The following is a 71,002-nucleotide window of genomic DNA, read 5'->3' as shown; positions in this document are numbered from 1 at the left end:
CTCCCTGAGGTTAAACCACAATTAACTCCAAATCATAGTTATTCGAGATTTTGAAAGAAGAATTTCTGAAAAATTATTTCATAGAAATCCCAATTTTTCATTTCAAATCCCAAACATAAATTTAAGGACTCAAAATTAGAGTTTTAAAGATAAAGCAGAAGTTTGGAAACTAATTGGGACCCAAATAATGAGTTTTAGAACTCAAAAACCATTTCTGTGCAAAAAATGACATGTGCGCTATGGCGTGTCTCCCCTATGTCATGCATCGCGGCGTGAGGCGCCATGCGCAGCGACATATTGCACGAAATTTGACAAATCAGTGCTGTCATTTGACAGCACAGGGAGCGAACTTTTGTTGCGTTCTAAATCTCTGTCCGATGTTCGATTGAGGTAGTTTTGGTGTCTATACGGAGCTTTCTCCTAGCTCTAGCTAATGGTATTAGTTTCACACTTAAATTCATTTTCTATCAACAGTTGGACATCAAAACTCATTTTGACATATTTTCACAAAATTTCTCAAATGAGGTATCCCAACTCAACCACACATGCTAATAGCGTACACCAACCCTCCGACCATACTTGATAGACTCTTGTGGACTCATGCAACACACCACACGCAATCAAATATACTTACTTCACAAAATCTTCACTCAACTTCAATTTTCACAAAACATAGAGGGGGAGAAAAAGTTGCATAGATTTAACCATTTCATTCATATTTCTCAAAAATACATATGTTTCTACTTGCACAAGTATTTTGGACCTATCCACGGGTTCACAACAAAAACTTACTAACTTAAGGTATAAAATACACTAGTTAAATACAAAAATCATGCAAGTAGTGCACCAATCATGACAATTAATCCTAATTAGCAAAGGCATTAACAAATACACATGTAAAGAGCAAAAGAAAGGCTTATAGAGGATTTACTCCACCAATCCTAAGCCTCAGTATGTTTTTCCCGACTCAGATCCGATGAGCTAGGTCCTGAAAATATTGAGAATTGAGGGGTGAGTACAATCAATTAGTAACGAAGTTTCATTTAACCCTTACAGTTATATATTAATTATAAATAGATACAATTAGGCACATAAACACATATATCACATAGTATTAGCCCATGGTTCACAAAACTAACAACCATGTGACCGGGCTTGCTACAAAATACTGTATCATGTTATTTTTAAAAACATAACTCGAGGTCACAAAAATAACAATGATGTGCCTTTAACACGCATCGGACCACAAAACTAACAACTATGTGGCCAGACTTATATGCATGATCATATGCCAACTTTATATCTTCCTATTACCTCTAACACGAAACTGGTGGCTATCATGTGGTTTTGTCTTTTACGAACTAACCCAGCCTTCCACTTGTGAGAAACTATCGGGTCAGAGTTAACTCACTTATTTAATTCGGTTTCCCCCAATACTAACAACCATGGAGTCTCATACCCCTAATCTAGTCTCCTCATGAACCGATAGAGACTAGTTAGGTTTAAGTCTCTCGCAAAACAAGTGAGATAGTCTCGAATCAACCATAAGATAAGGGCTACCTCCCGATTCCAACGGTCGATGCCAAGGCTAGTTCCTCATTCCCACAGTCACTTTCAATACCATGTGAATTTCAACCAATCTACTCCTCTCCCCTAGCTAACTCTCGCCAATGATCATACTATACATATTTCACACATAATATGCATTTTAACAATCATTTCTTAACACAATGAACTCACATAACACATATGCTCATAATTAACTCATATTTCATCATAATTCTCCACCCATAATAATAAATCATAAGTAATTTCATAAAACATTAAAGGTGGTAGAATTAAGGTTTTACAAATAAGTATTTGCCAATATGTATCATCAATTTAACTCACAAATCACATTTTACAATACAATTAACATTCAACTAGAAAAATTAAGTTTTTCCTGGTTACCTCAAACCTTTAAGAGGTTAAAGGTTTGCCCCTCACTATATCAACTTTCCCAAGCTTCAACGAGCTTGAATGTTGCCAAAACAAACCTCTCTACAACCATATTATAAGGATATCATCATTTTCTAACTCTTGAACATAAAACTCCACAAACACTATTTTAACCGACTCATATCACTATTCATTCATACCTAATGGGCGCATCTATTAATGCACGTTATTATTAATAACACCTTAAACCATCATTAATACACACTTACCTCTCTCAACTATCTCATAAATGCCAATTTTTGGACATTCAATGCTCCCATAGACCAACCACTTGCAAAATCATCAATGTGGTGTTCTAATACATTAAATCACTCCCATTAATCTCATTTTAACTAATGAAATTGGAACCATACTCTTATGGATCAAAAATCCATCTCCCAACTTAAACCCTATCATAAACAATCATAAATGAGGGAGAGAAAGGAAGAAGAAAGTATCACAACCTTACTTTGAGTGTTTGGGAGCTTCAATCTATCAATAATAAGACCAAAAGTTGTATCCTAACAGAGCCAAAACTGAGCTATTCATTTTCTTCCTCTTTCTCTCTTCTGTTTTCATGTAAAAACAAATCAGATATATCTGATTTTTGGTCATGCATTGCAGCGTACGCTGCCCTCCGCTGCGGTGCATGGCACAGAGGAGCCTATTACATTTTAATTGTCTTTGTGCACCACGGCGTGTGGCACAAAACACAACTCTTTACTTAATTATCATACTAACCATGGTTAATTAAGGACTAACCCAAATGGATTATATAATACGAGATTAACCTAAATGAATTCTTAATATGTATTTATTTTTCACAAACTATTTAATATAAAGGAATTCCAAGTCTTTAAAATATTTTAAGAACTCATATCATTCAATTAAATATATGCGGAAGCATGATAATAACTATTTTTACTTGCACAAATATTTTGACCCATTAATATAATACAAGCATCAAAACACAATCTCAAGAGCCCAAAATACCTTTCCATCCTACATAAAACCTATAGTGCAAATGGATAAAGAATATATTATCCTAATTGGCAATATCATAAACTAAATACACATATCAACATAAAAGGAGAGAGGCCTACAGAAGTGATTATTATCACTTGGCCTAATGCTCTTTTTCTCTGTTCTTCTCAGATGAGCTAGCTCCTATAATATGTTAAAAGAGAGGGATGAGTATAACCACTCAGTAACCAAGGTATATCTAAGTTATATAAATGCATAATAATTAATCATGAATGCAAGTGACCAATAAATTTATTAAGGTGACCATTCAAACAATCACATTAATAACATGTTAATCACATTAACATTTAACTCATGTGAATACTTTCAAGAATAAAGTTAAGTATAAAATTTGCACAAATAGCCACATATACATTATTCGCATAATTACTACATGTTCTCATTTCTACAATTATAATCATATTCTCAACATAGCCATCAATCACTTAAATGGCATGATAATAATAATATGCATGATCAATCTCTTCCTTATATCCCCCCTTATTTCCTCTGACATGAAATCCGTGGGCCAACAACCGAAAGGGATCATCCATGTGATGAGACTACCCAAAGCCTTAATCATATCATGAGGGGCTATCGGGCCAAGGTTACCTTACTCACTTATGAACATGGTTTCTCCCAAATCACACACTATGGGGTGTCATACCTAAAACTAGCTCTACCCAAAACTCCAAGTAGGTCAGTAGGGTCAAGTCCTTTAATAGGAACAATGTTACAGTACCTTACAAGGTAAGTAGCGGCTATAACCCCTAGAATTATTGGTTAATAGCCAAATACCATATGGATTTTGTGTAATCGCTAACTCCTTCACTAAGGCGAACTCCCACCATATGATCATACTAATAAAAAAATGCATTTTAAAAACTCATATATATAATTCATAATTTATAGTCAAGATTGTGCACATCATCATCAATATCAATCTTATTACTTATATCAAGTCACAATTAACTTGGTCACAAATCATAAGGTCTCAATTAAGCCACATGCATTACAAACAACAATTTCAAATTTAGATATATATATATATATATATATATTCTTTTGTTTCACCAACATAATTAATTAATTAATATACAAATGCATAAAATAGATTTTCCTCGATTATCTCAACCTTTGAGAGGTCAAAGGTTACCCCTCAAGTTACAACACTTTCAAAGCTTGAATGGTGTCAAAAGAAAATTAATCTACAATTGATCATATCCCAATGTGTCAATAATATTATTAACACAATTTTCACTCATACTCTAACACCTAAGTATTTATTTTATTTTATATTTATTTATTTATTTATTTATTTTTTTAAGAAATTAGTCTTAGTCTCTTGAATTCTAAAATTTAATTTCATGTATTTGAACCTATCTACTTGGTTTAATAGTCTCCTTCACAATAATTTCATTCAAATATTTTTCTAATATCAAAATTTCTCTTTTTATTCCAAAAATTTGCACATAAAAATACCCAAAAATTGCAAACTTGATTTCAAGCCTAGAATCATTATTCTATAGCCATAATAATTTATTTCTCATCTCAAATAATCATCTAAATATCAACAAATTAATTTATATTTTCAGATTTAACCAAAAATCTACCTATAAAAATTTAGGGATAAACTCAAATGCCTCAAATTCTAATTCTATCAACAAAATAATACTCTAGAATATTTATTACACTACTAACAACCTCAAAATCATATTTATTCAATATAAATTCATCCCACTTTCAAATCTTAAATTTTCTACCACCACAAAATTAGAAACTAAAGAGAAAATATGACTAAGAAAAATGTTCAGAATACTTACCTAGTTTTAGAATAATTAAAATCTCATATGAAGTATCCTATTATCGAGCTTCACCTTCTAAATCAGTCAGTCTCTCCATCAATGTCGCTCGCTCTCTCGCTCGCTCTCTGCCTCAGCTTGCGTATAGGGATGAAATGAAGAAACGAAAGAAGGAGGGTGGTTTTATAAAAAAATACTGTTGGTCCCACATGTTTTTTTTTGTTTCCTCTTTCTTCTCTCTTTTTTTTATTATTATATATATGTGTGTCATGATTACCGTGGGAGAGCACCGAAAGCACGATTTCTTTTTCTCCTTCTTCTTCTTTCTTTCTTTATACATTTTCTTTTTTTAATAATAATAATAATAATAATTTAATATTTTTTTAATTAATTAATTAATTATTATTTTTTTAAATTTTAATTTAGAATTATATCCTGATTAGATTTAACAATCATCTCCTTTTAATTTGCTTACCTTTAAATATTTTTTTTTAAATTTCTATTAACCCAAATTATTATTAAAATTTAAATTTGGATGTTACAGATCTGTCCCCACTTATAGGGCTAAAATCATAATAATTTATACCAAGTTAAGCTCCTCTAGCCACACACCTCATTAACTCACTAACTACCCTAATTGGGTTAATAAATCAGGGTTAAAATTTTTCGAATGTTACATTAGGGGGTCCCATTCAACTTAAAATCTTTCACTTCCTTTACTTAAGAGGTTAGTTGTAGGCTAGAGTTTGAGGTCATTTAGGATTTATTGGGTAGAGCAGAAAGCAATATCAATTTCTTTATGATCTTTTTTTGAGAATATTAAACTGCATTTACTTTTTCATATGTTCCAAGAGACTTGAGCGAAGAGTTTTTGCTAAGTTGTTTTTCTTTTTTTTTGATTTTCGAACATCATTTTTTGCATTTTAAATTATCCAATCATGTACAGATAGAGAGAGGAAGTGTTAATCTTAAAAGGATTAATTATTTTCAACCACATTTCGCTAGCTTTTTTGCAATTATGCAGGATGTGATCGAAAAGTCAACAACATTACAACCAAAAGGACAAATACATTGATAAGGTTCGCTCCTATTGTCGTTAATGAATTTGGATCAAAGTCTGTCCCAAGCAACTTTCCATAGAAAGTATTTAATTTTCTCGTAGGTAGGCCATTTCCAAATCCTCGACTAGATATTAGAGTTTATGTAATGGTCTTAATTTTTAATTGCTTCATATGTAGATTTTTATAGAGAAGTTGTAACATTTGAGTTTTAATTCATTGATTAATTTAACTTAATTCGGGTAATTAAGCAAGTCAAAGTGGTGTGTGGCTAGAGAGGTCTAATAATCATGTTTAATTCTATTTTAGCCCTAGTTGTGGGTCCAATATCAAGGCAGGCCACCCGGGCATTGAAAGGAGAAGAAAAAGGAAGAGTTGAAGTTGCTGTGCCACACACCGCAATGTGTAGATCGTTCGCTATGGCGCACAGCCATTTTTGAGCAAGAGAGGACCTCTATGTGCCATGCACTACAGCGCATGGCTATTTTTTGCAATTTATCATATGCAAAATAAGACAGAAATAGAGAGAAGAGAAAAAAGAGAAAGAAGAGGTACGTCAATGCTCTGCTAGGGTTTACTTGGGGATTATTTTAAGAGTATTTTGAAGGCTACAAACACCCAAGGTAAGTATTATACTCATTAATCTTTTCATTTCTTTCACATTTATGAGTTTATGGCTAGGGTTTGATAGTGGAAGTAAGATTTCGATCTATATAGGTTATAGGTCTGAATTTATTGACTCAAATGGAGTTAATGGGGTACATTAGAGTATTTAAACCTAGGTATAATGAGTTTTGCTATCTTGAGTTGTTGGGTACCATAAATATTTAAAAATCTCATTTATTATGGGTGGTTGGAAGTTTGTGATGCCATTAATGGGGATTTAATTGCTCATTAATGCTATTGGAGGCTATTAAAAATAATTATTAAACCCAATGGTTAGGCTCCACCTCTTGTAAAGTGAAAGTTGGGCAATTTAAAAGTAGAGATTAAGAGTTCAAATGTTTAAGTTTGTTATGTTAATGGAATTCAATTTGGTTGATTATAGTTTTGGCTCTTAGTCACTTATTAGAGTGGAAATTCAAACTTGGAAGCTAATTGATTGAGGGGTAAACCTTTGATCTCTCAAAGGTTTGAGATAATCGAGGAAAAACTTTACTTTTGGTAGTTGTATGTTAATTGATTGTTAAATGCAAATGGTAAATGTTATATATGTGAGATTAATTTTTATATAAAACTACATATTAGTTTTCAATGAGTGTATGAAAATTTGATTAAGCACAATGCTATTTTGGCTTGAAATGCAAAATGCAAAGTCAAGAGGATTTTACTGTGAAAATGCTATGTTTTGAAAAATAAATGTAATAATGAGTAGAGATATTTGTGTGTTAGTAATGAAATAAATTTGACAAGAAGATGAGAATACATACTTGGGTAGCACAAAGTCGTGAACCCAACGTGGTTATTGTAATAGTGAGTAAAGGAAAGCGAGAAAGTAAACTCAAGTGAGTAATGGTTTTGCCATGATCAGGGGCGGGAGTTCACCTAAGGATTTGGGAGTAGAGAAAATTTATATGGTATTTAAGCTGTCCTCCAGTACACAGGAGCTATAGCCTTATCCCATTGTTTATTGAGAGACTATCATATAGTTTGTCGAGAGACTAGAACTTAGCTATCTCTATCGATTTAATGAGGAGAATAGCCTAGGGTATGAGACACTCCAGGGATTCGAGAATGGGGAAAGCTGTGGTCTAAGAGTGAGTTTTATGATCTTCGGCCAGGTCATACCTCATAATTGGTGAGCTTGGGTAGTTCAGTCACACGGACGGAGCCTTAATTAGTATTATAGCCCACAGTTTTAATTTGAGAAAATAAGGAGGATATAAGATTGGTTAATCATTGCCTGAGTAAATATATAACGTGTCGCACATGCTAAGTGGTGGCAGGTCACAAGAGTATGGGTCATGTCACATATCTAAGAATATGGTAACAATGCACCTAGTTACGTGAGTTAAAGAAGCTGTATAGTGATAAATGATAAATTATGATACATGTGAGTTTGATTTGCATATTTGATCTCCTTATGCATGAATTTGTTTTATAATTGATATATAACTGTATAGGGTAGAGTTAACCTTGGTTACTGAGTGGCTAGACTCACCCATCTTATTTAATACTTTTCAAGCTCTAGCTTTGGTGTTAAGAGGGAGAAGACTTCAGAGGCAGGGAATTAGCATATTTCTACTGTATGCCTCTAGTTTAGCTTTAATTATGTAATAGTATATGACTTCTCAATTTTAGAATACACATTACCTCACTTGCACTATTTTGATTGTTGGAAATGTTAAAATTATATTTTAGACCCTTAGCCTTTGTGTATGTTGATATATATATATATATATATATATGTTTATAAGGCCAAAATACTAGTACAAGTATAGAAATAAAGATTTGAGTATGTTTTGAATGAATTGAGCGAAATGCAATGCTAAATTATCTCCCCTTTTGTTTTTGGTAAAATGGGGTTGAGGAGTGAATTTTAGTTATAATGATGTTTTGATACTTGTAACATATTGTACTGGTAGTTCTAGTTTTATCGAATATAGTCCAGGTATTAGGAAAAACTTTTGGCATTTATTGAGGGTTTTGGGCACCCATTTTGCATAAAAGTGTTGAAAAGTGGTCAAATTGTGTTGGGTGTCCAACTTTCTAGTATGAATTGTTTTGGAAGTGAAACCCATACCATTAGCTAGTTCATGTAAAGAGATTTTTGTAGACACCTAAATCAAGTTATTTGGACGTCGGATGGAGAATCGGGGCGAGTCAAAAGTTCCCCTGATATGCTGTCAAATGACAATAGAACCGGTGAAATTTTGTGCAACACGCCGCTGCGTGTGGTGCCTAAGCTGCGGTGCATGGCTCTAAATCACAACATATGTTTTGTTTTTCAATCTTTTTTGATTTCTTTCACTCCTTTGAGGTATCCCATGCTTCTGAAACTTATTTTTACTCTAATATGAAAGATTTTGATCAATTTTAACTTGTTTCTATTTAGAAAACTTGGGATCTCTTACTTTTGAATTAAACCTTGGTAATCACTTTTTTAGCTAATCCTTTGATTACCATGAGTTTCATTTATTAATTATGTTTAGTGGAGTGAGAATGTTATAGAAGTTACTATCATTAGATGACCTCTAGTAAATAACATCTTCTTCACTAAGAGGATTAGGAGGCTAAACAACAAATATGATATTGCTCATATCATAGTGCGAGTATTATTTTAATTGTTTGAAGTTTTACCCTCTTATGCTCATGAAAATATCAGAAACTCTTGCATGGAGAATAGAATCAGCTTTAGGATAAGCATAATTTATAAGGGGTTTGGGGAGAAGGGACCATTTGTCATACAAAAAAAAAATTGGTTGCCTTTATCGACTTTTCATCCCATGTGAGTCATGAAATTATCCTAAATTTTGCAAATACTATGCCAAGTGTAGGATGAAGTAGTGGGGTTTTGAACCATAAGAATTAGGTTTAGTACACTTATATTTATCCTATAGGATATGAACCCAAAGATAGTATGATTTAGTGATGAGACCTTGGCAGAGCTTCATAATGAAAGCTAGATTTTGACTTTTAATCTTCTTGAAACTAAGGCTCCTAGCTTTTTTTATCCACAATGATGTTGTCCCAAGATAAAATATGAGATTTTTTTAGTCCCATTAGGTGCGTCCTAAAGAAAGTTTTTAGAACATTTCTCTAAATCATCTAAGACATTGATGGGCAAGAGCATAATCTGCATGATGTAACTAGGGAGACTTGAAAGGACTAATTTTATAAAAATGAATTTCCCTACTGTGTTAGGATATTGACCCTTCTAGAAAGACAAACTGGAATTAAGCTTATCCAAAAGTGGAGCAAAGGTAAGCCTGAAAGCTCTTTCATTTGATTGGAATTTCTAGTTATTTTTCAAGGTTTCTCGTAAGAGGGATTTCCAACTGTTCGCTAATATGAGAGGCTATGTGAAAATTAACATTCTTGGGGCATAAAATTTTTGATTTGGCTGCATTTATTTTCTAACTCTAGGCATTGCAAAAAGTAAAAAAGCATTGTTGAATGATTTTGGCTTGACTAAGGGATGTTTCTGCAAAAGGAAATAAATCATCAACAAAGAATAAGTGTAAAATAAGAGGTCCATTAGTTGTTAGACTAATAGGCTTCTAGTCCTTTTTGTCTATGCTACTATGAATATAATGACTTAAACATTCCATGTAAAGAACAAAAAGATGAGGAGAAAGAGGATCCCCCTGTCTACTGTTGCGAGAAGGAGTGAATTCATGTGTTAGTTCTCTACTCCAAAGAATTTTCATTCATGCAAAACAGATAGCAGAGATAATAAGCTTCCTGATATGAACATTAATCTCGATGGAGTGGAGGGTGTTATCTACAAAATCCCAAGAAAGCCTGTCAAAAGCTTTTTCAAGATGCACTTTTATTGCCATGAAACTTTTTTTCCCAATTTTGATTCTCATGGAGTGAATAATTTCTTGAGTAATGATAATATTGTCACTACTATGTCTTCCCTGAATGAACCTGCATTAGTTGTCACCTATAAGATTTGGCATACAGGCATGAATACGATTGGAGAGAATTTTTGTAATGATTTTGTAACTTATAAAATAAAAAAGGGTACACTAAACTTCAATAAAAGAGTGAGTATCAATTATAAAACAGTGAGCTGCCAAAAAAATCCAACCAAATTATAGAAATAGAATTTGAAAAAAAAATTACTTGGTAATAACTTTGTAACATACTTAAAGATTGGCTTTGTGTTAGTTGTAAACTCAACTACACAAAATAAAATTATATATATACTCTCTCTGGTTTAAAATATAAATATTTTTTTAAAAAAATTTGCATATGAATGAAGTTCTTATTTTTTAAAAAATATATATTATTTTTTTATCCTTAATTCTAATTATCTATGCACTTTATGATGAGTGAAAGATAATTTTATGTAAGAATCTAGATTAATAAATATAAGAAGCAAAATGATTTTTTTTTTACATGTATTAGATTGTTTATATTTTAAATTAAAATTAGTTAAAAAAGTTGTAGTTTATAATAGAGTTTTAAACTCTAAAGCATGATGCGCATAAAACAAAATGCTTCAAGCCTTCAGTAATCAGTGCTCAATCCTTGTCCCACAAATGGCACCTAATTATTTTTCCGCATTTACGGCTCCTTTTAGTCCCTATATAAATGAGACGATAAAAAACATGTGATGTGAAATCATTATTATTTAACTTGTGAAAATCAGGCATGGTTTGTCTTCTATAATTTTTGTGGTTTTAATGCATCACAATCGATTTAAATTATTATGTGATGGCTGTTATGAATGTGTTCAAGGTTCTGTTTTTGAACACTTCATGTGGTAAAAAGGTCTGGAGTCATATCAATTATAAATGTTTCATATCGATCTGAAATGAATTCAAATGTTATGCAATATAAATGTTTCATATCGATCTGAAATGAATTCAAATGTTATGCAATATAAATGTTTCATATCAATAGATATATTAACGTTAATCTCTTTTATCAACCAAATTAGTATCGTAGTATCATGTTAGTGTGCATGCATATTGGTAAGAACCATTGTATAACAATCACATTTGTGTGATTAATTTTTTTTTATTTAAATTTTATCCCTAATACAACCCTTCTATAACTTATGGACACATACAAACATGTCAATATTAGATTTGAATCTAGAACTTCTTCTAAAAGAGGGAAGTAATACTATCACTAGAATAACAAGTCATTGATATTTTTGTGTGATTAATAATTGACTCACTTATCTAATATTGCAACACTAATAACATATGCAAAATACATGAAAATAAAATCATAAAATTATTTTTTTTCTTATGGGCCATATATCACATAAATTATCTATGGGTTAAGGGTTGTTTTTGTTTTTAAACTATACACGAAATGTCACAAATGATTTTAAACTTAATTATGGGTCAATTTTATTTTTCAACTTTCAAAATTTTCTCTATTATTATCTTGCTATTTTCTCACTATTTGTTAACTATTAGTAGATCCTATATTATATTTTTTTAATAATTTTTTATTATAAAATATTTGAGTTAAGGGGTAACAATAATTTTTTGAATAAAAGTTAAGTGACAAAAATGACCTCTAACCTGATAAAAGTATTTAAAAAAAGTAGAATAACAAATGTCAAGTGGTTTTAGTGTCAGAATGATGATAGGGGAAATCTTTAAAGTTGAAGAACATAATTAATTCATAATTGAATTTATAAGTATTTATGATCTTTTGTGTACAGTTCAATGATAAAAATGACTCTTACATCATTATTTATTCAAATTATAAGAATGGTGAATTGTGAGGGGAGCCTAGCTTATTATAAAAGTTGGTATTCTATGAGTCATTTTTATCTGAATTTAATAATCCTCTAATTAATTGAACTTAATAATGCTGAACATTTTATTTCCAATATTTTCTAGGTTGAGAATAATAATCCCGTCCACGTGATCGGATAGCTTAAAAGATTATCGATGACAAGTAGAAAGAATTAATATTGTTCAGTATTATTAATATTTTAAATTTGATTATTTTTGTCCCATGTATTTGAACAACACCCCCCCCCCCCAAAAAAAAAAAAAAATCATTGTCTAAATGAATGTGAGAAAAAAAAAAGGCCAATGACACTGCTAAAAATGAGGAATCATTTGCCACAAAACTGAAGAATTTTGAGCTTCTGGACTTCGTTTTTGGCCATTCCAGCCCCAAACATTGTTTCTCGGTCAAACTCATCTTCCTCGTCGATCTTGTAAGTTTCTAAAGGGAACACTTCACTTGGATAGCAAGAGTCTTCCTCACACCAGGGCAAGCATCGCCATTCTTTAACAATACCTTGGGATCCATTGGAACCGAACAGCTCGTTTTCCCCAGGCATTGCTGCTCCACAATCTGCTTCGTTGCCCGCAGACTGCAATTACCCACAGTGTAGCCGCCGCAGAAACCCCTAGGGTTTCCAAAGCTCGCGAAATCTACACTTACAATCCTCTTCTGGTTCGGGCATTTCAGTGCAGCTCCCGGGATCGCCTTCTCCGCTATGGATGGGAATTGACTGTTCTTGTTCCCCCAGGATTTGACACTGGGAGGGTGATTATCTGTGATGTGACTGCAGATTGTGTCTCTGTCCACGGTCAGGACCTCGATCTCCTCTGGTGTTGCAGGCGCCTCCTCCAACACGACCACCAAATTGTCTTTGTCTTTCAGCCAAGCTCTTGGGTTGTGGTACCTGACAATGAAAGGTTAATAATGGACTTGAATATCGTTTTCTTTTCGATTTTGATCGATCAAATCTGGATACTTCCAAAACGAAGTCATGAAATTTTACCTATCAAGAAGAGGGATTAAATTTATGCTTGTTAAGTGTTTGGTATTTGGATTATACATATTTTATCGTCTGTTGTCCAATATCCGAATAATATACTTACTCTGATTGACTAGGCTGTCCTAGAGGAGAGAGGTAGCTCATCCAATAGCGACCAATGCTTTTACCGTTTATCCAAATCATGCCCTTCTCCATGCCATTCATTCGAATGGCAACAGGATCTCTTCCTTCTGGGGCATCAAAATGTCTCTGCAAAATGATTACAGAATGCATAGTTGGCTGATTCCAAAACATTCGTAGCTGATTGTTTGAATATTTTTGAAAACGAAACAAATCATTATATATATATATATATATGATTAGTGCAAAGATTAGAACTGGTAAGTCTAATGGCTTGACTTGATGATTCCGCATATTTTTCGAAGCTTATAGTACCTTGTACCAAGAGAGGGCTGGTTGACGTCCATTGACGGGTTTCCATTGTTCCTGTTTTGATCCGTCCTCGGTGAAGAGCCCAAGTTTCTCACCTGTGAGACCAACCTGCAATGTGACCCCGCGTAAGCTGTTACATGCGTTGAATACTTGAATGTGTTTGTGCGTGTGTTGTGGTACAGTTTTTACTTTGTCAACCTACTACGTTTCTCCATATTTCACCTGATGACCCCATCCGTTGATGGTCAGATCAACGGTTCCGGTGTTTAGACCAAGGATGGTTATAGACTTGGGTCCAGCATACCTGTGCTCCATGTATGCACCACTGTCCTGAATAAGGAAAAGGGATATAAAAGTTGTATAATGTCCTCATTAAAAAGTGTTTCTAATTGGGAGGAAAGATGAAGTCGTGCTTCTTACTGGGAGTCCAACAGTACTAGCCAAGATAGCTATGTGGTTGACCCCAACTTGAAATTTTGCACTTTGCTCAAATACGAAAGATTTTTCCTCATGGCTGCCATGAGCGGTTCCTTAAAACCATTAAAATGCCTTTATATTAAAATCCATTCTTTCACTTAAAACAGCAGTTGCCACTTTACCCTGTCATTTTTGTATGCTTACCTAGGTATTCTCCATTGACATATGCAACCAATGAATGGCCAAGACTAATGATACGAAGAACAGGGGATACTCCATTCTTCTTTGGGATGTCTGCTGGACTTAACACGATGCTACAATAATATTTTCACAAGTTTCAGGTACCACTTTCATATGCATGTACCCCAGATGATTGGAAATTTGTAAGGTGGGAGAAAGAAACTCACCTAGTGGTGTACCATGCATAGTCAGTGGCGTCCTTAAGTAAACTGTAGAGTTCTAGAGGAAAACTCTGATTGGCTGGTACGTCCTGGGTAGTTGGAATGGCTTCTGTAAACACCTCCCACTTATTGCTGTTTGGAATCTGTGATCTCTCGAAGTTCCTTGAATTATGTTGTGAGACAACCTGTTAAAGAGAATAAGTTAGAGCTTCAGCCTCAGCTCCAGAATGTGAATTTTTTCTCCAGCAAGTATATCTTGTTATGTGAGGGACATATACATTACCATTTGAGTGTTATAGACCACAGTCTTGCAATCAGGGAGGATGCTAATGGAGTGCGGCGGCAACAAGTAGCTCTGGCCTCTGAAGTTTACGGTTGCTCCTTTCTGCGTGTGGTTGTTAGTTAAGAAAGCAGCACAAAGGCCACTTTCTGGCTTCTCAAAGACCCTAGTCTGCAAAACATGGACAAACATTTCCTTTAAAATTTGCCAAATGTCAACAATTACAATAACAACCATCTGATATATGAGATGCTTAATTACCTCAATGGATTGGCTCAGCATGGTGACACTAGGCGTAGCCCCAAGCAGAGCCTTCTTGCAAAGGTTCAGGGCCCTGTGAAGGTCCCTGAGGTGACCCCATTTTGGTTCTCTTTGCAGACCGTATTCATCAAGCGGAGCTTCATCGTAATAGCGGGTTGTAGCGAAAGCAGAGCTGGTTCTACCGAAGTTTGTTCCACCATAGTACTACGAGAGTTTGCAATCAAGTTAGAAGCTATGGTTTTCCCGTTGGTTTAGATCTAAGGGAGGATTGCTTATTGTGGATAGGATCATTACCATATAGTAGTTGACCAATGATCCGTTCTTAGCGAAAAAGCGAGCAACTGAAAAGGCAAGATCTTCTGCATTTCTCTGTGATGGTGGGTCTCCGAAAACTCTATATCTGTAATAGCAATTTACCAACAAACACGTGCTTAGCGCTTAGTTTGAACTATCATTGCTAATTACTACTCTGGACCACAATATGTGTTATTGATAACTCATTTACATTTTATGAAAAATGTTACTCCTTCGTTAAAAAATATAAGATATTTTTTAAGAATTGGATGTTGAAAAATATAAGGCATTTTTAGTCTTTTGAGTTGTAATTATTATTTTTTAAAAAAATATCTCTATTGATAATGATTTTATATTTATTATAGAGTGTTTAATAGGGGTAAACATAAAAAAATAGGGTTAATTTAAAAGTAGGTAATTACTTTATTGTAGGGTGAGATTTGATTAAAAATGTTTTATATTTTTAAACGAAGGGAGTAGTTGAAATTTTATTTTTTTAAAAAATGTTTACATCTTTATATTTATGCCATGGAAATGTTTTAGTAACATTTGCATGGTATTTAAATATGGAGCATTTAAATTTTAAAGAGATGAAATATAAAAAAAGCAAGGATAGAAATAGGGGTGAAAATAGGATGAGTCAAGTTAGACTTTGACCAAATATGCTTAAGCCTGTATAATAAATTAGAGGCCTAAGTCTAACATGAAGTTTGTATAAGATTTTTTTTTTGACTCAAGTTTGAGTCTATTTAAAACTTGGTCTAACTTGCAAGTCTATTTAAAAGCCTATTTAAAAGTAAAGTATTTTAAATAGATTTACATTTTAGTTTTAAATGTCTTAAATATACTTTTGGGTTATTATAATATACCATATATAACTTAATTTATCAATTATAATATATAAAAATTGAAAGGATTTACTAACTATAATATAATATAACAATAAAGTGACAATATTAAAATTAATATATAAGTCAAATATGATTAAAATATAATTAGAAGTAGTAAAGAATAAATTGATTAAAAATCATATAGCAAAACTGATATATTTGTGATATAATACATAATATATACTCTCTTCATTTAAAAATGTAAGGCATTTTTAGAAGAGTTGGATATTAAAAAATATAAGGCATTTTTAGTCTTTTAAGGTGTAATTATTGCTTTTTTTTTTCAAAAAGTATCCCTATTAATGAATGATTTTATATTTATTGTAGAGTGTTTAATAGGGATAAATATGAAAAGATAGGGTTAGTTTGAAAGTAGATAACTACTTTATTAAGGTGAGATTTTGTTAAAAATGTCTTACATTTTTAAATAAAAGGAGTATATATATATATAAATAGGCTAGCCTGTTAGGCTCATAAGCTAAACATTGGAAAACATAAGTTTGACCTATTTAATTAAATAGGCTTAATTAAAGACATGAGTCTAGCTTAAATCTATTTAGTAAGTAGGTTAAGTTAGGTTAGAAGTAGGCTAGGTTGTAAGCCTTTATTAAGAGCCTGGCTTGTTCCCATCCTTAGATATAAATGATAAAAAAAATAATTTAAATAATGTTTTATATTTTGGATTAAGAGGTGCTTTTAGAAAGCTGGCTTGTATTGTGGTTTGGAAGAAGTAACAACGATTAAGCTGTGCAAGTATATACTCACTGGCCAGTCCAGTTTTCGGTCCATAGGGAGGGCTTGTATGGTTTGTTGGGGCCAGAAAAAGTATCCCCACATTGCCTTCCATTGCATGCATTGATCTGTAAAACAGAACATGCATGCAAAATCTCAGAAAGCAGGGGGAATATCTCATGGGAAGAAATATACATATACATATTGAAGGTGTCAAAAACTCACCACCGGATCAGGAGCATCGGTTTGCTTACACATGATCCATGGAACTCCGACATTCTTCGACACCGCCATATTTGCAGCCCACTGAACATAATTATCTCCCTGGGCTTTAAAAGTTGCTTGGACGTGATTGTATTCATTTTCAATCTGCGCAACGGCGTGAAACGTTTATAACTTCATAATTGTTTTTCATGAATTATAATCATATGGAAAACTAGTTTGGAGGAATAGGAACCTGTGCCAAGATGATGGGACCTCCTTGGGAGGCAAACATCTTCTCAGCATTCATTTTATCTATCACCGTTGACACGTATTTTTCCATGTGGAACTGCAAATATGACGCATTTTAGCCTCAACACACGCTGTAACATTATCTTCTCAATAAAAAAATATCATGGGCTTGAAAGTTGAGAGTCATGAAGAACGCGGAAGATGTTACCTTGAAGGGGTCATTTTCCGTGCGGAATATGATGTCCGGTACCTCTCTTAGCCAATATGGAAGTCCTCTGATATATTTTTGGACGTTACGTTGTAGAAATCAGTAGTGCATTATGGCGGAGAGGGAAAATAAATAGGACAGAGGATGTCTGTCAGTCTGTGCGTGCGTGTGTGTGAGGAATTAATCTGGTCAAGTCATACCCATGATTCCATTCTGCCTGGATGAACGGTCCGAGCCTAAGAGTTGCGTACATTCCTTTCTGTTGAACGAGCTTCAGAAACTTCACCAAATCATAGTTTCCTTCAAAGTTCCACTGCGTAATTAATGGAGGAATTCAATTCACAGAGCGAACATGGATCATCAACAATAACCGTGTAGGAGCCGGGTTTGCTGCGTCTGGTTACAGTTAAAAAAAAAAAATGCATAACATGGTTTTACCTTGCCTTTCTTTGGCTCATGAACGTTCCAAAACACGTAAGTCTGAATCACGTTTAAACCTCCGTGTCTTGCCTTATCAAGAATGTCTGGCCACATCTGAAACCCATTCATGAACAGCCATTACATCTCCATCCGTCGAGAAAAGTCTTTGATTCATAATATTGTTGCATCGTTAACGTATACCTACGTACCTCGGGAGGACTTCGAGTGTAATGGACAGAACCAGAGAAAAGAAGCTCGTGTCTTCCATTGATGATCAGAGACCTTCCATCATATATGACTTCCTTCTGCACTTGATCGTGAGCAACGGCGAATGAGACGACGATGGAAAGGAGTGCAGTTAAGAGCAGGCGATTTCTAGGAATCGCCATGCTTATCCTTTCCAAAGGAAGAAACCCAAGCTGGGTTTTTTTGAAAGGTTTTTGAGCCCCGAGAGTATCCTCCTACTGTAATGTTGAGAGGTGTCCGGAAGCTAATTTTCCAGACGCAAGGGAAGGCAGTTAAATAGAGATCTAGAGACAAAGAAGCAATCGAGAGTCTGGGAGCAAAACTCGGCTCTTCCATTTTGTTCGGTTTGGATAGTGGTCGTGGTTACTTTGACACGAGTGTCTCTCTATTCGTTCCTCTGTGTTCTCGGCCATTCATGGCTTGCCACGACGTGGAACAAGAACAAGAATGATGCAAACGGACGTGGGATTGTTGGAGCCTGATGACCTTCCTATTTCAGTCTCTATTTCACAGTCAAATCCATATCCCTTAATGGAAATCAACGATGATTCCTTCATATTATCTGCTATCCTCATTTATAAATTTATAAATATCTTCTGAGTCAAACTCTTGGGTATCTTGATCCAATCATATGTTAACACAATTTTTAAAAAATATAGAGAGCTGTCAAAATGAATGTAAAAGAAATGTTAAATAATTGTCAGCTGATTACTATAATATGCATCTATATGGTATGGGAGAGCTCACTGACCTCAAGGAACAAAGCCCGAGGTCTAATGCGATAATATGCAGTGTGTTTCGAGGAGAAGAAAAGCGATAGATTCAATTAGTTCTATTTGGCCATCAAAATATGAGTTTAATTAAATTAGTGTCGTCGTCCTTTTTCTCAAAGAGGCTAAGGCCAATGTCAATCCTTTCTCCTGAAGTAGCCAAAATTTTTTTCTCTCCCTGCTCTGTTTTGAGTCATTTGAAATATTTACACGTTGCTGTTGTTTATAAAACAGTGATCAGCTGGTGTGAGCACAAGTGCTTTTGGGTTCATAAAAATAAGCTGGGATCCATATATGCGAGTTTGTGATACTTATGGATGTGCGTGTACACGCATACAACATTTTCGTGCGTGTGTGTGTGTGAGTACCTTATCTTATATACACGCGTAATTCTGAATTCTCTATGAATAGTGTTGCCACCTTGAATTTCAAGCATGCATTTCCTTGGCATAAGAAATGGGTGAAACAACCACCTCAAGGTAATTAAACATAGGCATTAAGAAGAGGGGGTTGTGCAAGGTTTCAGTGCTGCAGAGTGCAATAACATTCTCTGTGGTTCATTCAATGACCTGGATGACTGTCCTTGTCATGCTTACTTGGATTTCTTTGAACTGCTTTTCTTTATACATTACCCTGTAGATAAGAGAGAAATCACCCCCATAATATATTTAATGTAAAAGAGTATTTTAATCAAGGAATTATATTTAGCTCAAATACTCTTACATATAGAAGAAGCAGACAACAGCCCAATACAGAACTTTACGCCCAAAGGAAATGAAATAATGTGCAAAGCATTGGCGAGCGTTGGCACTAAGTTTGAAAGAGAAAACTTTTGATTAATGAAAAGTTATATCATATATTAAAGAATTTGTAAGTCTACGCCACTTTCGAAGTTTTCACAATAAAAACTTTTTTAAGTCATGATTGTAATTTTTTTTTTCTTATTTTGTCATTACAATCCTTGGTTGTTGTTGTTAGGTGAAGGCAGGGGTGGAAAAAATTTGATAAATATCAGCCTGACCCTATAAAGATGAGTTTAGAGACTTCTGTTATGTTGGTATACTGAATCATGTCGAATCGGATCACATCTCCATATAATTAATGTAGAGATTTGTTTGTTTTGGTTTGGAGTTTTCCAAAGACATTGAAGGAGAAGGTAATAAAGAAAGTTTCAGTAGGTGGAATCTAGAGACTAGAGGGTTAAAAACCTTGTGCAGGCTCATGCTTGCACATGGATTGGTCTTCTGCTATATTAAATTTTCTGTGTTGGGCTGTTGTGGCTGATATGTTTATTAAGCTGTTAAATTTGTCCTATTAGCCCTAACCTAGGACTTTTAGATGCCGCGAGATCAAATATTTTATTAAAAATTTTTATTGGTTTAATGTAATAATCTATGGTTTTGAAATATTTTAGTGTGATTCTTCTTTTCAATGCCAGTGACTTCAATTTCTGTAATATATATGATACAGCTTGCGTCTGCAACTTCCACTCATTTCGAGCCGCGATGATACATACTTCCTTTGCCAATAATAATCAAAATCAGACAGATAGTTCCACCACCCAAAAAAAGTCATAAAATTAACCAATAGATTGAAAAATTTGTGGATGTAAATGTAAAATGTTTGAGCAGGTGAACATGTCAACAACAGTTTGAGGTATCATGAATATACTGCATGAGTGTACTAATTCAAGATGTTAGTTGGGAGATATGTACTATATTTGTGTCCAAAATGTAAAGAAAAATTAATTTTTATTGTTGATAAATGGTACTTCTAGCTCTACTATCCTAAGATATATATTAACATGATGAAGCTTTCGAAAAATGTTGCAATCAATGAGTAGAGTTTAAGTTTGAGTTGTGCTAAGTATATTGTCCTTAAAAGTTATTTCGTCACACTATATCAATTACATGGTAGCTGTCCAATATTAAATAGACTTGTCCTATAAAAATTAATAGGAGCACAAAACAATAGAGACTGGTAGCATAATACACTCAAGCAACCACAATAACATAGAGAAGGAGTAAAGAAGTGACTCGAAAGCTCAGAGCTGAGCACTGGGAAAACTTCACACTCCGATGTAAATAGGCACAGACCCAAATGAATACTAGGCAGCCATTTACTCTTGTTAATTCACCAATTTTAGAAAATCAAAGCCCACAAAACCTCGGTTACTAAACGTTGGCAAAACAAAAACTGTTTAATGGATAAAAAGCAATTAAACCCATTTAAGGACAATTAAATTAATCACCATTTCTAAAACTCTTCAAATTTGAAATTTAAACAATCATTTCAGATAAGCAATATTAAAACAAAATTAATAATTATTTTTGAAAAATAATTTCGGTGCATCTCTAACTTACCAGGGGAGGGCAAATTAGTTGTTTTCAACAATGATTGCCTTGTGTAGACCTGTCTCGTGTGCGGGCCTACTTTTCCTCCAAGCTCATTTACTAACCCACTTTCATTTATTAACATATATACACTAGGAGCTCTTCTTATGTAGGTAATGTGAAACTGTAACATCCTGATTTTTATATAATAAAGAAATTGTGGAATTTAGGTTTTGAGAAAAAAAATGATAACAATAGGAATTTATATTATTTGAGGTTATTTAGAAATAATATTATGGTTAGGTATTTAATTATAAATTTAAAAATTTAAATTTAAAATCACATAAGCAATATTTAGTTAAGATATAATACATAAATAATTTTTTATTGTGTGTTAAAAAAAAGAGAAGGTAGAAGGAAAAAAAAAAAGAGGGGGTAGAAGGTTGTTGTTTCTAAGTCCCACATTGGTTAGATGAGGGAAGAGAAGAGGTGCCTTCATGTATAAAAAGGAGGGGGTGTGTGCATTAGGAAGCATGAGAGGCTAAGATGCAATTTAGAGGAAATTGCAACTTTTAGCCCAAAGATTTGAATAATTAAATTCGAACCTATAGTTTTTTTTAATATAATTTTGGGACCACAATCCCATTTTTATATTATTTTTCTCTCTTCCTCTCACGTTGCTCGGCGTTTTTCTCGCAAGGGGGGATTATTTTCTTTTTCTTCAGGTATGTTCTAACTTTCCTGTTTAGATTAGCATTTAAAAATTTATTTAATTACAAAATTAATTTTATAGTTATTTTCTAAATAACATTAGCTTTCTAGTGATATGATTATTTTATAGGATAGAGTAAATATTCTGATTAGGATTTTTTTTCTATAGGATAGTTAATCTGATGATATGATGGATTAAAAATATAGGTTAAAACTCTTAGGGATATAATAAATATTATAGAATATTTTCTTGAGGTTGAAACTCATATTTAAGAATTTTTAAGTTAAAATCTAGATCTATATGGTTGAATTTATGTGGAATCTGAGATGTAGGGATAAACCTATGATTATTAAATATTTATTTAAGTATGAATAGGTATTTTTGAGGTTATAGAAAGGTGATTTGAGGCTTCAGAATAATTTTAAAATTTTTTAATTTATTTTTGGACGAATTTTTAGAATATAGAAGGATGAAATTGTGATACTAGAAGTGATTTGAGGATAAAAAAAAATAGTTTATTAGGGTACGAGAATTTTAGAAAAAGAATTTGGGAAGTTAAATGAGGCATAAATCTTAAATTAGTATTAATATGGATTATAGATCTAAGACTTTCTAATTCTTTAAATTAGAGTTATTTATTTTAATGTAAAATTAATATATAGTATTGTGAAATAATTATGTAGATTATATTGACAAAGATAGTGGTGAAAAAGGAGTTGTGAAGGGGAACTTGTTATTCAAGACACAAGGTAACCATTATTAATGTATTGTGATGAGTGTGTTTGTGAATGGTTATGTGTTGTTTTGTTGTTTGGAAAAATTATGAATTATTAAAAATAAATACTGTATATACTTGTTTGAAATTATTGTCAAGTGGGTTAAAAATTTATCTTTGTTTATCACGATGAGATATTATTGTTCGGATATATTCCTGTTTGGATATTTGAATGATGTATGACTTGTCAGGGTATTTTAATGTATGGTGTTAATGGGAATTTCTGTTCGGTTAATTATTATCACGTGGTAAGCCCTCATTGGACCCAATGAGTGGCGTGTCGCTTGGTCCAACTCACCTTTGGCCGGGTGATTTGGCGTCCGAGCATGGTGAAAGGAGGATATAAGGTGCAGTCATGCAATTAAATACTTGTTCGGTTTGTTTGAAAATATTGTTCGGTTAAATGTTTTGTGTGCCCACTTAGCAATCGCATAATTAGTTACATCCGCATGCATCATTACATATTAATTTTTGGTTACTGGGACTTTTAAGTCTCATTCCCCGTGGTTAATATTTTTACAGGAGCGAATCCGGCCGAGAAAGCACTAGAGGTGTAATTATGGTGTATGAGACACCATCTTTTACGTTGCCTCTTATTTTGGATTATACAATGTATCTTGTGCCAACTTAGGACATATCTTGTCCATGGAGCATGTAAACTCTAATCCTTTTTATTAAATGCATTTATATGTCCAAGAGGATTATGTCTGTCCCTTTTGATTCATGACCTAATTTGAATAACATGCTATGAGGATCATGTCTGTCCCTCATGGTTCTAATTGCTTTTTGAGATATTTTAAGACCTGTGGTATATTGTCTTGGATGTATCATGGTAGAAATTTTTTTACCATGATAAGGGTATGATAAGGGTTCAATGAAAAAAAAATGATTTGTTGAATTAATAATTTGCGAAAAATCGATTTGTAAATTTGAGGGTGTTACAGAAACTTCTCCTTTTGACACACTCATACAATAACTACAACAATCCTCTACATGCGTTAAAAGGAACATTATCATCTGAGTTATTCATATAGAATATAACCATTTTGAATATGGTAAAACTATGTTTCTATGAACCAGTCCTAAATTAATAAAACTTAGTACATATAAATGTCAATGAAACCATGTTTCTATGAACCAACAAATTTTTGGCATATACTATGGGCCTTATTAGTTGGGTTATACCCCTGTAATTTGCACTGTTAAAGACGATTTTGCACGTTATCGACCTTGTGCATGCTTGGTCTTAACAAATGCTTTAGATATTTTGCCATGATTTCATAGAAGTGACCTTAATCCACATTCGCATTGGTATTTTCATCGAGTATATCTATAACAAATACACCATTCATAAGGATTATGAAAGACATTAAGAACTTTCGCACAATCTCCAATCAATGCATTTTAGCACTTTCTAAAGTCATAAGAAGTGATAAAAAATCTAGTGCTAAAAAAACTAACAAGTGACTTGTTTTTACCCATTAAGCCTTCTTTATAGAATCTTCAATCAGAAAGGTTGGGTTGTCATTACCATTAATTTCAAATAGGTTTAAGTCTCAATCCTTTTGACGTTTCTATAATCAATTTCTTCCCCAGGAGTTAAGTTAATGAATGCACTAGATTTAACTTTGATATCACATAATCGATTGAGATAATTCTATTTTTGAATAGTTGCCTTATTACATTATGTTTCAATCGAATATGTTTGCTCTCGCCATTAAAGGTCTTATTTTTAATCATTGCGATCATAAACTAGTTGTCATAATGTAAATACACTGATGGTGTGGGCTTTTCATCTATAGGGATATTCATTAAGAAAATTTTCAACTATTTAGCCTTAGTTCCAACCAACTCCATGGCAATAAATTTAAAATCCCTCAAGGATTTTATAATAATTGTCTATTTTGTAGACTTTTAGGTTATTGTATCACCATTAAAAGTGAATATATAACCACTAATGAATTTTGTCTCTTTTAAATCCAAGATTTAGTTAGCATTACTATATCCTTCTAACATTGTAGGTAATTCACTATAGAATATACCATAATTTATAGTACCTCTTAAATATTTCAAAACTCTTACCAAAGTCTTTCAATATGTATCGCTTGGACAATAGGTATATTTGATCAATTTGCCTATACTATAAGCTTTATTAGGTTTGATAAAATTTATCAAATGCAACAGACTCCCGATAATTTGTGCATACTTAGATTGAGCAATTAGATCACCTTTGTACTTTTTTAATTGCACACTCGAATCATTATAAGTATTCATAGGAGCATCTTCAAAATGTCTAAAGTTTTTCAAAAAAATTTCAACATAGTATTCTTGTGATAATAAAATCCCACCAGCGTTCCTTATGATCTTTACACCCATAATCACTTTGGCTTCACCCATATCTCTCATATCAAAATTTGATAGAAAAAAAAATTTAGTCTCATTTACAATAGTCATACTAGAGTCAAAAATCAGCATGTCATCCACATATAAACAAATAATCACACAATGATTATTTATAAGTTTTGTATAAACACATCTTTCTATTTCAATAGTAGAAAAACTACCACTTGTCAAAACTTGATCAAGTTTTTCATCCATTATTTAGGCGCTGGTTTTAATCTATACAAAGATTTGACAAGTTTATAAATTTTATTTTCTTACTCAAGAACCACACATCTCTTAAGCTATACCATATAAATTTTTTTTTCTAAATCACCTTTAAAAAATGTTGTTTTAACATTCATTTAGTGAACAAAGAGCTTGTAAATCAAAGACAAAGCAATAAATATTCTTATGAAAGAAATTTTTATCACAAGAGAAAATGTATCAAAATAATTAATATTTTTCTTTTGTGTAAAACTTTTGGCCACAAGCCTTGCTTTGTATTTATTAATCAAACCATCTAGAATTTTTTTTCTTAAAAATTCATTTACATCCAATAGCTTTTGCTTCTTAAGGCGAATATGCCAAAACTTAAGTTTACTTTTTCCTTAAGGAATCAATTTAATATCAATTGCTTCTTTCTAAACATGAATATTGAGAGAACAAATAGTTTCATAAAAGTTCAATGGTTCATTGTGCACCAAATAAGTATAACAATCATCCCCACATTTGTTTCTTCTCTTTTTTTTTACTTGTCCTTAAAACCAAATGTGAATTTTGTTCAAAAGAAGAACTTCCAATTACTTTAGGGACACATTCAATTTGCAATAGAAAAATATACTCAAAACATTGAACATCTTTTGTCTCAACAATCATGTTTTAATCTAAAACATCACTTTTTAAAACTAAAAAAATGATAAACTGACACTTTATTTAGCATAACCAATAAACATGTAAGTAGAAGTTTTAGAACTAAACTTCCTTTTTTTTTTAGAATCAAGCAATAAAATCTTTCTATAATTCACAAGGTGTCTTCCTTATTTTCCTATAAGGCATCCTAATTTGTAAAAAACAAGCAGATAAAATTGCTTCACCTTACAAATTATCAAGTATAGAAGAACTCATAAGCAAAGCATTTATCATTTCTTTTAAAGTTCTATTTGTCCTTTTTACAACACCATTGGATTTTGGTGAATATGGAGGAGTCACCTCATGAATAATTCCTTCTTTTTCACAAAAAATATTTAATAAAATAAATTCTCCTCCTCTATCTGACTTAACTCTCTTAATCTTTTTATTTAACTGATTTTCAACTTTTGCCTTATGCCCAAAAAAAATTCAAAAGCCTTGTCTTTATTTCTTAATGCTTACATTTTAGTATATCTTGAAAAATTATCAATAAAAGTAATGTAATATCTTTTACTCTCTCTGGCCATGGTTTGTTTCAAATCACCCAAATTAATGTGTACTAAGGAGAACACCTTCGTTTCTCTTTGAACAGAAAAATTGAGGTTTTCTTTTTAACTTTGTTTAGTTTCTACACACACTTTACATTTGCTAAAAACATCATTTCTAATTTTAGAAATTAGGCCAAGTCTTCACATTCTTTTTATATAAACTTTATTAACATGACCTAATCTAGCATGTCACAAGAAAAAAAGAATCAATCATAAAGACATGCATATACTTATAAGATGCATTATTATTCATTTTATCAATATTTAAGATAAATAGTCCTTGATTACAATACTCTTTTCCCATAAACACGTTATTCTTTATCATTATAATCTTATCATATTCAAATGAGACTTTAACCCTAACCTTTTCCAATAGAGCCACTGAAATCAAGTTTGCTCTAACTTCATGTATATGCAAAACATCGTTCAAAGCCAAAGTCTTTCTAGATGTGAGCTTTTGGACCACTTTTCCTTTCCCTTAAACTTTGATAGTTCAGGAATTAACAAGGTAAACAAAGTCTTCTCCTTCCTTTACAAGATCATAGGAGGTAAACATCTCCTGATTAGCATATATATGCTTGGTGGCCTAAAAGTCGACCACCCATTTCTTTAGAAATTAAGAAAGCTTGAGACACTACTATAACAATGATGTCATTATTAATGTTATCATCTCATAGAACCAAATTCGCATTAAGCGTAAGAGGATTATCATGATTCCCTTTCTTTTTGTATTGGGTTGCACAATGACTTGTCTTTCAACAAACAAAACAATCTCCTTTTTTTCTTGCAAGAGGGGTTAGAAGAATTAGATTTTTTATTCCTTTTCTTATCTTTATTTTTAGAGCCACACCTCTTGTTGATAGGCTTTATCTTTACTAGATTAACTTTGGATGTCATCTGTTTGCTTCTAATTGAATGAATAGCCTTTCGATTGGTGTCTTCAATAATCATATGAGTATCAGGTCAGTTAAAGACAACTACTCTTACTTGTAGTTGTTCCATGATTCTAGTATTTTTTTAATAAGGATCCCAGCAACAAACTCATCTAGTGAATTGATGTTCTCAACATGAAGCTCCTATAATAGGTTGTGATATTTGTTTTTCTACTCCTTCACATCTTTGTCCTCGGTCATCTCCCATATATAAAAATTTCCAATCATAAATTTTTGCTTGCTAGCATCCTTAATAGTATACTTTGTCACTAGCAACTCCCATATTTTACTAGCTTTCTTATAGACACAGTAGATATCAAACTAATCATTAAATAAATTGCTAATGATAGTGTAGTGGCATGCCTTGTTTGCATGTGTCCAATCATTTCAATGAGCTTGGTTAGCATCAACAGAGGGTTTGGCTTAAGTAAGAACAGTAGTTATATCATGCAAATCAAGCTTGTGAAAATTCATTCTTGCTAATGTTTGAAATTTTTAACATCGACCATCTCTAACTTAGAGATGTCTAGGAATGATTTTGAAAAAGGAACAAAGCAACGATAAATGCATCTCCTCCACTAGAACCATTAGCATCGCCTTGGGGAACGACATTGTCAATGTTCGATGCCATAATAGCTCTTAAGATTGTTGCTATTAGTGGGTAGATTTTAAATCTAAGTCATGCTAAGGACACTGTCTTTAAGAGCTATTTTGTCATACTATATTGATCCTATAGCAGCTCCCTAATATTAAACAAACTCATCCTGCAAAAATTAACAGGGATATAAAACAATAGAAACTAGCATAATAATACACGTAGGCAATCATAACAGCATAGAGGAGGAGGAAAGAACTGACTCAAAAGCTCAAGAACTAGATACTGTGAATGCCATACACTTCGATATATAGAGGCATAGACCCAGATGAATGTTGGGCAGCCATTTGCTCATGCTAATTCACCTGTTTCAAAAAATCAAACCCTATAAAGCCTTGGCTATTGAATGTTGGCAAAATAAAAACCATTTAATGGTTAAAGAGAAATTAAACTCATTTAAAGACAATTGAGCTAACCATCGTTTCTAAAACTCTTCAAATTTAAAATTCAATTAGTCAAACACCAATATTTTAAGATAACCAATTTTGAAATAAATTAATACTTATTTTTGCAAAAATAATTGCAATAAAAAGAACTAAACCTCTCTAACTCTCACATGCATGCAGGGCACAAATCAACTATTTTTAACTACAATTGGCTTACATAGGCAAGTTTTATAGGTACAAACATATTTTTCTTTTAAGCCCATTTACTAACTTACTTTCATTTCTTTATATATATATATATATATATATATTAGGAGCTCTTCTCATATGAATAATGTAGGACTTATCCTTTTAATATACTTACACAATTGAAAAAGCCAATTCTGCAACCATAAAAATTAAATAGATTTTTGCGTAAGTTTGGCTTTGCCATTAAGGCAAATAGTGGTCCAGTGTTTTTGCAGTTGTCACATAACTGTAATGAGAAGCATTCATTTCTTTGTCACATATCACTTTCATACAAATTACATTATCACCATCCTCCATGCGCTGACTTTCTTCCATCAAGCATGCCTCTCTTCCCTTTTCATACACATTTCATTGGTTTCAGATTTTTTAAGTTGTAACCACAGCTTTTCCAAAATTGTATTTTAATCATCTCCATGATTTTAGCCATTTGTTAATGTAATCTCCACAATTTCAACAATTTTTAATGAGGAGGGTGATGAAGAAGTTAGGGTCGAGCAATTTATCATTGACAATATTGAGCCGTCAGGAGATTGGCACCACATTGGGTCCTACCTATGTTCATCAAAATTGACTAAGCAAATGTCTGCAAGACAACTTAACAAAACTTTTCCCTTAAAAAATTAAAAATATCTTAATTTCAATATGGAACTACTCTACCCCTCACCTTAATTTATCGCCACATGTCATGGAACGGTGGTTAATTTATTTCTAAATTTTGTTGAGTTAGTTTATTATATGACTAATTTTCTTTTTAAAAATATTATATGACTGATTGTAGTTATTCTCTTTGGTGTTGATTCTATAAAATATATTTGCAATGTTCTAACCAAAAGCTTAGGTTGAATTATCTAACATCAGAAATTCTCAGATGACAAAAAGCTGAGAAAACTTGAAGCTTGAAACAAGTTGTTTGACAAGTGCAACGCGGGTTGAATAAAACCTTAACTAGTATTTGAAATGAGAAATCTGAACTATCGAGAATGTATACTAGAGAGCTGTTAGCAGCTTTATATACATCGCCCTTGACATTTTTTGAAGGAATGGGGCATGATGTTTCTTCAACTTTACTAGATTCTCAACGTTACCTGTTTTGAGTTGGTGATATCTGAAAGATTCTTAAATAAACTTGACTTGCCAACAAAGAAAGATAAATTCATCCTTAATATCTGGTGTAAGATATTAAGGATTCCTTAATATCTCACATGAGATATTAAGGATGTTTTCCTCTACTTGTGATTTATTTATTTATTTTTCTAGTGAGCTCGAACTTCTAATATTGCAAAGATCTTTAAATCGCTATGTTCAAACTTATGTAACTTTAACTACTACTTTTATACATACATATAAAGATTTGATTGGACAAAGAGACTGGAAGGTGCGCCTCACAGGATCTTACTAGGATGCTCAAAAGCAGCTCTCGCCTTTACGGTTGTTTTTATGCCAACATGGTCCCATGCTGCAATTGGATTTTACTATTTTACATGAATCACTTCGGAGTGTTAAATCAATCCCGTTATAAATTTACTTTTCAACTTGATTATTTTAAAAAAGGATCTGAGTAGGATATGGTGTTTTCAGCATCAACGATGATTCCAGATTTTGTAACTACTTAATTATGTTAATTCAATCAAATGGTCAGTTGAGCAAATAAGTAAGGGGTGGTGACGGTGGTATTCGAGTGGTGTATAATGTCTAATGATTTGAATTAGAAGTGGGAACAAAAAAAGGCTTTGGGCTTTGGAAAACTTGAAAGCGGAGTGAAATGGGAAACAACTTTCAAATTCCCATCATTTGTGAAAGGCGATAGATTCTTGATATCTTATCTTCCTCCATTTGTTGAGGAATATATACTGTGCCCACTTTCATGAGTCAACAATGGACAAATGGAACTCTTGAGTCCGTTCAACATCTCCCTCGAAGCCACCCACCCATTTCCTCCATTAAATATGCAGAGTTGCCTCTTGTTTTCTAGCTTTCAACTATTTTTAACTGCAATTGCCTGCATAGGCAAGTCTTGTACGTACAAACATATTTTTCTTTTAAGAACATTTACTAACTTACTTTCATAAAAAGTGGGAAGAGTGAAACTTGAAAATGAGAGCGGTTGGTGGGTACAAGTGAAATGGTGGAATTAGGGCGCGAGATTGTGGTATCGAGGTAGCTTTGCATCGTAAACTATAGCTGGCAATAGCTGGCTCTCCAGGCCCAGCCCCCAATACCCAAAAGTTCAATTTTCCTCTCTTTTACTTCATCTTGATATTTCACGCCTTTCCGTTCTCTCCTTTCTTTGGCTTTCAGTCCTCTGCTTTGCCAACAAAGTTCTGAAAGTGATCAACACGACTGTCGTGTGAATTGGGATTTTCTGCTGGAGAAGCTAAAATTAGGCCAAAGAAGTTTTGGATGCAAACAAAGAAGTGAACGGCAATGAGTGCCTCGAGGTTTATAAAGTGTGTCACTGTAGGTGACAGAGCCGTTGGCAAGACTTGCATGCTTATTTCCTACACCAACAATACTTTCCCTACGGTGAGTGCATTGGTTTGTTCTCTAAGTAAACGTATTAAAAATAAAGAAAGATTGACATTCTTCACGTTTGAACTTGTTTCGTTGCTGGGTTTTGTGGAACTGGAGAAGTTGTGAGGATGAGGCTCGCTGTTTCCGAAGAAAAAGAAATGGGCTTGCTTATGGTTTTCTTTATTCCATTATTTTCTCGTGTTCGTAGTGTCTCCTCGGCTTGTTGTCTTGAACCTTCAACTTAGAGTTGTTAATGCAAATCTTTGTTCAAAGGAAGCAATTTCGGGTTGCTTTTAATCAAAAGATCTTCGTGAAGGCGATTGCTGAATTGGATCGGTAATTGATTTGTTGGGTGGAAAGAGGAAAGGGTAAAAATAATTGTTGAAATTTGATCCCTAACTTGACACGATTTTTCTTGCATTGAGTTTGGGCTTTGGGAAATGTGTCGCACTGCCATAAACTTTATATTTTACATTCATTGATATATTGACATAAATTCCATTCTTAGATGTCTCCTTTTTTTATATGCAATCATTGTTTGAGGTGTGATTCTTTCTTTCATTGTTGTCGTATGACCAGTTTTTTCACTCCATTGCACTCAATGTTTAGAACTGGAAGCCCTGTAACTCTGGCAACAAAATGAATTGGAATTTGATTTATGACATGAAAACTTTACTCCTTTATTTTCATTTATGCCATAATCTTAAAATCCATTCACTTTGTCCTCTTTGACTTGCCTTTGGTTAATGCATGAGGATAATTTGGAACACAAAACATCCTTTATATATTTGTAATCATTGGTGACAGGATTGTGTGCCAGTTGTCTTCGACAATTTCAGTGCGATTGTGGTTGTGGATGGAACCACTGTGAATCTGGGGTTGTGGGATACTGCTGGTAACTTTTTTTAGCGATTGTATCTCATTTTTCTTTTACTTTTGAAGAGTCCTATCAGCATTCTGATTTTTTTTAAGATATGAAACAGGCCAAGAAGATTACGATAAATTGAGACCTTTAAGCTATCCTGAAGCAGATGTAGTTCTGCTAGCATTCTCTCTTATGAGCAAAGCAAGCTATGAAAATGTTGCCAAGAAAGTAAGATCAGTTTTATTCATTCATATTTGTTTTGTCCCTTCCTTTTCAGTACTAATGGTTCTTCTCTCTTTCTCCAGTGGGTTCCGGAGTTGAGGCACTTTGCACCTGGTGTCCCAATTATTTTAGTTGGGACAAAACTTGGTTAGAATCTTCTTCCTTCATTACCTTTACTTGCATTGCGTATGTTATTAGAAGTATTAACTGGCCCAGGAAAAACCAGGGCGTACTCATAATTCATAAGCATCAAGTTATGACCTAGAGGAATCCTTTAATAGAATGTCATTATTTTTTAACTGCTAACTTTCCGTCTTAGCGTATTTTTCTAACCTACCAATATAGCATCTGAGTATTAGAATATAGCTGAGAGAACAATGAAGTCAGGACTACTGAACCAAAGTTCTCGGCTGTTTTCCCCAGCTAATTTAGTTCCTTGCTACGAACTTGTGTTTATCTTTTTGACCTTAAGCATTTTTATTTTATGCTGGTCTATATAGGTGCTTTTCTTTATTTTGCTTATTGGGGATAGGTATTCTCATTAACTGCATGATAATGAGAAAGTTTTTGATTTAGTAGAGATGGAAAGGGGAATGTTATCCAATCTTCCAAGGTTATCTTATGCCTAAAAGATAAATGGTTGATTTTTTTTTTTTTTAAACCAAAAATGGTTGATAGCTAGCAGCATAGTAATTGGCCTTGTCTTCAAATGTTTTTATTTGAGTCAAGAAAGTGTCTTGGTTCATCTTCAACTTAATTGCCTTTCTACTTTTCAGTAAACAGAATTTAAGTCTTCAGAAGTCTTGATGTTTGAAGTATCATAGATAATTAAGATGGAACAAATCGTAGCTGCCTATAACACAACTCAGCGCGTTGGTCTAGGATAGTGTTTGACAGAAGTTCTTGAATTCATGAATTATCTGAATTTCCATTTTGTTTACAGTGCGATTTTTTTGTCAATAATTTCAGATAGCTGCTTTAGGAATGAGTTGCCTCCTAGATATAGGGCTAAAATTATGTAGTTGATGGATTCATTGTTAGACAATTGTTAGTTAGTTTGCTTTGATGAATCATGGCAGCTAAATCTGTCTTTCAGATCTTCGGGATGATAAGCAGTTCCTTCTAAACCACCCAGGTGCAGTGCCCATAACCACGGCTCAGGTATTTGTTGCTGCTTTTATACATTCTGTTTTTCTATTGGCCTTTTTTTTTTTTCCTTTCTTCACAATCATCATATTAACTTACTGAAGTGAAAGGCCAAAACTGAAACTTACTGATAAATGGTCTGATTCTCTGTCTTTTTTTTTAAGGGGGAGGAACTAAGAAAACTTATTGGTGCTCCCGTTTACGTTGAGTGCAGTTCAAAAACTTAGATGGTAAATAAATGTTATTTGCATCTAGAAGAGTAAAAGCATATCATAAACTGATTGATGCCAATCAACCCTTGTGTGAATACAGAATGTGAAGGCAGTTTTCGATGCAGCCATCGAAGTTGTTCTCCAGCCCCCAAAGCAGAAGAAAAAGGAAAGAAAGGGGCAAAAGGCCTGTTCTATTTTGTGAGATCTTCTGTTTTTGATATGCTAGTTCTTGGAGGATGACATGACCCTAGCCATTTACCGGTAGTCTTCACTCTTCACTATACTATATATCTATATATCTATATACTATTTCCACCTATAGGAAGCAATTGCTCCGTGGCTCCAACACTGACTGTATTCATGACTCGAGAACATCAAGTTATTGTTTGTGTATCTGTATAGGCATGATTTCAAGACATTTGGGATGCACAACTTTTTACGTACAAGTATGTTGCTTCCCTAATGTATTGATTATTTTATGGCTATTTCTTTTGTGGGCATGACTCTAATGTTGTAATCTAATATACGATAGACGTGACTTTGGATTTGAACTATTATGTAATTATGGTCATGAGCTGTTTAGCAGACTGATTATAGTTATTCTCTTTGGTGTTGATTCTATAAAATATATTTGCAGTGTTCTAACCAAAAGCTTAGGTTGAATTATCTAAGGTCAGAAATTCTCAGATGACAAAAAGCTAAGAAAACTTGAAGCTTGAAAAAAGTTGTTTGACAACTGCAACGCAGGTTGAATAAAACCTTAATCAGTATTCGAAATGAAAAATTTGAACTATCACGAATGTATACTAGAGAGCTGTCAGCAGCTTTATATACATCGCCCTTGACATTTTTCGAAGGAGTGGGGCATGATGTTTCAACTTTACTAGATTCTCAACGTTGCCTGTTTTGAGTTGGTGATATCTGAAAGATTCTTAAATAAACTTGACTTGCCAACAAAGAAAGATAAATTCATCCTTAATATCTGGTGTAAGATATTAAGGATTCCTTAATATCTCACATGAGATATTGAGGATGTTTTCCTCTACTTGTGATTTATTTATTTATTTTTCTAGTGAGCTCGAACTTCTGATATTGCAAAGATCTTTAAATCGCTATGTTCAAACTTGCGTAACTTTAACTACTACTTTTATACATACATATAAAGATTTGATTGGACAAAGAGACTGGAAGGTGCGCCTCACAGGATCTTACTAGGATGCTCGAAAGCAGCTCTCGCCTTTACGGTTGTTTTTATGCCAACATGGTCCAATGCTGCAATTGGATTTTACTATTTTACATGAATCACTTCGGAGTGTTAAATCAATCCCGTTATAAATTTACTTTTCAACTTGATTATTTTAAAAAAGGATCTGAGTAGGATATGGTGTTTTCAGCATCAACGATGATTCCAGATTTTGTAACTACTTAATTATGTTAATTCAATCAAATGGTCAGTTGAGCAAATAAGTAAGGAGTGGTGATGGTGGTATTCTAGTGGTGTATAATGTCTAATGATTTGAATTAGAAGTGGGAACAAAAAAGGGCTTTGTGCTTTGGAAAACTTGAACGCCGAGTGAAATGGGAAACAACTTTCAAATTCCCATCATTTGTGAAAGGCGATAGATTCTTGATATCTTATCTTCCTCCATTTGTTGAGGAATATATACTGTGCCCACTTTCATGAGTCAACAATGGACAAATGGAATTCTTGAGTCCGTTCAACATCTCCCTCGAAACCACCCACCCATTTCCTCCATTAAATATACAGAGCTGCCTCTTGTTTTCTAGCTTACTATAATTCTCACTTGGTTTGCATTCCTCAACTACGTTAATGGCGTCCAAGAGAATTCTGAAGGAGCTCAAGGACTTACAAAGAGACCCCCCAACATCATGCAGTGCAGGTACGGTAGCTGAAACCAACTTTAACTGGTTTTTCTTGTTTTCTTTCATTGTCCCCTTAAGTCTGCATTCCGGACAATCTTGCACGGGTTCACTTTGACGTGTTGCGATATGGTTGTGCTGGTGCCAAACAGGTCCTGTGGGAGAAGATATGTTCCATTGGCAAGCAACCATCATTGGTCCTAATGACAGTCCCTATGCTGGCGGTGTTTTCCTTGTTACTATTCATTTTCCTCCTGATTATCCTTTCAAGCCTCCCAAGGTTTGCACTTGCTCTTTCAATTATTTGCTTTCTCTCAACTTATATTAATGACAGGTAAGGACTTCAAAAATCAAAATTCGTTTCAAAGATTATAAAAATGAGTTATCTTTCATACTTCCTGTAGTTGACTCTCATATTTCTTAAACTTTTTTTTTTTTTTATTTTACAATGATGTTTTATATTTGTTATTATCTCTGGAGGAAATACTATCGTAACGTTTGGCAGATCTGTCTATTACTCCTAGAAATGACTTAGTGACTTTGACAAATATCAAAGATATTCAAAAAATTATTTATCACTAGTATAAGTCCTCAATCATTTTTGCCTTTATTTTTACCTATATATTATCCTCTTGTTCATCGCTTTACAAACTCATGTTTGTCTTCTGAGAAGCACAATTTGAACGCATCTTGAAGTTGTGTGTAACATGATACAGTTTTTGGTTTTAAAATATTGATTCTTCATAATTTGCCTTCAATTTTTGAATTTCTTGCCAATGTTTTTAGCAAGGGCCAGAAAGCTGATCTTAAAAGAGCTGTTGACAGGTGGCATTCAGGACCAAGGTATTCCATCCCAATATAAACAGTAATGGAAATATTTGTCTGGACATTCTCAAAGAACAATGGAGCCCTGCCCTCACCATATCCAAGGTCAAGTTTTGGATCTCTCAGGGAGACATTATATTCCCTATGTCAGAATTCAGGAGTAACTTTACTATTTTTCACTTTAAAAATTGTGTCTAATATGTTTATATGTATATTTATGACAGGTTTTGCTGTCAATTTGTTCACTGCTAACGGATCCAAACCCTGATGACCCGCTTGTTCCAGAGATTGCTCATATGTGCAAGTCTGACAAACAGAAATATGAGTCCACTGCTAGAGGATGGACCCAGAAGTATGCCATGGGCTGATCAGACTCTAATAATTACTGCCTTGTGACCACCACTTTCCAAATCAATCCTCTTTATATAAAAATGGCCTTAATTTGAACCATTACTATACTAAGGCTTTACCTTTGACTATGAGAATTATTCTAAAGGCTTTACCTTTGTAATTGGATCGTGTTTTCTATCCATCAATAAATATATATGCTCAGACCTTTTGCATCTTTCCATCCCCAAATCTATGTGTTGACAATTCCACTGGTATTACCGTGGTGACTTATGAAAAAAAAAAAAAAAAAAAACAGCCTGCCTTATAACCTGATAACACCTACACTTATTTCTGTGGATCCACCAGTCTCTCATTTTCTGTGATGCCATACAGAAGTACATCTCCTTTAATCCATCCTTCGTTTTATTGATATCTTGCGTTGGACTGGACAAGAAGAAGACACTAATGTCTCCTGCCTTGAATTCCTGATCATGCTGTGATAAACATCTTCTTAACTCACTAAATTCCAGCATGCTTAATGGCTTCTTACTATGATACAATCCTCATGCCTCATGAACTCATTCCACAGTATCTAGTTCTGTATACACCACCATGAATCTTTGTCCTTTTTCTCGCTCCTTCCTTTAAATCCCAGACAATTTGCCACTTATAATTTCAAGAGTTGAAGGAACCATCGGTACTGATATCAGCTTCTGTTAAATACAGCATTTAAATATTCACTGCTTGCTAATAAACATCTCGACTGTATCCCAGATGGTTAAAAATGGCATGTCACTTTCTTGCTGTTCTTATTACTATCAGCAACAAGTCAAGAGCCATAGCAAGTCGTCATTCTGCTTTCCCAAAACCATTTTAGTTTGTTTAATTAGATACCTAACAGATCAAAGTGGTTAGATTTCTTTAGTATATAAAATTCCGAGAATAACTAAAAGCGGCAATAATTGAAGATATCAAACAGATACTTCTTGAATTCCCATTTTTTTAATAATTGCAGCGATGGCCAGACGCAAAAATTAAAAAAGTACTGAAATTGAAGTGATTCCACCTGAGGCAAACGAAGCCAAGCCTCAGAGTGTTGTAGTGAGTGCAAGTTGGAGAATTTTTTTCATGGTTGGCGTTATTGCAGGAAAAAAAGGGCATGCCCCACCAAATACTCTCTAAACAAAATAATTCTCGTACTCGATTCCAAAGATGCAGTTGAGCAGGCCATATCATATTTCTCAGTTCAAGTGCGTAAATTCACAGTTTACATCAACCTTGAGTATTGAGGAACCCTACGTATAAATGATAGAGATATGCAAAGTCAAAATGTTTCAATTACATATATAATAGAAGCATACACAGTCCAGCCCTAGAACATTTTATGAGAACTACATGCTGCTGAGAACAACCAGTAGTACATCACGTCATCTGCATGACTTTTACAGTGAACATTCATATAGATGTTTTTTCAAATAAAAATATGATCTTATATTTTTATTTTATTTTGGATTTTTTTTTTTGCTAAAATAAATGAGGGGCTGAGACAAATGAAAAGTGAAAAGAATCAAATTTGATTATTAGAAGACAAATGGGGAAATGAAAATTAAGAACCTCATGAGACTATTAATTATAATTAAGGATTCTGAATCATTAAAATCCTAATAATTGACTGTGGTCCTTGCTTGAAATTAAAAATATATATAAATTTACAAAATTACCCTCAAGTCTCACTTGAAAAATCAAAAAAAAAGATAATATTAAAATTATTATTATGAGATGGGACTATTGTTAATCATAGTTAGAAAAATCAGGATCCACACTTGAAAATAGATTGTTTTCTAATATGAAACTAAAATTCACTTGTGAAACTTTTAAAAAACACTTATGAATATGTGATAGTCACTTGGAAACTTACCAAAAGCACTTTTTAATATGAAACTAATCACTTGTAAATTTTTATACTTATTAATATATAGATAAACTACTTGAAAATCAAGAAAAGATACATTGGTAAAATTACCACCATGGGTTAAAACTATTGTCAATCTCAATTGAGAAAACCAAGATCCCAAGTATTACAGGTTGAAACTACTTAAATTACTATTATAGGTTGGGACTATTGTTAATTTCATTCACAAATATGAATTCTGATTTTCCTAATTAAAATTAACGATTATCTTAACTCAATCGAAGTATACACAGTCCAGTCCTAAAACATTTTATGAGAACTACATGCTGCTGAGAACAACCAGTAGTGCATCATGTCATCTACATGACTTTTACAGTGAACATTCATATAGATGTTTTTTCAAATAAAAATATGATCTTATATTTTTATTTTATTTTATATTTTTTTTGCTAAAATAAATGAGGGGCTGAGACAAATGAAAAGTGAAATCAGAGAATCAAATTTGATTATTAGAAGACAAATGGGGAGATGACAATTAAGAACCTCACAAGACTATCAATTATAATTAGAGACCCTAAATCATTAAAATCCTAATAATTGACTTTGGTCCTTACTTGAAATTAAAAATATATATGAGTTTACAAAATTGCCCTCAAGTCTCACTTGAAAAATCAAAAAAAGACAATACTAAAATTACTATTATAAGATGGGACTATTGTTAATCATAGTTAAAAAAATCAGGATCCACACTTGAAAATAGATTGTTTTCCAATATAAAACTAAAATTCACTTGTGAAACTTTTGAAAAACACTTGTGAATATGAGATAGTCACTTAAAAACTTACCAAAAGCACTTTTAAATATGAAACTAATCACTTGTAAATTTTTATACTTGTTAATATATAGATAAACTACTTGAAAATCAAGAAAAGATACATTGGTAAAATTACCACTATAGGTTAAGACTATTATCAATCCCAATTGAGAAAACCAGGATCACAAATATTACAGGTTGAAACTACTGAAATTACTATTATAAGTTGGGACTATTGTTAATTTCATTCCCAAGTATGGATTTTGATTTTCCTAACTAATATTAGCAATTGTCTTAATTCATAATAATACTTAATTTTCTAGATAAAAGTTGATTAGTCATTTTCTATGTTTACTTGAAGATAGTTTTGTAAACTCATATATATTTTTAATTTCATGTAGTTCATTATTAAAATTTTAATAATTCAAAATCCTTACTTATAATTTCAATAATTTTATGGGGTCCTAATTGTAATTTTTCCAAGACAAATTAAGAAGGACAGTTTGTTATGTATCGTTCCGCTAGGCATTCAAATGGTTGGTGCATCTTTTCAAGAATTTGGACCATTCATTTTCTATATTAAAATAGTAGCAGATTTTGCAACGGGTCTCCAAATTTTTGTCCAAAAAAGTCATCGGATGACTTGGGACAGGTTTTTCCAACAAGTTCCATTGTCAATGTCACATGCATACATAGTTGTTGGTTCTGACGCACCTCTCCTAACTAACATCCTTGTAAAACATTCGCTGCCACATTTGATCCATAATTAAAAGTTAAAACCCATTTTAATTTAATTCATCTTTCTTAGCCATCATCACTTATCACTCATAATAATAATTCGTGCTTTTCAGTTTTGTCACCCCATTTTATGTAATTATACATAATACTGAATCATTTTAATATATTTAATTAGTTTTTTAATTTATTAATTTTAATCGATTTGGGAAGGAAGTGCGATGTGACCCCCGAGGTCAGAAACATCAGTGGGGAATTACCTTTGTAAAAAGGAATGTGAAACTTCAATTACAACAAACAAAGGCTGTTTCATTCTGTTGGACCTAACAACAGATGAGGTAGAAAGAAAGTTGATCATTCTGAGTTGTGGGACAAGGTCGCATGAATTGAATGTGCCACTTTTGACTTTGAATTTGTAGGACCCACATGTGATTCAGATTTTTATCGTTTTTATCCAAAGCTTGAATGGATTTCCATTTCCTCAAGTAACGAATAAATAAATTGATGGGTTATACTATATCAGTGACACGTTCACAAATTCAAAAGGAAGGGTGGGTGGTGATCCGCTGCTGATCTCATCCTCAAACAAGCAAAGCAACCATTATCGCACATATCTTGTTGTACTCGCTCCAATCCTAAACATAAGATTTAAATAATTTGTTTTAGTTCTGAGCAGAAGACTTCAATTCTCCTTGTCTCCTTTATTTGCTACTGTACAAAATCAACTTAATCGCTGGTCAAAAAAAAAAATCAACTTAATCACTTTTTTATATTTTTGTAAATTAGTTAATTAAGTATCTTATGTGTAAAAGAGGAAGGAGCGAACTTTAGCGTATTTATATTCATTTTAGTATATCCCAAAAAAAAAAAAGGAGGAAGGAGCATGTGGTTTTGGGATTTGTGGCTGCTGAATATCTTGGTCTTATGGATTTTGGGTGGGCGCCTACAAGTCATCATCTTGAACTCTAACTACAATCAGCTTGGATGATAACTCCCAAACATTCGCATGTCATCATACTTTTTCTTCATAAGATAAGATCACATTGTTCTTTTATTTAAAGATGTTCTCTCAAATTATTATAGTTTTATATTTTCAAAAAAAAAAAAAGTTGATGGACAAAGTTTCCCCCGATTAAAATTAGACATATTGCATGAATCATCCATCGCGCGCGTCATCATGATTAGGGTTTTCACGAAGCATGGAACACGATGATTGAGCTTCTAGCCTGCTGTGTGTTTGTATGAGATTAGTGCTGATTTTTTTTTTTTTTTGCATTATTCTGATTTGTTATGAAATGTTTATTATTATGCATTTCACATATTTTCTTATTATGCTTATGGAAGGAAACTGCCAACTTAATTAACTTGAGTCGGTTAACTAGTCCTTATCTTTTCTGTCAAGCCAATCATATATACATAAAAGGATTCAAATGATTCTTTTATAAATTCAGAAGAAAAAGACTTCAAATCTGATTGTTTAAATTTATATTCATCTTATTACTTTTATTTCTTTTGAACACTATACGTTTTATGAATAATAAGAATATATACACACGCACGCACATATTATTATTTCATCAAACTAAAAACGTGTCGTGAAATTTTGTCATTGAACTGTATATGTATTATTGCTCGATGGATGTAGGCACAAACAAACCATTATATTGAGGTAGAGAATTTGGTCTGTGTCTCTGCCAAACGTGTTTTTAGTGTTTTGAAAAAATAAGAAATAAAATAAAACTCTGTTGTACGTAGCAGGGTGGAAGCAAGGTGGTGAGGCAGACCGTATGTCGACCCGCAATAGCCGGTAACATAATCGGCTCAGCCTTCATGGGCACACGTAATACGACCGGATGTCAGGGGTTTCGCGCGAAAACTTTCGGTTTTATTCGCGGACGAAAAATACCACGACAATCTCCCCTTTTCTCTGAGCGTCATAAAATTTTGCGTCACCGGTTTCCCCTGAGATTTCGCTCCCTTGCCGACACTTCCTTCTTCTTCATCACCATCTTCATCTCTTTTTTTTTTTTTAAATTTGGTTTTTTTTCTTTTTCCAGTTCTGAAAACAAAAAGGCTTTCCTTCTACTCAGTATCATCGTCACTTGGAACTCCATTATTCTCTAATTTCTAAAAGTATATTTGCTCTGAGAGTTTCCGAAATTTAGTTGCAGTAGGTAAGCTGATGCTATTCGGCGGTAATTTCGTTTCAAAATCATGTTTACCTCGAACCATGGTCGCCTTCAAGATTTAGGTGCATTTTCTTTGTCTCGTTCTGTTTATCCTTTTGCATTGTTCCATTTTTTAATACTCCCTTCTTCTTCTTCTTTTGACCGAGAAAAAAATTTTATATCATACAAGTCATGGTTTTTCTCCTTCCGTTTTGTGATTCTTAATGGTTTTTACCCTGGAGTCTTTACAATGGCAATCTGTTTATCGGTGCTATTTATATTCAGAAAATAGTATTCTAAAGGTGTGCATAGCAATGGAAGCATTCGTTTCAACCATGTTTGCCCCGTTTTGCAGAGGATGAGATGATTCGTTCAGAAACAGAGAAGGCTATCTTTGCAGGAGTTCGGCGAATTCAAAGAGGAATAGAACTCATAGCTATTTTGGGACTGGAAAGTTGATTTGACGCACAAGAGCAAAACACAATAATGACTATTGAGAGGGGAAATGTGCTGGTGGGGATTAGAATTGATAGCCAAAGCAGGCAGCTTCTAAACTGGGCTCTTGTCAAAGTCGCTCAACCTGGGGATTGCGTTGTTGCAGTGCATGTAGTCAAATGTTCAGGTAATCTTTGACTAAAGCCCAAAAAAAAAAAAAAAAGATTTCTGTTTGATACATTTCAACACGTCAAATTACGGTGTAACATGTTCTGTTGTGTTTCTTACTTGAAAAACAGTGTTCTTCTCCTTATTGTTGTCACTTCCATTTATACAGGTCAAATTTCAAAAAACAAGCCCCTGCTAGATAATTATTTAGAGGCTTATGAAGGCCTGTGTGATGTGAGAAAGGTAAGTACAATGCCGTACCCAACTGTTGTTTGAGAAAATTTTCAACCTGGTTTTGAATTGTTTAGCTCGTTTAGTTTTTCAGAGATCAAAAGTTATCATGCGAGTTAACTTTATAAATCAGATCGTTACTTTTAGTTCTCTACTTAAATCGTCTAAAAAGGATATATGAAGAACTAATTTGAGTTTGCTAGTTTCTTAACACGTATTCATGGGAGGTTGACTGATATTTGCACATTGCAACTTGGCCTATTGGGGTTCAGGTAAGTCTCATAGGTCAAATCTTCAGTGGGAGCTCCGTTCGAAACATTCTTGTGAGAGAGTCAAAGAATAATTCTGCTCTGGCTCTATTGGTTGGGTAAGGAGCTTGATTTTCAAAAATTTATAACTGGGTTTTGTTCATCTGATTTTTTTTTTTAGTAAAAATTTAGATAATTCTAAATCATATTTCACTTTCAGTTGTGGTGCTGGCACTGCTAAACATTGTGCCAAACGACTCCCACCCACCACAGATGTTGTAGCTATCCAGGATGGAAGAATTGTCTTCAGAAGGTGTACCAATCTTAAACTACCAGGTTCGGTATTCTTCATGTCTGTGTCTTTGAAGGAGATGAGTTCTTACCTGACAAAACACCACGACTAACTCGTTTCCCTTGATAGTAGGTCTTATACAAGATCCGAGGCCTAGTCTCACAAGCATGGACGACAAAGAATTCTTGTCTGAATTTGAAGACCCCGAGGTTGGCACTGTGAAATCAACAAGTGAGGAGACAAGAGAAGATGTCCCAGAATTGAAAGAAGTATTTGACGGTGTTAAAGGGGGAAAGAAAGTGTGTTCAAGAGCTATCTCTCTGTTTGCAGGCGACCCTTGCGAGCAGAAACTAGGATGGCCCTTGCTCCGAAGAGTTAATTCAGAAATCTCAGAGACTCCTCTTGCGAGGAACTTGTCTGTGGTACAGTGGGTAATGAACTTACCAGATCGTTCGCCAAAGAAAAGTTCTTGCTTTTCATCCACGGAAGAAAGTCTCTCAGAAAGAGGCATCAGTTATATTGATGACGACAGGCAGAAAAACAGTTCCTGTTCTTCATCTTTTGAGCTGCCAAAGGAATGGGAGGGGATTTTGGACGTCAATTCATTTGATTGCAAGTGGTTTAACTTTGAGGATCTAAAGTCCTGGACTTCTCAATTCTCTTCAGGTTCAATCATCTTAGAAATTTTTAGATAGACCCAGTCTTTTTAAAATTTATTAGGCCAAGCCAGTTATGGTTATGGTTAAAAGTATAAACATGTTAGATATTGGACTGGCTTGGCCTAACTTTGCCCATCCCTCTTCATTATTGATTGGCTTTTATTTTTAAAATATTAAAAAAATTGAATCTGCCTGAGGACTTCTCAGCTGATTTCCATATTCTTCTGCGTTTAAACCTGAGCTTGAATTTCCATTGCAGGAAATCTGATTGGGAAAGGAGGTAGTAACCGTGTGTACAAAGGGATCCTCCCTGATGGAAAACCAATTGCAGTTAAAGTTTTGCAGTCATCAAAAGAAGCTTGGAAAGATTTTGCACAGGAAGTGGAAATAATATCCTCTTTGAAGCACAAATACATAACCCCTTTGCTTGGAATTTGCGTTGCCGAAAATGCTTTAATCTCTGTCTATGAGTTTTTCCCCAAAGGAAGCTTAGAGGAAAATTTGCACGGTAAAGATTATCAATGGTTTTTCATTTTCACTTTTCACATGTGTTGTTGCTAAATTGGAATCATAATGCATGTAGGTGAGAACAAGGATGGATCCATATTGACATGGAAAGTGAGATTTAATGTAGCTGTTGGTATAGCCGAAGCCCTCAATCACCTTCACAACGAAACTTCTAAGACTGTTATACACAGGGATGTCAAGTCTTCAAATATTCTTCTCTCCCAGGGGTTCGAACCGCAGGTAATTATATTAATGTCACTTTAACTTTTGAAAAGAACATATGTTTTGAAATTTTTTATATCACTTGTAAACATTTTTTTTTTCCTCCTTTTGATATTGTGGCAGTTGACAGATTTTGGACTTGCACTTTGGGGACCAACAAGTTCATATTTTCTGACACAAGATGTAGTAGGAACATTCGGATATCTTGCTCCTGAATACTTCATGTATGGAAAAGTAAGTGACAAGATAGATGTGTATGCGTTTGGTGTAGTTCTTCTTGAACTAGTTTCAGGAAGGAAACCAATCAGTTCCGAGATTTGCAAAGGACAACAAAGTTTGGTCGCGTGGGTAAGAACTAATCATACCTAGGACATTGACTTTTGTTGCAATAGTACATACGAAAATATGAACTATATCATATATACAATGACGATTTCAGGCAAAACCAATAATAGAGAGTGGGAACGTTGAAGGCTTATTAGACTCCAATTTAGAGGGGAAATTTGATGAGGATCAAATGCAGAGAATGGTTAAAGCAGCAAATCTATGCATTACAAGGGCTGCTAGGCTTCGTCCCAAGATGAACCAGGTAACAGCTAAGCTGCAAAGTTTTTCTGTTCTGTCTCATGGAGGCATATGGTATGTTCAAAATATTTTTGTTTGATGCGTTTGAATTCAAGAGCTCATGTGTTATCTAAGATATCTCATGCTACTTGGGAATCTTAAATATCATGAATCTGATTTATACCATAATAATCTAAGTAAGCTTTAGCTCATAACATTAAGTATATGCAGATACTGAAGATCCTACAAGGAGAAGAAAGAGATGATAGTTCGTTGAGCTCACAAGGGTATGATAGTGAGCATGCAGAAAACCAGGAGAACATTGATGACGAAGTGTATCCAAATTCAAGTGCAGAGTTACATCTAAGTCTTGCATTACTTGATGTTGATGATGACTCTACGTCATATAGCAGTAGTACAGAGCGGAGCAACAGTCTTTCTTTGGAAGAACACTTGAAAGAAAGATGGAGCAGATCATCCAGTTTTGATTAGCAGTTTTTTCTTTTCAGGAAAAAAAAAAACAAATCTATGACATCTTCCTCTATACATAACATATAGACGTAAGTCCATACCCCACCCAGCAGTGTCAGTGAGGTGCTTCGTAGATGAAAATTAAAGGGTTGTGATCTTGTGGAGTTGCATTTTCTTGTGTATATAAAAAATAAAGAAACAAGGACTTGAAAATAAATATATAAAGATGACCAATTGAGGCTCTGATACACAACTGTTTTTGGGCAACAAGACTCTTATCCTTTGCCAAGGTGAGGATGAAAGGTCAAAAGCAAGAATATAATGTTTATCTTGTAAGGTGAGTAGATGTGAGGTTATTCAAAACTTTTGAGTTGAATTCATTATACATAAACAACAAAAGAAAAAAAAAACATACATCTCGAGGGGGAATATTTTTACTTTTATTTAGAGAATGAATATTTTTTTATTAAGGTTGTACTAATCTTTCTAATATTTAAAGTGGCTGAAGGAATAAAGGGAATGACAAAATTTAATGAAATATATGGGAAAGATTAAATAGAGAAATTATATTATTCATTGTATATAATAAAATTTTTTGCATAAATGTTATATTTTATATCAATAGAAGCTCAAAATAAATCATATTTTCAATATTATTATGTTATTGAATAGTCAAGTACTTACTATAATTTTATATTTCATATTGAATAAACTGTAATGTTTTTTATAACTAAAATGGTTTAATGTCACCAAAAAAATTATGGGTTACCACTTTTAACGGAACTTTAATTAAGTTTTTTTTTTATCCATGAATAATTTGTTATTACTTATTCCAGTGATCTCCCTCATTAACCAACCTTAAATTTAAACTTGACTAATTCAACCATCCATTATAAATCAGGATCAATCGGCTAAGAAAAATTTTAAGTAGCAAACTTGGAAAATAGTTGGAATAATGGGATCTCAAACTCATTCAAGAGTGAACTCTAAAGTAAGCCTCGAAAAACACTTAAAATCATAATAGAAAAGAATGCGAAAATATGGAAATAGGCTGAGCACTTAAAAATAAGTTCAAACAAGGGCAAAACATATATTTTGGTGATTCTGGGTACATCCCTTACAACTACAAGCACATTTGCAGCAGCTTGTGGCACCTAGGCCAGTTGGCAGTCATCATGGCTAACAGCATGATCAGTGATAGCCAACACAAGCGAAGCAATCACTTGTGACCAACAAGCCTTTTTATTGCAGCAAGCACTCACAAACAACACAAATATGACAGTACTTAATTTTAAACTTTTGAGGAACCTAATTAATTGCTCAGACCTCCAATTAAGGTAATCCAAGTGTCTACACATAAACAATTAAATACTCTAACTAATAGTTTTGGTTTCACCTTAATCCAATACCAAACATATGTAACATCCCAGAAACTTAAGCGTAATTAATTCAGCTTAATAAGGCAATTAAGTTTATTGATGTGGTGTGTGATCAAAGGGGTTTGTGCTGTGTGACCGAAAGGGTTTAATTTAGATAATTGATTATGATTTCAACCCTAAATACAGGTCCGAAGTGAAGTCGGACCACCCAAGTATTAAAAGTAAAGAAAGGTTTTCTATGCCACATGCCACGGTGCAAGGAACATCTAACATGGCACACAGAGGCAATCAATGTGAGCTGGGCCTCCCTATGCTACGCCATGGCGGGAGGCTGCGTGCGCCACAGTGCATAGCCAAAATCTTACATAAGTCAATTCATGTTTGGGTGAAAAATCAGATGAGAAGAGTGGGAGAAAAAGGAAGAGCAAACGGGAAGCTCTGCCAAGGTTTGTATTTAGAAGGTATTTGGAACATTTTGGTGCTAGTAATCACTCAAGGTAAGTATCCTATACTCTATTACTCCCTCCCTCTTTCATTTTAATAGGGATTAGAGTTAGTGTTTAAGTTGGAATGATGATGTTTGGTCTATATAAGTTATGGGTTCAAACCCATTTAATCAAATAGAGTTAATGGGAGTTTATTGGAGTATTTAAACCTAGAAATAATGAATTTTGATATCTTTGGTTGGTGAGCCCTATAGATATCCAAAAATGGTATTAATAAAGGTTGTTGAAAGAGTTGTAATGCCATTAATGGAAGTTTAATGGCTCATTAATAATATTGGGAGCTAAAGATAGTTAATAAATTCAATAGGTAGGCCCAAATATGAACAATATAGGCATTGAATAATTTAGAAGTGGAAATAAGAGTTGGAAAAAATGTGTATTTGACACTGTTGATGAATTGGAAATTTGACTAATTGTAAATTGAGCATTTAAGCACTATTTTGACTTAAGAATTCAAGCTTGAAAACTATAATATTGAGGAATAAATCTTTGACCTTTCAAAGGTTTGAGGTAAATAGGGAAACCCTAGTTGGGGTAGTTATTTGTTAATTGAATGTAAAATTATGAAATGTGCATATTTGTATGTATGATTTGATTTTGAATGTGAAATCATGTTTTAAACTTGATGATTGAATGAATTGTAAGCATACAATGTTTTATTTGACTTGAAATGTAAAATTGAAGTCAAAATGATTTTTGAACTATGAACGTATATATATATATATATATATTCGGATGAGATATGTGTTATTGTGTGATGGGATCAATGTGTATTGATGGAGAAATTGATGATGTGATAAAGTGAAAAATGTTTGTGAAAATAATATGGATACTCACTTGGGTAACGTATTATCGTGAACCCAACATGCTAATAATAAATAAATGAAATTATAAAAATAAGTAACTATCATGTATGACATGATCAATGGGTAAGAGTTTGCCTAAGGAGAGGAGTAAATAAACTTTATATGATATTTTAAGTTGCCTTTTAGTGCACGAAGGTATAGCCTTGTCCTATATTTTATGGAGGGATTGTCTCATAGTTTGTCGAGGGATTAGAACCTAACTATCTCCACCAATTTATTGAGGAGATTAGCATAGGATATATAACACTCTGAAAACTTAAGAGTGGGAAAAAGCATGGTTCGAGAGTGAGTCATGTGATCTTTTGTTAAATTACACCTCATAATTGGTAAGCTTAAGTAGTCTAATTAGATGGATAGAGCTCGATTCAGTATTATAGCCCACGGTTTCAATTGAAAAAAATAAGGAGGGATGAGGATGGTTGATCATGCCTATGTGTGTTATATGACATGTTATATGATTAAGTTGTGGTAAGTTGTGTTGATATATCAAGTCATAGTCACATGTCTGAATGTCTTATGGCTATGTGCTTTGCGATTTAAATGAAAATAAGCTAACTGAGAAATGATAAGTTATGAATTATGTATTAATACATGTTTTTAAGAAAATCCATCTCATACCCATGTGTTTATTTCAATTGATATACGACTGTATAGGGTAAGTTGACTTTAGTTATTGAGTGGCTAGACTCACCCCTCTTCTTTAACATTTTACAAGCTCTAGCTCTAGTGCAAAGAGAGATAAAGCTCCGAAGGCTTAGGAATATGAGTATTCCTAGTGTAATGCCTCTATAATTTATTTATTTTGTGTAATAGACTAAATGTTGTCAATTAGGATGTATTTTGATTGCACTTACACTACATAATTGTTTGTGATGTCTGGTTTGTATTTTGGGCCCTAAGATATTGTTTATATTAATTTGTAAAAGTTGATAGGGTTAAAATACTAGTACAAGTGTATAATTATTTCGTTTGATTATATTAGTGAATGTTATTTTGAAATGCAATGCAAAAACCTCCCCATTCTATTTTTGGTAGTAAAGGGGTTGAGGAGTGAAATTATGGTATGATAGTATGTGCGCACTTGTGGTGTGTTATACAAGTAATCCTAGGTCCAATGAATATAGTCTAGGTGTTAGGAATGACTTTTGGTACTTGTATTGAGTTTTAAACACCTTTTTTGTTGTGAAAGTTGAGAAAAGTGGTAAAGTTGTATTTAGGTGTCCAACTTCTTAGCGTGACTTATTTTGAAAATGAAACATTGCCATTAGCTAGTAAATAAAAAAAGCTTTTCATAGACACCTAAATCATATCATTTGTAACATTTTCAATTTTAAACTAAATTAATTAAGTATATTAGTGAAGTGTGTGGCCAGAGGGGCCTAACAAACATGTTTGGTTTCAATTTTAGTCTCAAATGCAGGTCCAAAGGAGAATTGGATTACTCGAGAATGAAAGAGGAAGAAATTCTGAAAGGGAGGTTCTGTGCCATGCGCCGCAGCTTATAGATAAGTCACTGTAGCGCATGTGTGGCAACGTGCTTAGGGAAAGGCTATCTATGCCATGCACCATGGCACATTGTGTGTCCGCCCCAGGGCATGGTCCTTTTTCTGCTATTATAAGTTCATAAAATAAAGCAAAAAATAGAGGAAAAACAAAGGAAAACAAGAGAGAAGCGAGAGAGCAGTGCTAAGACTTGGAGAATAGCATTTTGAAGTTCTTAAATATCAAAGATAAGCTTCTTATACTTAAATCTTTCTCTCTTCTTCCATTTTCTTAATGGTGAAAGTTAGGGTTTAGCTGATAATGATGATTTTCAATCCATAGAGGCTATGAGTCCAAATCCATTGACTTAAATAAAGCTAATGAGAGTAAATTGAGCTAAGTAAACTTAGTATTTATGAATATATGATGGTTGGTGGTTAAAGACATTAAATGTCTGAAAATCCTCATAAATATGTTATTGGGGACAATGTGGTCCCATAAATGATTATTAAAGAGCTCAATGATAATGATGAGGGTTAAAGAAAGCTAAGAAACCCTATGGGTATTTTTATATGAGGCAAGAATGAATCTTGAGCATTAAGAAGTGTAGAATTATTAGTGAAAATTAGCTCAAATATGGATATTGATGAGTTGCATTGTAAATGCTTGTAGAATGACTATCATTAGCACCATTCAAGCTTCTTGGAAGCTTTGAGAGTGAGTAATTGAGAGGTGAAACCTTTGACTTCTCAAAGGTTTGAGATAATCGGAAAAATTTTATTTTATACTTTTATGTGTTAATTAGTTTATTGATTGAGATTAATAATTGAATTGTGTGAAATTGATTAAAATGTAAATGTGGCTCATTTTGTTTGAAGAACCCACTATTAAAGTGGTGATTTAATGTAGTCTAATGATTTCAAAATCTTGAAGTTTAATGATTTTCAATGAGTAAGGTACAATGATAATGAAAACATGAAGTGTAATGATTTGTGTAATTGGAAGTTCAATGATTTGAGTTGTTAGGAGTTCAATAATTTTGAAATTTGTAGAGTTCAATGATTGTGAATGTGTGAAGTATAATGAATTTAAAATTTAAAATTCAATGAATTTTTTGATTCGAAGTTTAATGAAAATGTGGTTTAGACTTCAATGAAAATGTATTTAAGGAATTCAATGATTTACAAATATGGTGGAGTTCAATGAAATTGATTATGTAGAGTTCTATGAATTATGTTAAATGTGAATTATTGCATGAATATGCATTGCATGATCATGAGAAGCGGGAGTTCACCTAAGAAAAGGAGTAGAGAATTAAATCCACATGGTAGGGCTCTCATCTGAGTGATAACTTGCCTGGATTGATTATATTCATATTGTCTAACTTTTTTAATGAGGCACTCAACCCTAGTTAGCTATCCATTGGTTTAACGAGGAAGCTAGTTTAGGGAGTATGACACCCTATAGTATGAGAAAATGGGAGAAATCATGTTTCACAAGTGAGTTGAATAAGTCTTGACTAAGTAATCCCTTCACAAGTGTTTAGGCTAGGAAAGTCACAGATTATAGACTATCCCATTATGTTATGGCCCACAGTTTCATATTAGAGAAATAAAGATGATATAAGAAATGTGTGATCATGCATATAATGAGTAAGGGCACATGATTGTCTGTATTATGTCCCCAATAATGAATATCATGAATTGAATTTTAATCCATTTTAACTATATGTCATTGAGTGTATGACAAACTCTCTTTAACATGAAAGATGTTAAAAATGTTATTTTATAAATATTGTGCCATTATGCTTGGTAAGGTGAATTTATGCTCTTGAATGTTTTATATGGCTTGGAAATTGACTATCTTTGCTACTTGGATTTAAATTAATTGACATACATTAGTATGAGTTAATTGGACCTTAGTTACTGAGTGGTTATACTCACTCTATTATTTTCAATATTATAAGGAATAGCTCAAGAGGATCGGGTAAAGGAAAGTAACCAAAGGCTTAGGACTGTGATCCTAGGCCTCTTTATTTTTGAGTCGTTATGTGTATTTGACAATTAAAATTGTCAATTAGAGATAATCCATTTGATATTTACTTGTGTTACATGTTTTGTAAATTGTAAGTATATTTTAGGCCCTAGAAAGTGAGTTTGTGAAGTGTGATATCTGTGATAGGGCCAAAATATTAATGCAAGTGAGAGTTGAGCATAAAAAGTGTTGATTATGAAATAATTATTCAAAAGTGATTTGAACTCCCCCTCATATATTTTTGAAGTTAAGGGAATTTAGTAGTGAAATCATGATCTATAAGTATTTAATGTGTATGATGGATTACATGAGCTAGTTTTGATGTTTTGTATGTGGTCTAATTAATCTTAATAGCTATTGGCTTTTAGTGATTGAGTTGGACACTTAGTTTTAAGAAAAATGTTAAAAATGTATGTTTTGAAAAAAGTATCCAAATTTTGATTGTGTAATAATTTGATTGTGAAACTAAAGCTATTAGTTAAAGCTCGAAAAGAGCTTTTCGTAAACACCTAGTTCGCATCAATCAGATGGAGGATTGGGGCAAGTTGAAAGTTTCCTCAAAAGTTATCAAATTGATAGCAAAATTTACTGTAAAAAATCATACAAATGCGCCACGACGCCGGGTTCCATGAACCGCAGCACACACCCCTTAATTTTGTAGGATTATTTTATTTTAGATTATTTGACAAATGCACTCATGTTTGAAATGATTTCATACTTTCACATAATTGTAAAATCTAATTTGTCTATTTTAAAGACTTTGAAAATGGTTTTAGTTTTTTTTTTTTTTGCAAATTTAGGATCCCAACTTTTTTTCACCCATTAGTAATTTGGTATTATATTAATTATCTTAATCCAATCTCTTTATTACTTGAGATTTAGAGTTAATCATGGTTTAAAGGTTGAGGGTATTACATCATTTAAACATTGGACAGAGAAATAAGGCACATCAAAAGTTGCCTGGTTTTGCTATTAAATGACAATAAATCTTGCTATTAGGAGCATGCAACATGCTACAGTGCCATAATGCATTGCTCTGTTTCTAACAAAATGAGATTTTTCAACTATTTTAAATGCTTTTCACTCCTCTGAGATATCTCATGCTTCCATAATATTACTTTAGTCTAATAAAAGGTCAAATGTATGGTTTTGATTTATTTTAAATTATGAAAACTTAAGATCCCAATATTTCAAATTTCAAACTTGGTAATCTCTTTAAAGGTTAATGCCTTAATTATCATGATTTATGATTTTAATTATGATTGGATAAGGGAGATGTTACAACATAGATCTTGGACACTTGAGACTAGAGTTAATGATTGTCAAACTTACAATCATATCAATCAATTGTCTCTCATACAAGCCTTTAGTGTAAACATCTTAACAAGTATGACTGACACTCATGCACAACATGCACAATTACAAATCATGCCATTATAATTATTCATCATTCATAATACCTATTACATGATAGACTAATAGCAAAAATTTATCCAAGTCAACACTAGGCACAAGCAAAATGAGATATAGCTAAACATGTGCAAACACCTAGGCAATATTAAGTATTTAAATATACAAATAAAATGACTATAAACTTTACTTAAAAAGCTACACATCTCTAGTCTCTATTGCTTCCTCCTTCACCATACGCTTAACATCACTTAGAAAAGTATTAATAAATGAAAGTGAAATTATAAAATCTTAGTAACCAAAGCACATAAATTCAAGTATATAAAAATATGACAAATACTAGCATGTAAGGCAAAAATTCACATTTAATATTCTATTGGTACTCAACATATATCATAATATCATTATTCGCCAATCACATGGCATCTAATTCAATAATGATAGTTGTGCATGATCATATGCATCCCATAATCCCATTTTTATTCCTCTCCTTATATCTTCTTATTGAATCCATGTGCTATCAAATTATATAGAACTAACTCATTTAATAGGATTAGGCCTACTCTCCAATTGTAGGGAACCTGGCCAAGGTACCCACTCCTCATTCACAAACCACAGATTCCCCCTTCTTAAATTACCAAGATATCATAGTTGCCTGACTCATACTATCCCCTGTAGGAAAACTGGTGATCCCAAGTGGTGTACTTACATATGCCATCCTCAAGGGACAATAGACATAAACACATTGTAATCAAATATGTAAACCACTATGCATAAATCTTAGTAGAGGTTAACCATATGGATTTCACAGTGCCCTTACTCGAGTGAACTCACACCCATCCACAATTATACAACATGTTTATGTTACTTAATGACAACATTATAAATGCAAATTTAATTAACTTATTTTATAATCAAACACATACTATCAAGCCAAGAATAAATAACCAACATTTAATTTCATGCCATAATCACATGCTCATGCCCAATAACATATCATCATCATATATTTTTAGTATCATTTCACAAACATTTAATCACTTAATCACATATTCACATCCTCATACACATGCTCATAAATTCACATGTCCACAATCATGCTCATTAAGATTGCATTGGTCACAATTACATCATCACATTTAACACGATACAACCACACAATGCCAATTAAATTAGTTATTCCATTTCATTATCAAACAAGCTCATAACCATATATCACATAATTCTTAACCATCCAAACCAAGATGCTTATGCATTCATAGCAAACAATAACATACAACTCATAATTACAAATAACAATTATTTACAAGAATTTAACTTTTGGTTACATCAACCTTTGGTTTACCACATTAAGAGTACAATTTGAATTTTAGAGGAGCTTCCAAACACAAAAATAGCTTCAAGAGCAATCAATCTACGATTAGAACCATTAAATATCATTAATGACTAATCATCATTAATTAATCCTTAATTACATTTAAGGCTTAAAGCTTTTCGTTAATGATATTAACTATCAATGGTCTCATCGTTAGCTTCTATTAACTTATTTAACCTCATATTAGTCTAAATAACACTATTAATCCACTTCATTAACTCAATTCTAGTTACTCGGCATTAGGTTAAGCTTAAATCTAACATTATCACTATAACTCATACCCATTAGCATAACCTAACAATTAGGAATGTAAGCAACTATCTATAGACTTCATTAAAGTCATAGGAATGGGTACAATATAGCTACAGGTTTTGACCATAGACTTATAACTCATAAACTTATAGAAATACCCAAGGAAAAGAGAGGAGAGGAGAGGAGAGGAGAGGAGGAAGCTTACCCAAGAGTGTACTAGCTTCAAAAAGCCTCCTCTAGCCAAATTTATCAAGCCCTACCAAAGTTGCTATCATTCTCTCTCATTTTCTCAACTCTCCTTATTTTTTTAAAGCCTGAATGCATATCTTAAATTTTAAAATCTGACGTGTCCGCCACCACCATAGCTCATGGCATTATTTGCTGCGATGGATAGTACAATTTAAGAACCATTTAAGCTCATTAATTTGGGTCCAAAGTGGCCTAATGGATCCTCTAGTTCCCTTCTAAACCTCATATAAAGTTCAATAGACCTCAAGGCTATCCAATTACTCTAATTAATTCAATTAAAAAATAGATTAATTAACTTAACCCCTACTTAACTTTAATAAATTTATTTTAAATTTCAAGCTGTTACATTTTATTTTTTATATACACAAATATATGGATGAAAAACAATTATTTTATTCCATAATTATACACAGCTTCTTTATAGGTTGTTGTAAATGGATAGATAACAATTAACAAAAATGAGGTGTGAACTGTAAAGTATTATAGAGTTACATTATATAAGTCAAAAAGGAAATAAAAATAAATAAATAATTCAAACAAAGGTTTGATTTATGCATTGTTATAACAATCATGTTAAGTTTGCAGTCAAGTCAGCTATGATTAAGTGTGTATTTGGTTTTAAATTTCTAAAAGTCTATTTACTAAAAGTTTATTTAATAAAAGTCAATACAATAAAAGTTAATTGTTGTAATGGAATTTGTGTTTAAATATATTTTTTCAAAAGTTAATTTAGTAAACTGAAAGTTGTTTAGATTAATGTTAATTTTTATCTTTAAAATTTTCTTTTAGATATACATTAACAACAAAAGACATTGATTTATGATTATTTATAATTTTTGTTATATAAGTATTTATTATAAATGTTTAAAAAATGTGAAAATATTTAAAATAATATAAAATTTAATATGTTAAACAATAAGAATAAAAAATATAAAATGCAAATATAAAAAAATTTAAATGTTTGAAAAACTCATGAACAAAAGACGAGAGACGGGAGGTTAGCGGAGGGAGACAGCAGACAAAGTAAAATCTAACCTATGGTCACCAAATAAAGGAGCAACAATGGCAAGGAGTGGGAGATCAGAGAAGCGAGGTCAGAGGAGAGGAGTAGAGATGAGAAAGAGAGAACCTGAGAAGAGCTAAGGTGGTCTTGTACAAAGAGAAAGAAAAAAACAAGGGTAGCATAATTATTTACAAAATTAGATACTTTATCCGTTAAAAAAATATAAAATATTTTTTAATATTTTAAGATATAATTATTATATTTTTTTAAAAAAAATATCTCTATAAATAAATTATTTTATATTTATTTTGAAGTTAAACACATAATTAAATAGAAATAAATAAAAAATAATATTAATTTAAAAATAAATAATTATTTTATTAAAAATAAAATTTGATTAAAAATAATTTCTTTCAATCAAAAGAGTATATATTCATTTCCTGTGTTAAACGCTCTAACTTCATTGGGCATTTCAAATCCGATTTGCTTTTGGAAATTTACTTCCAAAGCGTTTGTCAACCATATTTCAAAAATCATTTTACTCATTTAAAAAGTTTTCAAACAACTTTTAACATTTGAAAGGATTAATGCCCCTTACCCAAACGTGCCCAGTCTAAAAGATATGGAATTTTTCATTCGGCACATGGACCCACTATCTGCAGATTTTCAGAGACCACCATGATGCCTGAGAGCTCCTGCTTTTTTATAGCAGAGGCGAAATTTTAGTATTTTATTAAGCCCCGGAAACCAGAATTTAACTTTGATTTCCTATCGTCGAAAAAGCAAGCTCTGTGAATTCTGAATAGTGAAAATGGCCCCTTTTTTTTTTGTGAATACTTACAAAACTAATCATTTTGAGTAATCCACACCTTTAATCCGAAGTCTGACCCTGAGAGGGAGACAGACCCGAAAGAAACAGAAATCTGTGGAATCTCTGAACGATTCGATTGGCTCTGGTGCGTCAATTTTTGCTCTATTTTCTGCAGAATGTGGCCATTTTTTTCTTAGGGTTTCGCTTGCCGCTCTTCCTCGCGCCACCACTAGCTTCCTCCTCTTAAGGTTCGCCGAGATCTTTTGTTTCTTGATTTTTCTTTCATTCGCCTCGCTCTTGTTTTGAACCCTAATCTAACCAATTTAGTTTTTTTTTTTCCTTTCTTTTTTATTTTCATTCGATTTTGTTACCATCTGGGCCTTTCGGGCTTTTGAAATTCGACCAGGCATGCTGGCTTTGCTCTCCCTAGATTTTTAACCTACCTCAGATAAAATAAAAGGCTTTATGGCTCTATTGTCGGCCAATTTAGTTTTATGCGTTCTTGTCTTGTTCTTGAATTCGAGGAAAGCATACATGCATATATTCAATACGCTTCAGTTCTCTCTCTATTGTTGTTGGATTAAGTCGCATGGGTATCTTCATTGAGAGAAACTCCCATCTGGTTTGGTGAAATTCTCCAAGTCCATCCCGTTGAAGTTCGTCTCTTAGATTGTCATAGATTTTAAAGTTTTCTTGGTGCTCAAGTATTTAAAAATACTTTATCAATATCATTATTTTCTATTATGATTTTGTTTTGATGTCTTCATTTTTATGCTGTTGCTTTAGTATAGAACGAATTGAACACCAGCTTCTGATCTCTGTGGAAACCAAAACAATAAATCTCATTTTTCTGGCTAGGTCCGCCATCTCTATACCAATTTGGGAAATTCCTAATGGATGACGGTGAGCTTGATTTCCGAAACCAGCAAACGTTCTGCGGTCCAAACATGGAAGAACTTCAGAGCACTTGCTCAATGGATAGTTTCTTCGAAGAGCTTTTAAATGACACACATGCGTGCACGCACACTCACACTTGCAACCCTCCTGGCCCTGATAATTCACATACCCACACTTGTTATCATGTGCACACCAAAATTGTTCCAGCACCTTCTGAAGAAAAGGTTGGCACTGATGAGAGTACTGGTACAGAATCTGCAGAAAAGAGGCCAAAAAAACGTCCTTTAGGTAACCGCGAAGCAGTTCGCAAATATCGTGAGAAGAAGAAAGCCCGAGCTGCATCTTTGGAGGATGAGGTTGTAAAATTGAGAGCTTTGAATCAACATTTGTTGAAGAGGTTACAAGGTCAGTCTGCTTTAGAGGCTGAAATTGCAAGGCTAAAGTGCTTGCTAGTTGACATTCGAGGAAGGATTGATGGGGAGATCGGATCATTTCCGTATCAGAAATCAATTAATTTGAACGTGCCAACTACACCCTCGCCTGGTTCCTATTTGATGAATCCTTGCAATGTGCAATGTGGTGATCAGGTCTATTGTCTTCATCCTGCAGCAGATGGCAAGAATACAGAACATTTATCAACTAACGAACAAGGATTGAGTGGTTGTGAATTTGAAAGCATTCCCTGCCCAGCAAACCTGAATTTGGGCCTCAAGGATCTTTCTGGCTGTGGAGTTGGACAGGAAGTATCTAACATCAATTCTTCTACAGCAAATAAAAGAAAAGGTGATGCCTGATTTCTCTCTCTCTCTCTCCCTCTCAGATTTTAGCATGAATTATTAATTTCAGACCAATTTTTGTATAAGCTGGATGCCATTCAAATTGATCGCTGGTGAATGGTATTATCTGCCTAGCATCTTTTATCTTTGTTTGTGATCCCATGCTTTTTATTTATCTTGTTATCTTTCTTTTTCTTTTTTAGGATAAAATCTTGGCCAACTCAATATCATGTCTGGATCTGGTGCTGAAGTTTAATTGCAAGATTTCCTGATAAATAATCTTTAACTTCTGCAAGGATGCCTGGTTTTAGAAGGGTTGTTGACCATAAGTTAAGTCCATAACTTCATCCTAGAAAGTATGGTGCTTGATTGCTAGTAAATGTTGCCATGTAATGACTTAGGCTTTCTTCTAGAAGACTTAGCTGGGTGGCAAAACATGTTAAAGGATGCATGGCTCCTATCCTACCAAGGAGACCACTTGACCCATAGAGAGGGTTAGGAAAATGAATTACACTTGAACATTTTATTGTGACAATCTCACTTTATTCGGATTTTTGAAAATTTTTTCAAGACGGCAATAATCATGATGTACATATATTTCTACAAGCATCAAGAAGTCTCACTAGATGGTTTTGAATTTCTCCTATGTCTTTGTGATCCTGGTTTTGAAGCCTCATGAATTGGGTCTTGTTGGTTTTTCTTTTCAATGATACTCACGACTGGGACTTGCTGGTTTTCCACTTTTCCTTTTCAATAATATGATGCTATCTTATGTATTAGGGCGAACTCGAGCAGCAATGGCTAGTTGAACTGGCAATGATATGGCTGTGATGGTTTTCATCATCCTCATGGTACATGGTTTATTCCAATAAGTTGTTGCCAATTGCAGCATCAGCTATCCACCAGGTCATTTTGTAGTTCTGATCTTTGCTTAGGAAAATTCATTTCTTTCTTTTTGACCCACCCACAGCTGGGTTACTGGGGTTGGGATGACCGTTCTATAACGTTTGATCAAACTTTGCTGGTTACAATAGTGCATGGGTAGCCAGCAGAGCCTATGGCTGATACACTTGGCCTTGTGATCATACGTGGACTTATTTGAGTTGTTGCAAGAGGCCATCTAAATGAATGTTGCTCAACAAATTTGTCGCTGCTGAACTACAGAACTTAGAGAAGCTGGTTTGTTAACATTCAATACTTTGTGCCGTGGGCAGGTGAGATTCAAGTTTCATAATGTAATCTACGATCTGGTTTGCAAAACAATAAATTCGTCTCGCATAGTTTCCAGCACTGCTCTTCCTTTATCATTAATTAATCTGAATGACAAGTGTACTTCTGCCTATAGCATTTTGCTAAACAAGGGATGGCCATTGTTATTGGACAAGTGATGCCGTTGCCACCTATAAGCCCTGTTTGGTTGGATGAACTTTATGGGAGACAGGAGGAAAGGACACTTCTTTCTTGTTCATGGGACATTTGGTTGGCAGACTTGGAAACAACAGTTCAACCCTTGGGAGACCCTTTTGCAGCAGTTGAGAGAGATATTCTTCATCCCACATCAGGTGGCCGAAATAGCCTTACTGGGAAGGCTTGACATTGTCACTGACAAAAATACCCACAAAAGACATGGCATGAAATTAGTTGAACAGCACAGAAACACAAACCCGCACAAATAGCTTCGGTTAGCATCTCATGTTCATCGGCAGAGTTTGAATCGACAAATTTCTAGCCGAAATCTGCAAATTTTGAAGAGTGAAAAATCAATCAAATCATATGAAGTGGTTGTTTTTTAAAAAAAAAAATTGGGAATACCAAGAGAGAAAAATATAGAACAAGTTGGCCCTCCGATATCCCTTCTACTGTCGATGAGATCTCCGTCTTCTCCATTAAGACCCCTCGTTGCAGATCCTAATCTGGTTGAGTTTTAGCTTTTTATGTATAAGGAGAAAAAAAGCATGTATCTTGCTGTGGTGAAGTGGGTTAAAAGATGATAACTGGACATGTTATAACATCCAGAAACTTCGTACTTCTCGTCGGCACTAATTAAGCATGTGTCCTTTCCTTTCTTTCTATGCAAATCAAACGTTTTTTCTCACATCTCTCCTGTCCTCCTTGGTCGATCAAACATCTTTGTTAATCTTATCTTTAATTTACTTTCCGTACTTTTTCCCTTTTTTTCCTTGATTTATTTTGAGCCAAACACGGCCAGGTGAGGCATGAAGATGGAAAGTGTTCTCAAGTGAGCAAGACCCTCTAAAAAATTTTGGTAAGCCTTTTGAGACTATTTTTCTTTCAGCGGTGACTTCACTAGGAAAGAGAATGTGCCTTAAGTAAACATCAGAGTGTTGCGACTGAATTGAACCATGCTTTCAGAAAACATTCAGAAGTTGAACCTTGTTATGTTCCTTAGGCGGACATAGAGAAACCAATTAAACATTTGTTTGCCGGGTAAGAGAAATTTTGTAAGTAAATTGTTTCTTGATCACCGAGGGCGGTAGTCTAATATCCACAAATTCAGTCCCTAAATTTGACCGATCAAATTAAAAATAATAATAATAATAATAATGTGATGGCCTCGACATTGAGTGTTAAATTTAATCCTGTGCATTATGATCCAATAAGGGGGAAAAAAAAGGGTGCGTAATTTTGTGCTAGACAAACCTATGAAAGAAAATATGGGTATTTATTTATGCGGCGGGAGGAGCGAAGGATTTGGAAGCCGCACTTAAAAAAGAAGTGTAAGAACAGAACTAGTTGCTGTCACGAACATGATTGAGCTTGGTTGTTGACTGTGATTCCTTCAAATCAAAGTTTCTTAAATTATGTTTTGAGCATACACATGACAGCAATAAAGAGAGAAAAATATTCATGCAAAGGTGGGGATACGATATATATATATGATTTGATCTTTTTATACTATTCCCTCTGAATTCATGAATAAAGAATATTTAATTTCAAATTCCTTCTAACATTTACCAAATCTAAATCATGTTCTGTAACCATTTGTTTCTCATCTAAAAACCTCTTTTATAAGGTTTAAATGCCATATCATCCACGTCTTGCTCCCTCTTTATTATCTCAGGCCGTTTAGTATATATTATTTTATCCTCTCATGGTAATAAAAACCATTTGCTTTTTTAAAATAAAGTCTGTTAGTATCTTCTTAAGCGTATATTTCTTCTACGTCTATATCCTATCATTTTAAAATGTGTCAATTGCATCTGGTATCTGTGTGTCAAGATGGGGAAAAAATCGTTTGAAACTTAAGAAGAAATAAGTTGACTTATTTTTTGGTAAACTAAAAGTTTAAATAAGTTAAATCTTGAGAACTTAAGAAAATCAAAAATCAGTGCATGTCTTTAAACTTAAAAAACATTTATAAATCACCCACAAACGAGAACAAGAATTATGCATTCTTACTCGGGCTTATTGTTCGTCGCTGCTCGCCTTATTTGCTAGCCTCAAGTGGGGTGAAATGAACAGAAGAATATTCCTCTTCACACTTGTATATTCATTTAAAAACATTTATTAAAAAAAGAAAGAAAAAGCATTCCATGTTGATATTTACATGACGGGGAAAGTACAGGGCACGCAAATCACTTATCAGCAAGATCACACAATACAATGCGTGTAGGACAAAAGATTTATCATCCTACGGGTGTAGCTAACATCTTTATACTAAGGAGAGAATATATTTTAAAATTTCAGATTTTCTCTATTTAGAATACAACAAGGAGAATGTATAGATATTATAAAAAAAAATTAATTAATTTAAGTTTAATTTTAAGTATTAAATTTCAAAAATTTATAATTTAATTTTTTAATTTTTTAATTCTGTAATGATAAAACTTATAATTTAATCTCTCATAACAAAATAACTAAATAAATACTACACTAAATTTTTTAATTTTATAAATCAAATTTAATTTTATTAATTTTTTAATTATTACTGAATAAAATCAAATTATGAGTTACCTAATTTAATTTTTTTTAAGAAAGAGATTACATATCAGAGTTGGGCCGAACTTCATTGTGCAGCCCAACTTTTCAATATGACTTTGCGAAACCACAAACTTAAATGATTTTTTATCAGTAGTCAGAATGTCAGATATTAAATGTAAACTTTTCATTCTAACAGAATTTGAACATTTGATATGCTATACGTGTACAACAAAAATAGGTAATTGTATCAAAACGTGATCCATTAATACCTGACATATTTTGGAATGAATCACAGCATGAAAATTTTAACTAATGAATGTGAAATACTGAAATTTAATGTATGAAATGAATAAATCCATTAAGTGACGAACAAATTCAGAATTTTTTTTCCTTAAAATGTATTATTTGTTTGTTAAATAACAGCAGCGTCATTCTCTAATTTTCCTAGAATGACCCCAAAACAAAATTACCTATCTGACCCCTCTCTCAGCCATAAATACTTCACAAAGTCAAAAACAAATAAATTTACAGATCGCTCCGACGGATTCATCAAAGCAAAATTCTTAATGATATACAGTCAAAATCAAGACATATATGAAGATCACCAATCTCTTTAGCAAACTACTCTATAGGAATTTAACATACAGAAATCTCAAAACAAAGTCAACAACAGCGAAGCAAAGGCCGTGACCGAAACACATGCATCACATGACGGCACAAGCGGCGGGGTTCTCATCACTGAAAGCCGTCGTGTAACGCACCTCCGTGGAGCTCGCACGTGCGAGCTGAGACACGTATGGATCTTCAGCGCTTCGCACGTACCCAGCCGGCGCTTTCTTGTCGTAGACGCCGGGAGCATAAGGGTGGGCAACCACGTCATACGGGACGTACGGCCACAGCTCGGCCTTCTTACCGGTCCGGTGAGCTATCCGAGCCACCACCTTCGACGGCTCCACGTAGCCGGTGACGGTTACTTTGTTAGCCTTTCGTTCCACGTCCACTTGGTTCACGCCTTTCATGCCTTCCACCGCCTTCTTCACCTTCCTCTCGCATCCTTCACAGTCCATCTTCACTTTGACCTCAACCGTCTGATAAATCGAATCAAGTACTTCATCCAATAAGCATCTAGACCATAACCCTACGGAAGATGTAGAGCTAGAAAAGAGGAAGGAAGAAAAGGAAGGAAGGTTACCTGCAATTGCTTGCGCTTCTTGTGCTTGGACCTTCCACTGGAGCAGTCGAAAAGTTCAGAAATGTGATCGAGAGCACCCATGGTGAATCTGAGAGTAAAGAGGATACTGCTGGGATCACACGAGGAGATACGGCGGAATGATGAATGGAGAACAGTAGCAGCAAAAGAAAAGAGCAGAGGTTGAGTGAAGGCTTTGGCTTTTTCGGGTGAGTGAGTTGGGGAGTGATATTGATTGAACAACTTTGAAGGATAAGGGGGCGAGGGCTCACCGAATTTATAATCAATGTTAGGGTAACAGACAGCGTGGGAGAGACAGGGACACGGACAGGGAGGGCCAGAGGTAATGGAAATCTGAGCCGTTCGTGTAGTCTAGGAGGGAAATATCGGGAACTGGAGAGGGCGGGCAGAATTGGGCCACGTGTCCAAGGATTAAAGGCGAGACGTCCATGGGAGCACCGACTACGAAATGGAAGTCGGCCCGGGCCTTGAAGGAGGGGCCCATGAAGAATGGATGCCAGCGAAAGGTATCATTTTGATTTGGAAAATGGAAATGCAGGGTTGAATAGATCGGGAACGATGATGCCGTGCATCTCGAGGTGGTGGGGCCTTCCGCCTCTGCGTTTATTAACGCACCCGACAAACGGTCTCCCAACACTGTCCCCACTCCCCGTCCCATTCCCAATCGACATCCACCATTATCAACATAATAATGTTCATTCATACGTAAACTCAGATACAAAAGCACCAATTACAATTTATTTTTCTCCATTTATTTTGTTTTTATTAATACTAAAATATGAAACACCGACTCAAATGGATTATAAAGTTAGTTGAATTGAATAATTAAAGAGTCAATCTCAATATAAGCAAAAGATAAGCTTCAAAGCTCAATAAAGATCATAGTAAAATAAACATGCCTGTTCATAGTTGAACAATAAATATCAAGAGTATCAGAGATGATGGGTCTCAATAAATAATAAAAGGGATCTCGAGTTTTCTTATCACAATTCACTCGAATATAAAAAGATAATAAGCTTTAGTAAAACAAGTGTGTAATTTTATTTAAGTGTTGAAAATTACAGATTAAAAATTTAAAACTGAAATAGAGCTAGCAAATGTAAACTATGCTACTCTTGATTGAGTGTTGACTGGCTTTCTCTGTTTTTTTTCTTTCTATTTATAGTATCTGATAGCAGAAGCCTTTTTTTTGAGACTTAGCACGTTCTACTAAAGAATTAGGAATCCCGCGAAACTTATGGCACGGCCTTTCCATTTTGATAAATAGCTCATTTCACCGAACTACTTGGGCATAAATTTCGACATTACTTAAAATCGTGTCTTCATGCCAACGGTCTGATATTTGAAATTGGCGGGATTTCGATGTGTTTATTTGTTATGAACTTTATTGAGTTTCAGGGCTGACCTTTTTTGTTTATATTGGGTTTGACGTTTCGATTACTCAGCCCAACTTAACTTCATAACCTATTTGAGCGACGTTTAATATTTAGCCCAAACAATGTTGAAATCCCGTCGGTTACAAGCATTGGACCGTTGGCAAGAAAACACGATCTCGAGTAATTTTTGAATCCGAGAACATCATGTCCAGGTATCTCGGTGAGACAAGCTAATTACTAAAAATGAAAAACTCAAAATAAAGACCGTGCCATGAGTTTCGCTAGATCCCTGATTCCTCGACAAGACGTACTAAGTATTAAGGGAAAGACTACCACTACTCTAACACTATAAATAGAAGACTCGCACTTTTACATTAGTTTTATCAATTAGTTTTACTTTTTATTTAGACTTGTAGCTTCTCTTATTTTAATAAAATTAAACACTTATTTTATCAAAGTTTTATATCTTTTTACATCCGATTAAACTGTGGTAAGAGAGTTTAAGATCCTTTTATTATTAATTGAAATTCAAAGTCTCTAGCACGTCTGATATTTGTTGTTCTCCACGAATAATTTTAAAAATTTTCAATTTTTTTTATTTAATGAAGTTTGTCAATTACTTTATATTTTGTATTAATATTAATTAATGTAAATGCTAGATACCACCCCTCCATACTATATATGTCATTTCCAATCGTCTTATGGGAAATGAAGAAGAGGTACTCCCCCCCTTTAATGTTGCAAAGCAATTTTAGTCTAATAATATTTTTGATGAGTTGATTAATTATTTTTTAAAATTATATAATTTTTTATATTTATTTTTATTCAATGAAATATTTTAATTAAAAAAATTATCAATTACATTTATTAATTGACAGTAATTTTGAAAAAAAATCTCACTAACTAAAGCTTTAAAAATAAAAAAATATTTTATATTTTTAAACACCTCACCTTCAAAAATTGACATTGTATAAAAAAAGATAAAGTTTTTTACCCTTCTGGTAAAAGATTACGAAAGTATAAAATTAGAATAAAGTAAATAATTGGACTCTCAATTTGTTATGCCATACAATTCGTTCATTTATTTTTTGAGTAAATAAGCAAATTTACCTAACTATAGATCTAAAAGAATTTGAAATTATAAACTCATTTTTTGTATGAATATTAATATATTATTCTTTAATTTTTAAAATGATGTAATTTTTAATAAATGATTCAAAAATTATAGACACTTATTCAAAAAATTATAAACAAAAACAAATAAATTTTTTCTCTTTTTTTTGTAATTTTTTATGTTTTGTTTATTATCTTTGAAGCAACTAACTATTAAAATTAACTTTTATTAATGATAAAAATTACATTTTAACTCTCAAACATATATGAACTTATAATTTAATGTCAATTTATTCATTTATATATATATATATATATATATATATGCAATATGTGGTACGATATGTAGATATCGCTCCCTAGAAATCGATGATTGAAGGAGATAATTCGAGCACCTTACAGATTATTTGGTCCCCAAAAGTCCAGAGAGTCAACATCAAATTAGTCACCGTTCCCACTCTGAACCTGCGGCTACAGGAGAATCTTCAGATAAACCAAGCCCGCTGGACACGGATCCTTATCGCTTTGTGTGCTTGGGACTTTCCTTTGGTCCGAAGTTTGTATATTTGTCACTAAACCTAAAAAATAACTTATTTATTTTGTCTCCTAACTCATGATTATCCATCCAACTCTTAAATTGAGTCTTCAAATTTATTATTTATATATTTTTAATTTATTAAATTATATTAACTCACTTATTAATTTAAATTAAATAAAACTTAATTAAACTAATCATTTTTATATTTTTAATTTATAAAATTATATCAATTTATATATAAACTTAAACTAAATACGATCAATTAAACTTACTAAAAATTGAGTAAATTTGATATATATTGTATAAAACTCGTTTTATAAAAGAGGTGTGACATAGCTAAAAATAATAATAAAATTCAAAAAACAAAAGTTAATACTATTAATGAAAAGAAAACAACAAACGGAGGTTGCTCTATTTTTAAATTTTTTATGTTGAGTATAAGTAGAATTGGTTTCAATTATTTATATTAAAATTAAATTATAATCATATTTTATATTTTAATTATTTAATTATATACTTTTAATGATTATTTATTAATAAAAGTACACTCCTATAAGTTCATAATTCAAGCTTACGATTTGAATTTATATTTTTATCATGAGTTTATTTATATTTATGAGTTGACAACCTTGCTTGTACCATTATTTATTGTTTATTATTTTTTATTCATCGTGCTTTGTTTAAACATTTTTAGGCTTATGGATATAAAATCTATTCAAATTCGCATTATTCATAAGTTCAGAATTATATTTATTCACTTTACATTTGACACAACTTCTCTTAAACTTCAACATTTTTTTATTTTTTAACATTTCTCTTCATTTTTATCATGCTTCATGTAATATTTTTTACAAATATTTTTACTTGTATTAATATTAATAGGAATAATGAATGTAACTTTTGAAAAACTTTAAATTGACAATTACTAGTTTTGAAAATATTTTTTGATACAGAGCCAGGTGTGCGAAAAAGTAAAAATCAATAGATCTCACCAATCTATGGGGAGATCTGATTTATACAAGAACCTGACATGTGGCCAGTTCTATTGGTTATACTCTAGTAAAAATTATAAGCAGTTTTTAAAATAAATTTACATATTAATAAAGTTTTAATTCTCATAAAAATATATATTATTTTTTTCTTTTTATCCTTAATCTCAATTACTAATACACTTTATGATAAGTGAGAAATAATTTTATAAAAGAATTTAGGTTAAAAAACACAAGAGGTAAAATAAAAAAAAATTACATATACTAAATTGTTTATATTCTGAATCAAGATTAGTTGAAAAAAATATTTATATTTTAGACTAATTAAATACAAAATAACCTAGCCCCTCCTTGAGCTACTTAGTTCTCTGGACTTGATCTCCCAGTTTCTCAACATAGTCTTCGTCTCTGCAGCCAAGGATTCTTCTCACATTCTACAATATTCATAATTAATTAATAGTAATTATAATTTTAAGGCTTTGTACTCTCTCCCTTATAAATTATAAGACACTTTTGAATAATATCTCACACACTGATAAATTTTATTAAATACACTTAATAATTTTATTTATTTAAAATAAAAATATAAACTTTTAAAAATATTATTCATTTAATATATTGAAGGTAATGAGGGATAGAATTTAGATAAAGAAATGGAGAAAGGATAACATTAAAATAAATTTATTTAATAAAATTTTAATCTTAAAATTTTTATAATTTAAAACGAATGTAGTAGTTCATCTTCGGCCTAGATACCAGCCTTGAAAATTCTAATTATGTACAAACAACAGGCTTTGTTCAAGTTTCTAATGGTTATTTATTTTTATTATTTCATTTGATAATATTACCACTTACGAGAAAATTAATCGTGTGTGTGTAGAAGTGAAACAAACTCTTTTGAGAATAATTATTTATTGAATATCTTAATTTTTCCAGACATGAAACTTAAAAAAATATAAATAAATATTTAGTATACACAATTAAAATGAGGGTGTGCTGATATTAGAGAGAGCGCACAATAGACTCAATGTGGTAACTTCATCACTCCTCATTTATTGTCATCTTCCCCCATCTCTTGAATTTATCAAGCATGCACAATTTTATTGATATGTATTCCTGAGCATGCTCTCCTATTTATTTATCTAACGAACGTTTTTATTTTGCTTCTTCATTTCAGTATTATAAGGCAAATTTTTTGAAATATTATGTTAAAAAATATACATTTTAAAAACATTATTAATTAAAGGTATAATTAGTAATATTTTTGTGATTGAAACAACATATTAAATAAGGAAAAACGTGAAAAAAATGTTCAATTTTAAATGCTATTAACAATTATCTCATTAGGTTAGTAAAAAAAAATCAACTACTTCATTAGAAAATTTAAATTAATTAAAAATTCCTCGTAATATTGAACACGCGAAGATATATTTAAAGCATGTTTGATTTCTATTTTTAGAAAACAGATTTCTGTTTTTAAAAACAAAAAAAAAATTAGTTGGATAAGTGTTTTAATTTTAATTGTTTTCAAAACTATTTTCATTTTTTATCCTTAAAAACAAAAACAAAAATAAAATATTTTAAAGTATTTTCCGATGAAAATAAAAAATATTTTAAAATTAATTTGGTTTTTTTTGTTTTCAAAATATATTATATTATTTATTTAAAAATATATTTATCTTGACTAATCAATAATCATTATCATAAGGTTCTAACATTGATCGTCCATTATCACTACAAGCTTATATTTTAATTTTAAAATTATTTCTAAATTGAGACAATAAACGTATTTTATTTTTATCTTTTTTGAAAAAAAAATTACAAACTATTTTGCAAAAAAATTTAGAAAAAAATGGAGACACAAACATTCATTTTTTGTTTTTAAAATTATTTTACACTACATTTTTTAATATTTTTTTAAAACAAAACACGAAGAAGTCTGCTTAATTGTGTTAATTTAAATATAATTTTAGAATTAAAAAATTAGCCAATAATGATTTATAGAAATGGCTTATGATAATGATTAATTAAGGTAACTGTATTTTTCAATAACCAGATGTAATATATTTTGAAAATATGAAAAATAAAATGAAAATAGTTTTAAATTTTTTTATTTTTGTAAAATAGGAAATAAAAAATTATTTTAAATCAATTAAAATCAAAACAGTTTTTTTTTATTCTTAAAAAACAAAAAACTTGTTTTTAGAAATAGAAACCAAATAGGTGCTCAGTCGGCTCTGTTTTTCCCCCTTCCGCCCAAAATAATGGGATTGGGATCGTTAGATTGTATTGGGCCTTGACAACGGAAAAGTTGGTACCCAAGCCGCCCAATCCACAATCACAGGAAGTAAAGAAGGCTAAAGAAGTAAAGATCCTCGTAGGCCGTTGCCACTGCCTGCCTC

General features: G+C 32.8%; 6 protein-coding genes and 1 long non-coding RNA gene across 17 annotated transcripts; 5 read left to right on the top strand and 2 right to left on the bottom strand.

The window, feature by feature from the left end:
• Positions 1 to 12,525: 12,525 nt before the first annotated feature.
• On the bottom strand, positions 12,526 to 18,576 carry LOC129292102 (beta-galactosidase 13-like). The gene is made up of 17 exons (XM_054929623.1): positions 18,287 to 18,576; positions 18,096 to 18,191; positions 17,858 to 17,970; positions 17,658 to 17,724; positions 17,454 to 17,546; positions 17,222 to 17,365; positions 17,030 to 17,124; positions 15,375 to 15,480; positions 15,081 to 15,284; positions 14,823 to 14,990; positions 14,546 to 14,724; positions 14,343 to 14,452; positions 14,142 to 14,251; positions 13,944 to 14,051; positions 13,725 to 13,829; positions 13,393 to 13,538; positions 12,526 to 13,193 (listed from the first exon to the last, which is right to left on the bottom strand). Exons 1-17 carry the CDS (start codon positions 18,464 to 18,466, stop codon positions 12,728 to 12,730), a joined length of 2,490 nt encoding a protein of 829 aa, XP_054785598.1. The 5' UTR covers positions 18,467 to 18,576; the 3' UTR covers positions 12,526 to 12,727.
• LOC129292104 (uncharacterized) lies at positions 13,067 to 15,639 on the top strand. Its single transcript, XR_008588859.1, has 2 exons — positions 13,067 to 13,206; positions 13,406 to 15,639. It is a non-coding gene; the product is annotated as an uncharacterized LOC129292104 (long non-coding RNA).
• Positions 18,577 to 30,427: 11,851 nt separating the features above from the next.
• LOC129293722 (rac-like GTP-binding protein RAC1) lies at positions 30,428 to 34,530 on the top strand. Its single transcript, XM_054931810.1, has 7 exons — positions 30,428 to 31,497; positions 32,293 to 32,380; positions 32,469 to 32,578; positions 32,656 to 32,719; positions 33,669 to 33,733; positions 33,883 to 33,948; positions 34,031 to 34,530. The coding sequence occupies exons 1-6, from the start codon at positions 31,399 to 31,401 to the stop codon at positions 33,943 to 33,945; spliced, it is 489 nt and encodes a 162-aa protein (XP_054787785.1). The 5' UTR covers positions 30,428 to 31,398; the 3' UTR covers positions 33,946 to 33,948; positions 34,031 to 34,530.
• Positions 34,531 to 35,221: 691 nt separating this feature from the next.
• LOC129293723 (ubiquitin-conjugating enzyme E2 10-like) lies at positions 35,222 to 37,199 on the top strand. Its single transcript, XM_054931811.1, has 4 exons — positions 35,222 to 35,831; positions 35,964 to 36,091; positions 36,637 to 36,741; positions 36,861 to 37,199. The coding sequence occupies exons 1-4, from the start codon at positions 35,762 to 35,764 to the stop codon at positions 37,002 to 37,004; spliced, it is 447 nt and encodes a 148-aa protein (XP_054787786.1). The 5' UTR covers positions 35,222 to 35,761; the 3' UTR covers positions 37,005 to 37,199.
• A 4,331-nt stretch (positions 37,200 to 41,530) lies between these two features.
• LOC129293942 (protein kinase STUNTED) lies at positions 41,531 to 46,645 on the top strand. 5 transcript variants are annotated; one of them, XM_054932084.1, is made up of 11 exons: positions 41,531 to 41,666; positions 42,951 to 43,217; positions 43,368 to 43,441; positions 43,702 to 43,796; positions 43,898 to 44,013; positions 44,099 to 44,635; positions 44,888 to 45,136; positions 45,212 to 45,375; positions 45,481 to 45,705; positions 45,797 to 45,946; positions 46,153 to 46,645. In XM_054932084.1, the coding sequence occupies exons 2-11, from the start codon at positions 43,082 to 43,084 to the stop codon at positions 46,411 to 46,413; spliced, it is 2,007 nt and encodes a 668-aa protein (XP_054788059.1). In that variant the 5' UTR covers positions 41,531 to 41,666; positions 42,951 to 43,081; the 3' UTR covers positions 46,414 to 46,645. The 5 variants fall into 5 exon arrangements, with proteins under 5 accessions (XP_054788059.1, XP_054788060.1, XP_054788061.1 ...); XM_054932085.1 differs by lacking the exon at positions 41,531 to 41,666 and adding an exon at positions 42,254 to 42,601; XM_054932086.1 differs by lacking the exon at positions 41,531 to 41,666 and adding an exon at positions 42,254 to 42,678 and having other exon boundaries at positions 44,102 to 44,635.
• A 10,782-nt stretch (positions 46,646 to 57,427) lies between these two features.
• Positions 57,428 to 61,529, top strand: LOC129293301 (basic leucine zipper 23-like). Of its 7 annotated transcripts, none has more exons than XR_008589133.1 (4): positions 57,428 to 58,007; positions 58,618 to 59,439; positions 59,636 to 59,744; positions 59,923 to 60,206. XR_008589133.1 is itself a non-coding variant. In XM_054931187.1 (3 exons), exons 2-3 carry the CDS (start codon positions 58,653 to 58,655, stop codon positions 59,638 to 59,640), a joined length of 792 nt encoding a protein of 263 aa, XP_054787162.1. In that variant the 5' UTR covers positions 57,428 to 58,007; positions 58,618 to 58,652; the 3' UTR covers positions 59,641 to 60,206. The 7 variants fall into 7 exon arrangements, 4 of the variants coding, with proteins under 4 accessions (XP_054787162.1, XP_054787161.1, XP_054787160.1 ...); XR_008589132.1 differs by lacking the exons at positions 59,636 to 59,744; positions 59,923 to 60,206 and adding exons at positions 60,213 to 60,338; positions 60,467 to 61,529 and having other exon boundaries at positions 57,430 to 58,007; XR_008589131.1 differs by lacking the exons at positions 59,636 to 59,744; positions 59,923 to 60,206 and adding exons at positions 60,213 to 60,646; positions 60,778 to 61,529 and having other exon boundaries at positions 57,430 to 58,007.
• A 2,390-nt stretch (positions 61,530 to 63,919) lies between these two features.
• Positions 63,920 to 64,821, bottom strand: LOC129293479 (heavy metal-associated isoprenylated plant protein 26). The gene is made up of 2 exons (XM_054931472.1): positions 64,567 to 64,821; positions 63,920 to 64,462 (listed from the first exon to the last, which is right to left on the bottom strand). Exons 1-2 carry the CDS (start codon positions 64,645 to 64,647, stop codon positions 64,079 to 64,081), a joined length of 465 nt encoding a protein of 154 aa, XP_054787447.1. The 5' UTR covers positions 64,648 to 64,821; the 3' UTR covers positions 63,920 to 64,078.
• Between the last annotated feature and the right edge of the window lie 6,181 nt (positions 64,822 to 71,002).

The sequence above is a fragment of the Prosopis cineraria genome, unplaced genomic scaffold (assembly GCF_029017545.1).
Source record: "Prosopis cineraria cultivar Desert tree isolate PC_DT_omini unplaced genomic scaffold, ASM2901754v1 PC14, whole genome shotgun sequence".
NCBI classification, from domain to species: domain Eukaryota; kingdom Viridiplantae; phylum Streptophyta; class Magnoliopsida; order Fabales; family Fabaceae; genus Prosopis; species Prosopis cineraria.
The sequence above is the reverse complement of the archived record's forward strand: the minus strand, read 5'-3'. Positions and strand labels throughout refer to the sequence as shown.

Excerpts from the sequence above, each read along its gene's own strand:
- LOC129292102 (XM_054929623.1), bottom strand. The coding sequence starts at position 18,466 with ATGGCGATTCCTAGAAATCGCCTGCTCTTAACTGCACTCCTTTCCATC. Across the intron at positions 17,725-17,857 it reads CAGGCAGAATGGAATCATGG|AGGACTTCCATATTGGCTAA; the intron begins GTATGACTTGAC and ends AAAATATATCAG. Across the intron at positions 14,052-14,141 it reads CTAGTACTGTTGGACTCCCA|GACAGTGGTGCATACATGGA; the intron begins GTAAGAAGCACG and ends TTCCTTATTCAG.
- LOC129293722 (XM_054931810.1), top strand. The coding sequence starts at position 31,399 with ATGAGTGCCTCGAGGTTTATAAAGTGTGTCACTGTAGGTGACAGAGCC. Across the intron at positions 31,498-32,292 it reads CCAACAATACTTTCCCTACG|GATTGTGTGCCAGTTGTCTT; the intron begins GTGAGTGCATTG and ends CATTGGTGACAG. Across the intron at positions 33,734-33,882 it reads TGCCCATAACCACGGCTCAG|GGGGAGGAACTAAGAAAACT; the intron begins GTATTTGTTGCT and ends TTTTTTTTTAAG.
- LOC129293723 (XM_054931811.1), top strand. The coding sequence starts at position 35,762 with ATGGCGTCCAAGAGAATTCTGAAGGAGCTCAAGGACTTACAAAGAGAC. Across the intron at positions 36,092-36,636 it reads ATCCTTTCAAGCCTCCCAAG|GTGGCATTCAGGACCAAGGT; the intron begins GTTTGCACTTGC and ends AGCTGTTGACAG. Across the intron at positions 36,742-36,860 it reads CTGCCCTCACCATATCCAAG|GTTTTGCTGTCAATTTGTTC; the intron begins GTCAAGTTTTGG and ends TATTTATGACAG.
- LOC129293942 (XM_054932084.1), top strand. The coding sequence starts at position 43,082 with ATGACTATTGAGAGGGGAAATGTGCTGGTGGGGATTAGAATTGATAGC. Across the intron at positions 43,218-43,367 it reads GCATGTAGTCAAATGTTCAG|GTCAAATTTCAAAAAACAAG; the intron begins GTAATCTTTGAC and ends CCATTTATACAG. Across the intron at positions 43,797-43,897 it reads GCTCTGGCTCTATTGGTTGG|TTGTGGTGCTGGCACTGCTA; the intron begins GTAAGGAGCTTG and ends TTTCACTTTCAG.
- LOC129293301 (XM_054931186.1), top strand. The coding sequence starts at position 58,653 with ATGGATGACGGTGAGCTTGATTTCCGAAACCAGCAAACGTTCTGCGGT. Across the intron at positions 59,440-60,212 it reads TACAGCAAATAAAAGAAAAG|GGCGAACTCGAGCAGCAATG; the intron begins GTGATGCCTGAT and ends CTTATGTATTAG.
- LOC129293479 (XM_054931472.1), bottom strand. The coding sequence starts at position 64,647 with ATGGGTGCTCTCGATCACATTTCTGAACTTTTCGACTGCTCCAGTGGA. Across the intron at positions 64,463-64,566 it reads AGAAGCGCAAGCAATTGCAG|ACGGTTGAGGTCAAAGTGAA; the intron begins GTAACCTTCCTT and ends TCGATTTATCAG.